Here is a 72,089-nt window from a genome sequence, read left to right as displayed (position 1 = left end):
AAAAAAAAAAAGGAAATGTGCATCATGTAGCAGGAAGATGTGACTCCCCTTGTTGAGACCTGCTGATAAATGTAACAGTGGAGCAGAGGAGAGACTGAGATAGTGATGTAACCGACTTGTGCTGTTGTATTTGATATGTTTTTTTTTTCTTCCTGAAAGCAAATAATTTTTAAAATATTTGTACGAAATAAATGTTCATTAAAAACCCACTATTTGTACTTTGCATATTTGTATTTGGGCGCACCCCTACTCCAGATAAACTTTTTAATATATTTTTGCACAAAATGACTGTGGACACACTGGATTTTGACCCCCATCACTTACATGGGAGCACATTTGAAGAGGATCTTTTAATAGCCAGTATGAACAGGAGGAATGATTACAATGAGGAAAACCTTTTTCACTGTTCATATGGACACATGACTGTTGTTTAAAGACAGACCTGAAAAATTGTGATTTGTGAATTTAAGTACCTTTGATTAATAAATGGTTTATAACACACTATAATGTACTTGTTAGCAAAAGTGTTTATTAATGTATTAGTCAACAGCTATAACTCCTCCCGTGTAGGCTGCTGCACAGACAGATCATGAATGACAATACAGTAAAACACTGTTGAAATAATATAAAATATATCTTTATAGGAAAAGTAATAACTGTTGACATATACTGTACGTTGATAAAAACTTAAAAATGTCCTTCTATCTGCTTATAATTACATTCTACTTTGTTATAAACCAAACTACTACAAATGCTAAATAGGTGGACTTTAAGTACAGTGTAACCGAAAACTGAAGCTGATTAAGCTTGAAAGGCAAAATGTGATCATCCCAATCTTCAAAATGCCACTTTTTAAAGCCAAAAAAGGTAATTACAGCTATTTAGCCCTCAAGAGTTTTCTGACCTTTTCTTAGTGCCCAACATAAACATGTATATACAAAGACATTATTCTGAGAAGTCTGTTTAGATGACTGCATGTGCTAGTGCTCCACTGGTGTGAGGAACTGAAGTTCTGTTCTCTTCTCTTCTCCATTACCAAAAGGTCTTTATCACAGCAAAGAGTGCTATGGACAGAAGCAGTTAAACAGATTAGTTAGAATAAACACACTGTTACTAATCTATCATGTTAGACATTGATTTGAGGGCTGTTGCATTCGAGGACAGCTGCAGGAGCCAGGGGATGAGGGACTCCTGTGATGCTGTGGCGTTTAGTCCCTCTGCTCCACATCACGAGCTGCACACAGTGAGTGTGGTGTAGATTCACGGCTGTCTAACCCAATCAAAGAAAGAGCCCCACAGGTCAGGGGAGGTGCTCCCAGGATTAGGTCTCATGTCTACATGCACCACAGCAATGTCACAGATTAAATTACCCTGTAATCACCAGTTGACCTACAAAATACACAGTTGTGATGAGTTGGGGAGCAGCCCGACCTAGACTCACAGTCAGAGCAAAATCCCTTCCTAAGTTAAGAAATATCAAGGGCAAACAGAGGAATGAATTTCATCAAGGTGATGAGAAGATTAGATGTTGCCTATTAGGCTATTATTAGACACACAGACAGACAGACAAAGTACAAAGAGAGAATAAAGGAGAAGAAAAAGAAAGAATGACACCATGAACATATATGTACAGCTTATTACTGATAAAACTAAAAAATCTTTTACTACTTTTAAATCCCACATCCTACCTCCACACACACAGCTGAATATGGGTGTGATGAATGCTGAAATTAGGCTGCCAGTTTAATGTTTGAGAGCTCCTGTAAGGATCAAACTTCTAATTTAGAGAGATTTTAATTTAGATGTTCATAATGATCAGAATTAATCTGAGCACTATCCCCACTCAATCCTCATATCTCTGGTGTCATAGCAGGGAGCCAATGCAATTACAGACAGAGCAGTCAGGCAGCACATTCAGCCTCTGTTCTATCTAAGCTCATCTTCCCTCTATTACAGTCTGATTCATAAGCAGCTACAGAGTTTAAAAAAAAGTCCCTATCTTTACAATACGAGTTTACAGTTTTTAGCAGAACCAAGTCAGAATAACCTGGAGGGATTTAATATATAATAAAAACCCATTAAATCCTAATCCAGGTGCACAATGTAAATCCACATCTTCATCTGCATTACACATCATCAACAACACAACAAAAAGATTTTTTGAAAAAGAAACATTCTAATTATGAGAGACTTTCACTTTAATAGTTAAGTTTGGAAGGATTCTCCTCTGAGGACATTACATTTACATTTTGTCATTTGAACAGTCAGACACTTTCAGCTAAAGCGATTTAGAAGTGAGGCAAGACGGACAGTGAATGAATCCCAAAGTAGGGACATAGTGCCACCTTGTGGTAAAATTTCAGTAGTGCATCTAAAGGAGTGCAAAGTATACCCCACTATAGTTAGGGACATACCACATGGACTCTTGACAAATAAAAGGAAAGACCTGAATGAATGGGTGTACTGAAGGCAGATGCTTCCATATAGGTCACAGGGCTTACTGGGCTTATAGGTCACAGGACATGAAGGGTCATTGAATGTTTCGATGAGTATAAAATGGTGTGAATCATATGCTATGACCTTCACACTCACCAGATCTCAACCCAACTAAACACCTGTGGGAGATCTTGGAGCAACGTGTCAGACCACAGCACCCTTTCACAAGAAACTCTCATCATAGAACCCCTCCTGACTGCTGAGCACCTGAGAAACTAAGCCACAAAACGTGTTATGTTACTATGACAACTAAACCATTAGCTGTCATTGGTTGAGGTGTTACTGCATACTTAACATTTTTAATATGGTGATTTTAATATTTTTCACTTTTTCTGTTTTAATATATTTAAACGCTAACATAAAATATAATTAATATAAACATAACTTTAATTTAATGTCGTGAAATTATATTAAAATTGCACAATAAATGTAGAATGACAAGAAATGTGGGAATATCTTTTGGAAAAATGCTGTTCATCCCTCCAGTAGAGTTCCACACACTTGGAGAATCAATGAAAAGTACACCTTACACTTAACTAACACGTTTTATTGGATTTGTCACCCATCTATATATATGACAATATATTGTAAAACATGCAGTATAGGACATATATGTAAGCAGTAGTTGCTTTTTAAATGAATTGTATATGGTGGTGGAAGAAATATTCAGATCCTTTACTTAAGAAAAATACTCCATTACAAGCAAAAATCCTGCTTAAATAAAAATATTGCAGTATTATTACATATGACATCATTAGATTATTAATACTGAAGCATCAGTGTTAGAGCAGCATGTTACTGTTGTAGCTGCTGGAGGTGGAGCTAGTTTACACTACTTTATATACAGTTAGCTAGTTTAGTCCAGTGGTTCCCAACCTAGGGGTCAGGCCCCTCCAAAGGGTCACCAGATAAATCTGAGGGGTTGTGAGATGATTAATGGGAGAGGAAAGACGAAAAAACAAAGTTCTGATACACAAATCTGTTCTCAGTTTTTGGACTTTTTCTCTAATCTTTGATTTTTGGTGAAATATTGGATCATTTGAACATTTATTGAAATGAAACCATGTGAGAAGTAACTAAAGCTATCAAATAAATGTAGTGGAGTAGAAAGTACAATATTTCCCGCTGAAATGTAGTGGAGTGGAAGTATAAAGTAGCATCAAATGGAAATACTCAAGTAAAATACAAGTGCTTCAAAATGTACTTAAGTACTTGAGTAATGTACTTAGTTACTTTCCATCACTGATTATATATCAGGATAAATCCCTTGAGATTATTATTGAGGATGTCATGTAATACTTTCACAAAACAAAAAACAACAACTATAAAAAGGTACAATAGATAACAACTACTACGTCCTGGCAATTTGTTTATTCTGAAAGCCTTGGGGCTAAAATATAAAGTTAGCCTCAGGGTGGCACTAGAGAAAAGGTCATGGGGTTATTAAAATCAAACATGCTTATTCCCCCAGTGACATGAATATGCTTCAGATTATAAGATACAGATGTGTTGATCTTGTGGACAGAACCAGGCAATTTAGCATTTCTATTAAGAAATGACTTGTGTCATTATTAATATAGTATCACTTTACTGACATTTATATGGTGTCGTTTGGGAACAAACTGCAGTTGATGTAAAATAACATTATTATGCATTTATTACAGTAAATGAACCTCCTCGAGCTCATGTATGAATTATAAAGAAATAATGCGCCATAAAACCACAACTTGTCATTTTTACATTTCTGCTTGTGAAGGGATTAAACAAACATGATACTGTACATTGTTGTGAAAATACACAGTTGATTCATTGTGAACCTACTCGTGCTTACAATAGTCATTACATAATAAAGGCTTCAAGGGCAAAATAAGTGTTAACAGCCATCAGTGATGCAGCCTATGACAGAATAGAAATTCATTTTTACTTTAATTTAATTTGATTTAATTTAAACACACAATATGTTATTTCAGCCGCTAGGGGTCTCTCAATCAAAACAATAACAAAATATGGAGCATGATGATAGTGTGAAGTAGTGTGGGATCATGGGAGTTGTTGTCTTCATTGTTAAAGAACCCAGCTTCTTTGGGTTAGGATTACTTCAGTATTCATCATTCAGGATGTTTTTACCAGGAGCCAAATTATCCACAAAGGTCTCCTCCTCTCCAAAACAAACAGACCTGGTGATTAAAACAGGTAAAAACAATGAATAAAGCAGTTTCACGTTAAAAATCAGTGTTTCTCTGACGCTTTTCAGTGGGCACAGGACTTCCAGGAGGGGCTACTAGCTGAGCTGCTGCTAACATTTGCCCAACTTGTTCCTCTGATAACTTAAGATCCAGATGTCTGATGACTAAAATCCTTTCTGGTTAAAAGATGCAGTCAAAAATGGCCAAGATTTTAAAAAATTACTATAAAAATGTTGCTTAAAACTGAATAAAAGTCAATTTATAACAGTTTCTGTTGAACAACCACAACCCCAATATATTATCTTGTATGCGTATACTTTTTGGTAGATGCCATTGTAGTGGACAAACACAACGCCGATGCATGCATCTTGTACATCTTGTGTGTGATGTCTTTGGTAGAAGGGTATAACACCACTGACAGGCAACCAAATGAAATGGAGCATTACCTTGATTAAAATTACAGATTTTTCTGGGTTTGAAAATTGTTGGAAACATTTGGGATAAGGACAAGTACACAAATCAACAAAATATATAACATAGGTCTAGTTGTTTTTAGACATTTTAATGCAGTATAGTTACATATTATAGCTTTAGTAAAGCAATTAAATGAAATAGAATAATTACATTACATTTTATTAAATGTAATTAAATTTAATTTGAATTACATTGCATTTAATTTAATTAAACTAAATATGTAAATAGCATTGCAGAATTAAACAAAAAAATAGAATGAATTAAATTAAATCAAACAGATTGGAATACATAAAATCAAATAACTATACAATTAAAGTAAATTAAATTAAATCAAATAAATTAAATTTCATAATTATATTATATATAAAAATATATATGTTAAAAAAATTATATTTGATTAAATTTAATTCAACTAAAGTAAATACAGTAAAATTAGATGAATTAAATTCAATTAAATAATTACACAAAAAATTCCAATAATATATACATACAAACTGGCACAGATTTTTTACACAAAAATGTTCAAGTAAACATGAAACTACTGACATGCATTGTCTTTCAATGGCATTTTATATTGTGTAATGGCAATAATTTGGTGTAATAATCAGAATATGGGCAGTATCAGTGGCAATAACTGTTGTATTATTATTAATTACAATAATTTGATCATATATTATATTTATTAATTTGTCCAAAGAAGCAGCTGCTCAAAACACTTGTCCCTGCCCTATCTATGTCCTTTTCTAACCCCTGCTAAAGATTTTCATACAGTTCCTTAGTGAACATGTTAGTGTTTATTTTATGATCAAATTAATGGCATGGGATGTTTTAATACCACATCACTGATATTTCACATTTTATCATTACAGTATGCAGTCCTCTCTCATAAACAACACATATATAGATAAATTTAAAGAGTCGCAGTATTTAAATATAGCACCCCCAGAAATATTCCACAGCAAGAAAACAAAATATTTTATGTTGTCACAAATGATGAGGAAACTGACCTGATGTAGCAGCAATAGTCTCCTTTCTTGTTTTTTTCTGTTCTGACAAATTGAAAGTGAGATTTTTGTTTACAATGGAGAAAAAAAAGATCCTTCCACACTCCCTCTGCAAACTGCCTGTGGACATGACAGGCCCTGGACCCATCACTGGCTTCAGCTCCATCTCTGTGGAATGATGCAAATGATGACAAATTCCTTCATCCCTCATCATGCGTGTGCAGCTAATCGGTGTAACACAGGGAGGGGCACATCTTGGCACTTGGCTGAGGGGCTGAACTGCCTGATTGAATCATTCAGCAGTGGCCTGTTATCAGACTGCTGTCAGGGCGCTCAGTACTCTCCTCTGGCCGGGGCCTTCATTCACTCACATGCAGAGGCAGCGCTCACCTCTCTGTCCGCAGTGTGTGTGATGATGGAAGCACATTATTCCCATTTGTCACAGGATGAGCTTGTCAATTCCATTCAGATTCTACACGTGTCAATGTCTGGCAAAGGACTGTGCATTTAATATTTCTGTGGCTAGTAGACAGTCTGATGGAAGATGTCACTTTTGTGTTTCTAACCCTAAAATATCACTTTAATGTACCCATGATATCTATACAGGGACTTAAAGAGTGTCTGTATTATCAAGTTTATATCTCATATGTAATCACAATCATATTCCATCAATGTCCTATGATGTTATTCTATTAACCCTGTAAGAACTTGGCATCTTATGTGTTGATCAGTATTAAAGAGTATCCTTGCAATGCTCATATAACACTATTATAGGTAGTAAAAAGCACAATCTGTGTTACAAATGTTATCCACATATTTAAAAAATTTTTGTGTCTTGCCCCTCTCTACTGATGGCAGGCTTTACACTCCACCTTCAAGTGTGGTCATTCAGAGCACTCATAAACATGTTTGTCTTCCGATGTGGTCAGATGTGGGAGCCTGAAGAAGCCACAATGTGGAACTTGTTCACTCATAGATGTGTAATCATGTACAACTACTAATAAATGAGGATGATCTGTGCGTGCTGTGATCTATTTGACTATTTTTCCACATTATTCCTGCTCCTGCTCTCCTCAACATTAAAGGACAGGTTCACATTTTTTCAAATTTGTCTTAAAACAACAGTCAGGTGTCCATATGAACAGTGAAAGAGGTTTTCAACGATGTAATCATTCCTCCTGTTCATACTGGCGATTGAAAGAACCCTTTCAAATGTGCTTTCAGCGTAAGTGATGGGGGCCAAAATCCAGTGTGTCCACCAGTGGTGGTAAGTAACTAAGTACATTACTCAAGTACTTAAGTACATTTTGAGGTACTTGTACTTTACTTGAGTATTTCCATTTGATGCTACTTTATACTTCCACTCCACTACATTTCAGAGGGAAATATTGTACTTTCTACTCCACTATATTTATTCAACAACTTTAGTTACTTTTCAGATGAAGATTTGACACAATGGATAATATAACAAGCTTTTAAAATACAACACATTGTTAAAGATGAAACCAGTGGTTTTCAACATTTTTGGCTTTTGACATCTTACAAAAAGCAGTGTGTAGTCAGGGTCACATTTCAGATGTCTGAGTTGTTAACAGCTCCACCAAATAGTGATTTTTCCCTCTAAACCTCTCACATGGTTTCATTTCAATAAATGTTCAAACGATCCAATATTTCACCAAAAATCAAAGATTAGAGAAAAAGACCAAAAACTGAAAACAGATTTGTGTATCACAGCTTTGTTTTTCCTTCTTTCCTGGTGACCCTTTGGAGGGACACGAGCCCTAGGTTGGGAACCACTGGATTAAACTAGCTAACTGTATATAAAGTAATTCAAACTAGCTCCACCTCCAGCAGCTAAAGGGATTTTCCCGGCTATAAATTTTTTGTTCTAAAAATGTTCTAAGATTGTTGAATGTAATGTTCTAATGTTTTCACTTGGAGGCTTTCTTTTGGTTACCAGAATGTTCTAGGATAATGTTCTCTAAAAACATCCTTAAAATGTTTATTGATAAGATTGTTAGAACATTATGCCCAAACGTTCCTTAAAATGTTTTCAGCAGGAAGTTTTTTTGGTTCTCAGAATGGTCTAGGATAACGTTATCTAAAAGCATTCTAAAAATGCTTACTGATAACATTGTTAGAACATTATGCCCAAATGTTCCTTGAAATATTTTCAGCAGGAAGTTTTCTTTTGGTTCCTGAAATGTTCTAGAATAATATTCTCTAAAAAACATCCTAAAAATGTTTGGTGACAACCTACTTAAAATGTTTAGTGATAACATTGTTAGAACATTATGCCCAAACTGTTATAATTACTCAATTTTGGACCCAAAATGCAGGATACAGACTCAGACAGAAGCAGTTTAGAAAAGGGTTCATTGCAAATAGTGTGGTTGAAATCACCAGAGTCCGGTATAAGAACGGGGCAGAGCGGGGCAGATGGAGCAGTTGGAGTGGAGCAGGTGAGGGGTTTGGTGTTGTAAAAACAGATTGGAGAATGGGGTTTCTTATCAGAGCTGGGCAGGTGATGAGTTTAAGAAGGTTGGAGAATGAGGTTTTCAGCAGAGCAGGGCAGGCGATGAGCTGAGGGTCCAAACCAGAGACAGGTGATGAAGATGAAGCGGTTTGTGGCTGGCAACTGAGGCAGCCGGCGTGTGAACCACATGGTAGACTGAAAGATCTGGCAGAGTCTTGATGGATGAGTTGGGGTTTTATGCAGCAGTGACTAGTTGAGTTGATTAGGTGATCAGCTGCAGGTGCACTGGTTGAAGAGTGGGAGAGGGAAACAAGGTTGCCACGCCCAGCATACACACACAAACACAGAGACAAACTGGGGACAAACCCACACACAAGGGAGGGAAAAAACAGAGAACATTGTTTCTCATTTCAAATAATGTTCCTATAAGGTTAAATGACATGATGATTTATCTGCTCTTCTGAGGATGTTTTGAGGATGTTGTTGAGGTAATATATTATAGAATGGTCTTTTATAAAAAATTCCCACAATGTTATGAGATAACAAAGGACGTACATTCTCACTACAACATTCAGAAAATGTTTTGAGAACGTTGTTCTAACAATGTTATGAATAAACATATTTAGGATGCTTTTAGAGAATGTTATCCTAGAGCATTCTGAGAACAAAAAAAAACCTCCCACTGAAACGTTTTATGGAATGTTAGGGCATAATGTTCTAACAATGTTATCAATAAACATTTTGAAGATGTTCTGAGAGAACATTATCTTGGAACATTCTGAGAACAAAAACAAAAACTTCCCGCTGAAAATGTTTTAAGGAATGCTTTAGATGCAGAATGCTTTTAGAGAACATTATCCTCAAACATTCATTCCCACTGAAAACATTTTAAGGCACGTTTAGGCTTAATGTTCTAACAGTGTTATCAATAAACATTTTGAGGATGTTTTTAGTGAAAATTATCTTAGAACATTCTGAAAACCAAAAAAAAACTTCAGTTGAAAATGTTTTAAAGAAGTTTGGGCATAATGTTCTAACAATATTGTTTATAAACATTTTTTGAATGCTTTTAGAGAACGTTATCCTTGAACATTCTGAAGACCAAAAAAAACCTTCCTGCTGAAGACGTTTTAAGGAACATTTGGGTATAATGTTCTAACGATGTTATCAATAAACATTTTAAGAAGGTTGTCACCAAACAGTTTGAGAATGCTTTTTGAAAATGTTGTCCTAGAACATTCTGAGAACCAAAAAACTTCCCACTGAAAATGTTTTAAGGAACATTTGGGCATTATGTTCTAACAATTTTATCAGTAAACACTTTTAGGATGTTTTTAGAGAACAATATCCTAGAACGTTCCGGGACCAAAGGAAAACTTCCCACTGAAAACAACATGGGCATTACATTACAAACATTACATGTAACATTCTCAAAACATTTTTAGATTAAAAATTTTTAGCTGGGAACCCAGTGGGTGAAGGTAATCAAACACACATCCAGCAAGTGAGGTGCTAGGCTGGGAGAAAGAAAGAAATTGAGAAACCATGAAAAAAAACTTCAGACTTTTATTGTGCAAACGATGTTTTGATCCTAAATGGGATCTTCATCAGGTCTCAAAGAGATTGTGCACAAAACCACCCCTATACAGTATATAAGACCAGGACCAACACCTTATCTGATGGACTGACGGACTGATGATGAGGACTTACATCTGATCTGATCAATGCAATCTTATGTGGGTTGTGCCCATGAAAAATATGCCAAATCTTCTCTGACAATGCCAAACAGCTTATTCTGACATTGACTCTTGTTAGGTGTTTGGTGGATTGGATGATTGAAGTTTGAAGAAACAAAACATGTTGGCAATTTAACAATTTATTCATTTAACAAACAGGAGCCTCAGTAGCATGTGGAAGAACCATACACAGCCACAACAGCCTGGCACCTCCTCCTCATGCTGGTCACCAGCCTGGTCACACACTGCTGTGGGATGGCATCCCATTCTTTCACCAGCATTTGTCGCAAATCAGCCAACATGGTTGTGTTGGTCACTCTCGCACGAACAGCACGCCCAAGCTGATCCCACAAGTGTTCAATGGGGTTGAGGTCAGGCCATTCCATCCTTTCCACTCCCAAATTCTGGAGGTAGTCTCTGATAAACCCTGCTCTTTGGGGGCAAGCGTTGTCATCTTGGAGGATAGAGTTCGGTCCCAGACTGTGAAGATATAGGATTGCCACTGGTTGCAGAACCTCATCTCGATATCTCTGCATTGAGATTGCCTCCAATGATGACAAGCTTCATTTTTCCAGTGAGAAAGATGCCGCCCCACACCATCACACTGCCTCCACCAAAGGATGTTACTCTATCGGTGCAGCAATCAGCATAGTGTTCTCCACATCTTTTCCCCACTTTGACCCTACGATCCAACTTCCGTAGGCAGAAACTGGACTCATCGCTGAACATAATGTTCCTCCACTTGTTCAAGTTCCAGTGCACGTGTTGCCGACACCAGCGCAAATGGGCCTGACGGTGAAGGGCAGGCATGGCAGACCTCCTGGCAGCCCTATGAGACTGGAGACTGGCTGCGTGCAGTCTGTTCCGGATTGTCTGGGCAGAGAGCTGTCGGCCATATTGTCCTGCAAACCTTGACTGCAAATCTGTAGAAAACAGCATACGGTACCTAAGTGCTGACAGGGTGAGGAAATGGTTTTCTTGGGGTGTCGTCTTCTTGGGATGCCCACTTTGCGGCCTGTCTCTGACATCCCCCGTTATATGAAACTTGGCCTTCACTTTGGAGATGGTATTAGGGCTCACTCCAAATAATGCCGCAACTTGGTTTTGCGGAACAACAGCTTGAAGTTGCCCTATCGCACAGGCCCTATCCAGATCAGTCAAACGTGGCATGCCAATTCTTGGAGCAGACACCTACTGACCACTGTAGCAGGACCCATGCTCAAAACCAGAAGCTCAAAACAAGAGTCAATAGCAACAACAAAATAAGCTGTTTGGCATTGGCAGAGAAGATTTGGCATGTTTTTCATGGGCGCAACCCACATACTCAGCTCTGCTGCTCATCCCACAAATGCATGTTCCTTACAAATGTGGCACCATTTAAAAGGGAAATAAACAGGCTTTCCAACGGTATAAGATTTATTGCCAAGAAGCATTGTTACAACAAAGAAATAACCTACCAAACACAAATGTCCTTACTTTTTGTGCTAAGTTTATCTAAGAATGTTTTATGATAACTTCTGTTCAATTCTCTTTGTTGTAAAGCACTCAAACCTCTTTTTTTTTTTTTTTTTAAAGTGCTCTATAAATAAATTTGATCTTGACCATGACCTTGTTAACATATTACATTACAGGAACATTTCATAAAAAATGTTCTGTCATCTCAGGTCTCAATAATATCCTCAAAACATTTTTAGAATGTTGCTTTGGGAATGTTCTTTCTTTGTTATCATGTAACATGTGTGAATGTTTTATAAAATAACATTCTATAATCTGTTATCTCAGCATCCCAAAACATCCTCATGATGTTGCAGATAAAACGTAATGTCTAACTTAACATTTAATTTATAAGAACATTTTATTTGAATTGATAAACATCTGTTTTTGAACATTAGGATAAAACGTTTTCTTTAAAACACTATTAGAACTTGTAGATAACATTAGCCAATGTTGTGGGAACGTTCCTTTCTAGCTGGGCTGGCACTAAAAATACTAATGTTGAAAGATATCTACTTCATATCCAGTATCACAGTTCTTTTCTAGTGCTATATGTTTTTGATGGTCAAAAAAAAAGAAAAATAAGAATGGTTACTTGTCTTTTTTAAGTTTATAATGTCCTTTTCTTTTCATGCATGAGTGATATATATATATATATATATATATATATATATATATATATATATATATATATATATACACACACACACACACATATATACATATATATATATACACACACACATATATATATATATATATACACACACACACACACACACACACACACACACACACACACACACACATACATACATATATATATATATATATACATATATGTATATATATATATGTACTGTATGAATACTCTAAGAATTAACATATGATGTAATACAGTATTACAATATTATAATATATTATAATATTGTAATACTGAAAATATAAATGAAGTTGATAATGTGACTTTGTCTTTGCATTTGAGTTCATCCATTTACATAAATGATATTCCTGTTCTCAGGGCTTAAATTGAGACAACACTGGGATGAACCTGTGTTGGGTTTCACACATTTGTCAAAGCAGGATTTATCACCAGAGGGCAGTAGCACGTCACTAAGTGCTGCCGGAACTAAATCCATCCACAATAAATCACACACAAAGATGTGTCATCATTCAGAGTGGTCGAGAAGAAAAGGAATAGTCTCATTACTTTACAGCCTCTTAATAAGTCATAATAGCAACATTTTGAGAATTTATTGCACTATTAAAGAGATTTCTGCCATTTCCAACACTAACTGTGACAATAAAAAGCTTCATCATTTAAATTTACTTCTGAGTGGACTTCTACTAGCAAGCAACAAAAAAAACTTCACTCCTCTCCCTGTGAGTTGGAGACTCTTCCTATGCCCAGATGCTGCCTCCATCCCATCAACTCGCTCTTGTCCTTCCAATTAATTCTTACCCACGACCAGTCTCATCTCCTCCGACATGGCAGGACAGGGCCGGCTGTGATGGATGTGACATTAACGGGAAATGAAGCCAGGGAGATGCAATGCCCCAGTCCAATAGTGGCATTTGTCACTGCCCTGGTCATGCAGATTGGGCTAGCCTTGCCCACTGACTAAGATTAATGATGACGGTGGCTCTGTCTTTGTCTCCCTGTGTGGCTTCCCTGAGTACAGCACAGTCTCCAAGCATGACCCATCTCATATTAACCCTGCAGATCACAGACACAACATACACCGTGACATGTAAATATTGGCTCCTATCACATTGCTTTCTTTCGTATTAATGGTGTGTAAGTGATGACAAGGAGAATGAATGAATTCATTGAGAATTTATAACTGAATAATATTCTAAGAATAAAAACACCTTAAAGGGGACCAAAAAACCTAAACAGTCCCCACACAAAGCTTTATTAAAAGTGTTTTATAAAGGAGGAGGTGGACTGGTGTACAGTACCGTATACTGGGAGGACCACATCCTGGTTTGTAATAAAGAAATGGAATAACCTTAAAGCACCATGCACCGCTGCACAGAAAATGGCTTTTCCCTGACAGATGAGGTAGCCAGGGCAGGCTCAGATGGATGGAGGATTCGGCCGGTTGTATAAGACTTCAGGGATGCAGCACATTCCCCTGGTCATCCATCATTCGCTGACACATCCACTTATATCCGCACCACACATACATACAGATGTAATCCTCTGTTTGATCAGCAATCTGCGATTCCTACACAACACACGTTCTGGCCGAATCTCTCTCTGTCTGTATTCTGTGTGTGCATGCATGTGTTATTTAAAAGAAATTAAAGCTAAGATAGAAGCTACAGCCCTGAATAATATTCAAATGACAATTGCGACTTTACACACAACATATCCAGTTTGAGGCATCCAAAATCTAAATGACTATGTAGGGCCACTAGGGGGCCCCTAAATGAGTAGAGTAAAAATGCAGCTCTTTTTCTCTTTTTTTGGCAGTATTTTTTATTAATTTATGTTGAGTACGTTTTTATATTTGCACTTTTCATAAAAAGAAATAACACTGAATGAAAATGTTCACCATGCAGGTTTATTGATTTTGTTGCTCTGATTGTAATTCTGAACAATTGTATATTGTGAATGGTTTAAAGTAGTATCAATATGATTACGTTAGTATGTATTTGAACACAGTATAGATAAGTCAAATCAAGTCCGTTTTTATTTATATAGCCCAATATCACAAATCACTAATCAGAGGCTTTACAATCTGTACCGCAATACAACATCCTCTATCCTTAGACCCCCAAATAGAAAAAGGAAAAACTCCTTAAAAAAACCTGCACACACACTATGGATCATTGTATTATGACCTATAAATACATAACTTTAGGTAATGCTTTACTTTCCCTTATGTCCTAATAATCTCCTAGTGTTCTGGAAAGAACTATGTCATTTGCTACTAACTATTGAGAAAATAGGAATTTCCCTGAAAGAAAAGGTCCTTTTAAACTCAAGTAAATATTAATTCACTATTGGGAAATTTATATTCAATATATACATTTCTCATTTTTGCATTTTCAGCTGACCTGCTGTGCTCTGGCAATTTATTGAAATAATTTACTTAGAATGTACCAACAGAGCACTCTATATTATACCGTATACACAGGTAGTCTTTTGTTCCTTGCAAATGCACCAAGTTTTTCTCTATGTCTCTAAGTCTCAATAAGTTATTAGGAAATTATGGAACATAAAATAAAGTGTCACCAACTTTTCATGATATCTCACAAGAGGTTATGGCACATTATATGATTACTAATTTGCAGAGTAATAATACAACTGGGCAACAAGAGTGTGGTTGCAGTTAGAGTTATAAAATAGTACACACAATGTCAAAGTACCTGCTGTCACAGATAATTGTTTATTTTTATGAAACAGAATGTCCGTATTTTGTATTATGTACTTTTAAAGGTTCAGCTCACCCAAAACCACAATATTTAACAAACAAGTCCTTCTAGCAGTATCTATAATTGTAAATAGTTTGGGATTTATTTGTCCTGGTTTTGAAATAATAATATAATATTTTTCCTGAATTATAAACCACAAAACACACAATTCTGGGACAATGTCTTGAGAAAACACTTTTTAGTTTGCTTGTTTTGTTGTGAATTTTTTTGTGAAATGGTGACCCAGTCCTTTCAGTTTTTTGCTCAAAGCTAGGGTTTTATTTATGTAATTTTTTTTTCTCCTTATTGTTTTTTTTTCTCACAAATGTGATGTGAGATGAGAGTGGAGCAGTCATTGCTCCTGCTGCATGGATGAAGAACTCATTATCATCCATGCATATTTGTAGATCTCTCATGCATGTGTCCAACACATCCCAGATGCTGTGGAGTCATCTGCCCTGCACGTCCCCCCAACTGTGAGGAGAACCAAGTCTCCACGCTGCTGTCTCACACACACACACACATACACACACACATACACACACACACACACACACACACACACACACACACACACACACACACACACACACACACACAAAGGAAAGCCCTTCTCTGGGAATTTTAAAGATATGGGGCTCGTTCTTGGGGGATTTATATGTAACTCTTACCTTTGTCTTTTCTAAACAACAAACTGTCCTTTAAAAATAAGCTGGAGCCAACTGCTTTCATGCTGACACTCCATTGCTCTGGATCTGTGGAGCAGCACATCTCCCCCCCCATCCAACCTACTCTTGGCCCTTACCCAGGGCTGAACAACCTCTGGAAGGTGTGCCTGGTGGGGGGCCTTGCTTTGTATTCTTGACCCCTTTGTGGTAGGTGGATTGATATCTTGCTCCCAACCAACATTCCCAATGCGGTTGATTTGGCATCACCATGTGTACTGCAGGGTCCATAGGAAGAGGGAGGATGACACTGTCTCCAGCGGGGTTTGGGAGAAGGTAAACAGTGACGCCTGCCAAGAGGGCCCAGGGGAATGGGCCTAATGTGGCTGGGGTGGTGGAGCAGTGAGCTCCCCCTCCATCCCTTGGGGATATGAATGTTGATTAAACATGTGCTCAGCCTTGGATATTGAGTAATTGGACGTGGAGCAAATGTCAAGTGTTTGTTAATTTCAGCGTTATGTGGGGGTTTATAGTCTGTGATCAGTGGAGGGAGCCGGGCTGAGGGCTGATGAGGCGTGACCGGGAAGCTGAGGTTCGAGGGGGCTGACGAACACACCCTCACTTTTAAAAGGCAAACTTCTGTGTCCTTGGTTGTTAAAATGCAATAATAGTGTAACACACTATGAATAAGAAGTACTTGCTGTGTCTGTCACATCTCCATGCCCCAGTATCACAGTTTAGGTGTCTATGTGCTAAAGGAGGAGTCTGACTTTTTTGGCGCTGATGGGAAATAGTCAGATGAGAAGATCAATATTAGCTTCACATCTTTGGATCCATGGATGTATTGAACAGTGTATGAGGTACATAGTGGCCCATCCATTCCAGTGAATGCTGAACCCTTCTATCACAAGCCACTTGGCTGTAAATTGGCTGTAATGTAAATCTTTATGTTTTAACACACCAACTTATTCATTAGGGCACATAGCAGTGCAAAGGCTCCATTGTATTTGAAGGAATTCTTCTTCTCTGTTATTCTCCTAAAAGAATTGTATTTTTGAGGAGCTAAATGTGCTCAAAAATTTACAAACTTTGCACATGCATCAGAAGTGGTGAAAAATCTTATATTTTATGGGTCTTGGGCATGGGTGTGGCAAAATGGCTCAAGGGCACCCCCTAGAACATTTCAAAGTCAAAGCCCCCACTTTTAAATCTGACATAGATGAACAAAATTTGGTAGACAGATGTATCATATCTAGATGCACAAAAGATCCTTTTGGAGCCATACCCTCAGTCCAACAGGAAGTCGGCCATTTTGAATTTACTTTGCAATTTTTGCCATTTGCAGGTGTTGAATTTCAACAAACTCCTCCTAGAGAATTAACCCGAGCAACTTCAAATTTGGTCAGTGTCATCTTAAGACCTTTGCAATGAAAAATGGAAGTTGTTGTAACTTGAATGTACATTGTCCAATCTGCCCCAAATTAATGATACTTGACAAGGGTCCCGGCCTGACCACATGTATATGTCAATATTGAGTCATAGAGATAGCGCCACCTACTGGCAACAGGAAGTTAAAGGTGCTGTGCTTTTATAAGCTCTGCCTAGCAGGTTGAACATATCCACATCAAGTTTGGTCAGAAAAGCCTTAAGGTCTTGAAAATGTGATATTGTGAAGCTTGTGAGTTTTCATTGAACACTGACATTTTGCCATGAAAAAACTAACTGTTGTATCTTCACTCCACATCGTCATATCTTTCCAAAATTTCACATTTTGAGTCCTGGTTTGAAGACATGTACAGGCCAATACCGAATCATAGTCATAGCACCACCTAATGGCAACAGAAAGTTATAGGCCCCATTCTTTTATTAACACCTCCTGGCACCATAACCAGATCCACCTTGAATTTGGTCAGCTAAGTTGTAAGACCTTGATGATGTTAAATAGTGAAGCTTTTGAGTTTTCATCAAAGTTTTCATTCGCCATGAAACAGAAAGCTGTTTTTGAGGGGCTATAGGGATGCTTGAAAACTCACGAAGCCTGGAGCACACATCAGAAGTGTTGAAACTTGATATCTTATATGGGTCTTGGGCTTGAGTGTGGCAAAATGGCTCGAGGTAGCCCCCTAGAAAATTTCAAAGTCTAAGCCCCAATGTTCAAATTTGAAGTAGATGAACGAAATTTGGTAGGCACATGTTTCATATCCAGATGCACAAAAAAGGCGTTGTATTTTAACTCCTATTAACCCAACCATCTTCAAATTTGGTCAGTGTCATCTAAAGACCTTTGCAATGAAAAGTAATCAAAATATTGAGTTTTCTTTTTTTTGTGTGCTCAGTATTTTTAAATTTACAACAATAACAACATGATACAATACTGAATACTGACTCAAAATCTTGAGTTTTTCATTGAACGCTGTTGCCGTGGCGACACGGCGAACTTCAATGTTTTGCCATGAAACATGAAGGTGTTGTAACTTGAACATACATCATCCAACCTGCACCAAATTTCTCATGCTTGATAACAGTCCTGGCCTGAACACGTCTACATGTCAAAATTGAGTCATAGTCATAGCGTCACTGATTGACAACAGAAAGTCAGCCTTGTATGACAAACGTCATCCCATTTACATGTAATTTACATGGTGTGGTCTACACATGATATACAGCAACGTGTTGTATAATTAGTGGGTGTTCTCTAACGCCACATAGTGGACACAGGAAGTTATTTTTGTCTCCTTGTGTGATAAGACAACATGTGATAAGAGTACAACCCTGAACACATCTACAAACCTGCAATAAAACCCTTCGACTACGGTGTAACCCGTCAGGCACAAAGGTGTGAGGGCCCAATCGTTACTGCTTACAGCCTTAATTTACACTTGAAATTTGTTAAAAGTGTGTTTACTTGCTGCATTTTCTTGCCATATCACGAAAATTTGATTCTTCCATGGTATTGGCAGTGAGTACCAAAGGTGTCTGTTTTTGAAAAAGAAACTATATATTAGTGAGCCATTTTTTAAGATTTGTGTCTTTGGGGCTGAGAGCCATGGACAGGGTAGAGAAGTCATAAAGATTTGAAAGACAGACCAACACATTGTTGGTTTTGGGTTTTTTATGATAGATTTATTGACAATAATAAAAAAATGAATAAATAGAATAAGGCCATCTTGCACAATAACACACAAAAGAAGCTATACTTCATACTTTCAAGTCCTCCAAAGTAAAAAACAAAGTATATCATCTGACGCATCCTTTAAAAATGACCCATATTACCTCTTTCTGATCTTGTACCCCTAATGGCAGGATGATTATCAGTAGTTTGTCATAGCCTTCCAAACATGTGATTAATGGTTTGGATTAGTAAAATAGCTACTTGTTAAGGGAAACATCATGGATTGGGTTACCAGTTTTGTTAAGGTTATAGAACCTTTGACATGATGGTTAACAGAATAACGTCATAAGAAACCAACTTTGACTGTTGTAAACAGGAAATGAGAAATGGTCTCCAGTGTCAAAGTTGCATGCTATGTTGACCCATCCATGCTGTAACAACATCACAATGCTGCTCCATTGGTCATTTGGTCCTGCCAAGTCTTATACTATGGATCTAATAGTTCACACTGTCATAATTAGAAGAGTAGTTTTCTAATGTTTGCAGTACTCAAGAAATTTTCTTTATAGTTTGACAGTGTTACAGGCCTGAGGACACATGACTTACAATTCTGATTGCGGTCACTTGGCCAAGATCACCAGATAGCAGAGTGTCAATTCAGGAGGTCAATCAGTGGAGGTCAACCACTTTGGTGGATTGCCAGTTGTTTACAGACATTCATGGTCTCCAGTCCTGATGACTTAATTGATTCCCTGACTTTTCATCTAGTGCTATCATCAGGTAAAAATTTCATTGTATCCCATTCTTTGGTTTATAACCAAATATCTGCAACACTAATGACCATCAACTTTGAGCTGTACTCAGTGTTTAGAGGGCATTCAGACCAGCATTAGCTCTGCGTGAAAAAAATGCAGTCATCTCATTCATCTGAATGGGGGCAGTGTGTTGACACAGTGGGGGTGCCACTGTAGAGAACTACAGCAAAACACTGCAGTGTTCGTCTGGCAAAAAAGTTGAACCAGGCTCAACTTTTGCCACAATGTGATGTCATCTGGCAAGGCACTGCATTGGCCAATCACATACATACAAGTGCACATCCCAGGTGGATTACTTTGTAATGTGAACGCCGTGTTTTACTATTTACCTTGTGAATGTTGCATCGAAATATAAAACAGTTGCCACCATGATAACTTTTTTTACACAGTTGTAAAATCCTGTCTGGGAGTTTCACATATCGCTGTGCAGTGTTTTGGCTTCTAATGAGTCTTTACATGCATTAATCTGTAGCTCCAATAAGATTTCCTGGATTGTATTTCATTGTCTCACTGAACCTTAAACAACATGTCCCCACCAGTATCACCCCTTGTCCCGTTTAAACGCAAGGTCACATTCAGACCAACTCTGGCAATGTGGCACTGCCATGCTGTGTTCTGTGGAGATGTGGGCATGTTACTACATGGCCCATTTGTGTGACGTACGTATCTGATTGTAGCACAAGTAGAAATACTAACCAGAAATTCCAACTTGCAGGCCAATACAAAGATTAACATCTTTGTACTCCCTCATGACAGGATTGTGCAGCTCTGGAAAGGTCATCATGGCGGCAATGAGTCTCTCTTCCATCTCCACAGTAAGCAAGGTTCTTCTTCCTGTGGGCGTCTTTGGTCTGATGTCATGCTGCGTTCTGGCAAAAGTTGAGCCTGGTTCAACTTTTTTGCTGGATGACCACTGTGTTTTCACTGAGCCATATGCAGTCCCCACCCCTGCAGTGTAAATGCACTGCTCCCATTCAAATGAATGAGAGGGTTGCCGGTTTTCATGCATTGCCAGATTTTGTCTGAACGCGGCCTCAGGGGTGATCAACAAATAAATAATGCTAATGCTAAACTAAGATGGTAACCATGGTAGTTATTATATCTGCTAAATGTCAGAATGTGCAGCCTCATCTGTAACTATGTTGTGAGGCATGTGTGCGTGTTTACAATTTAATGCAGTAGGAGTTACAGCAGTAGAGTAGCAGTGTACTAAGCATCAAGCGTTATATCCCTATATCATGTATGTAGCATGTAGCAAACATAGTAGGAGCATGCACTTCTGAGGACCCCCCACCCCCTCGAAAGCCCCTATGTAAAACCACTGAATGTTAGCCTCCCGAAGCATAGTATCCTGGTACTGTCTGTTCATATTTGGCAAAGCCATTAAATGTAAATAAGGCAGCTTTTTGCTTGTTGGTAGGCATTATCTCCCATTTTGATTAAATATTTCAGTAATGTTTCCATTAATTATGCTAAGCTACATGTCCAGGACCTATCACTGTACTTTGGATTGTACTTACCGTACATGTGCAGTTGTGAAATTGATATTGATCCACTCATTTAAATCTGGGTAAGCAATCATTTTTCTCATATGTCAAAGTGTTGCTTTAAGATCATGTAAATATTAAAGAAAAAAACATGTAACGACATTTTCTCTGCACATCATCTCTCATCTTTCTATCCAACAAACCTACAGGAATACACATACATTTTCAGCACAATATGGAATTAGGAGCCCTCCCTCTGGCAGTGTTAGCGCCTTGCTCTGCCTCCCGAGCTACACATGACAAGAAAAGAAAAGCTCTGCTCCTGTACTTCCACTTAAACAACTACACGCACCTCACGTTTCCATTGTCTGTATTGTCTCTGTGCTGTGTGCTCTAAATGTGAACCCTGGGCTTGCTTTATTTCTCCCAGTCAAATCTAATGAGCATCATCTCTGTCTAGGGATGCTGGCTGAGGCTCCCAACTCTCCTTTGTGTGGCTGGACAGGTGTCTAACTGAATGATGAATGACCCTGTTTCTCCCCACATAATTGGCTCCTCGCTGTTTGGCCTTAGACTGGCTACATGTCTGCTGGGCAGCCACCTCCATCTGTCAATCACCAACCTGCTGCTGCCTGGCTGGACCTCTGATAGCTATGCTAATGAAAAGTCCTCGTGCCCCATTGGCTAACCTGTGCTGGTCCAAGCTAATCCATTAAAGCTGTGACAGTAATAATCTCCCCCCAAACACAGGGTTCCCCGTGTGCTAAACGTTATTTGACCGTTCCTGTCACGTTGGCGCTGCCAGGCGCACCAGTGAGGTGATGGATGAGCCCGGTCCGGGCCTGCTCATTCATCACCTGCTGACTTGTGTTTGTGTGCTGTTTCAATAATTTAAAGGTTTCTGTGATTTTTGATTACTTTCAATTAAGATGTGTCCTCCCACTATCATAAAACTGTTCAAACTGTGATGTTTTTTTGGGTGAAAGCCATTTCTTTCTTCACTTAGATATTATTTTCATTGTGTGAATCTTGTCTTTGATTGGAGTAGATGTTTATGTGATGAAATATCAATGGCTGGGATCAAATATTCTGACAAGCAATAATGCAAAGGGGACTGGCGGATGTGTTTATTTTTATGTAATTGCGCTGGCTCACTGTGATAGATGTAATCAGCATCAAACGGCCTCACCTGACAAGACCAAATATACAGCCTGTGCACTCTGGAGCACACCCATTAACTCCACTGGTTTATTTTGTTTTCTCTTTCAGCAGCTGTGGAGGGGCGGCCATGCTGTTCCCTTCATAATTTCAAAGACAGTCCTCCCACCTGTGAGAGAATTTTTTTTTGCTTATTTGAGTTTAAAACCATGTAAACACCACAGGGACTTTGGTCTTCTTGTAGCGTAATACTTTTACTTTGAATATGACAGAATTTGTGTATCTTTTGACTGCCATTTAATAAGCACTAGATTCCTATGCTTTAGCTAGATAAAGCAACTCTCAGATTATTTCTCCAAGGCCAATACTAGCTTCTCTAATTCAATGCAAAGCAAGGTCTTATTAGTCTTATTAATTATTATTTAAAAGAATAATGCTGATGATATTCTATAGTGTTCTTATTGTCAACAAATCACATGAAAAGACCAAAACCAACTCTCAGTACTTCCCTCCTTCCATACCTTGTCTGTGGCTCCAAAAAAAATATGGAGTCACCATGGTGTCACCCATTGGATTGTGTACTGCTGTTTTGAAGCCTCAAATTTAACAATTTGACTGTTGCCATTTTAGATTTGACCATCACCATCTTTGATCTTTGGAGCCAGAATTGACCATATTTGGACAAGAGGGTGGAGCTGACCATGGTGCTAGCTGCTAGCTTGGTTAGCATGCATTTACAGTCCATGGTTAACTGTGATAATGCTAATACAAATTTTTGCTAGTGAAAAACAGGCTTAAAACCATTAAAACTAAATGGACTTACCAGAAAAACTGAACAGCTGACTTCTTCGAGGGTCTTTTAGTATGACCAAGTGCTGAACTTGACTTTTTTAGCCAACCAAAATGTTACTTTCATTAACTGAAAACACACTGTGAAATAGCAGCAGCTATGCCTATACTCTGTGAATCTGGGGTTACGCCATGGTTATGTTACGTAATCAGTGTTGTTGCTGTGGTAGCGACTTGTCAATCACAAGGTAGCCAAGCCCTAAAGCACGCACTGCTTTAACATCTATTTTACTTTAAATGGGACCATAATTTACAAAATGAACATCAGGATGTATTGAAGGGGACTTGAAACTAGCGATTGAGGAAAGTGTTTACTGAGGTAATAAATCAAGTGAGATGTAGGGTAATTTTCTCATAAACTTCTATACAATCTGACTTCTTTTTACAACCAGTGGAGTTGCCCCCTGCTGGCCGTTAAGAAGAATGTAGGTTTAAGGCAGTTCCACATTGGTTTCACTTTTCATACCCAGAGCTACCCTCTTGGTTCCTACTGAAGATGTAAATCTTTAAAAACAAATGTATAGTTTCAGTTTGAACCTGAACAGGTCAAACTGAATGTAAGTGCACCTGCAATGTCTCTAATGATCCCTCATTGAAGGAAAACTGTACACACACAACTACAATAGGTTAAAGTTGAAGCAGGGAGTGGGTCTGGAAACTGTGATGGATGATACAGTAGACAGTTCAGGTAATCATTTTACCGTTCCCCTTCAATTTGTCTTCCTGCTTCTTTCTAGTGATGACTGTGTTTCCAGATCTCAGCCATGTACTTGGTTAGTTCAGTGTTGTTATTACTGATAGTATTCCAGTTATATTCAATAACAATTATCCTTTGATGATACACATAAGATTGTCTTGAGAAAGTAAGTCACAGATGCTTTCCTCTGATGGTTTCTGCTTTTCAGTGTAAAGCTGATTGCTCTTAGTTTCATCCAAAAGTAACTAACTGTTTCACTCTATCCATCATTGAATCTATGTAAATAATTGATCTATATTTTGTTTGTTTACCAGGTAATATTATCTTAAAAAAAGATACTAGAATTCAACATAAAAAGCAGATAAGTCAACAAATGACAGTGAGCTTTTCAGTTAAGAGGCAAACATATATACATGTTATATAAGTTGGGTTATTGCAACCAATATACACCGCCACCAAAAGAAATGCAGTGTCTTTTTTTGTTTGTCTTTTTGGGTATGGTTTGGTTAAGAATTGTTTCTATTCAATTTTTTCAATGTTTTAGGGTTTTTATGTTTCCGTAATTTATGGCTTTTTATGACTGTTGTATGTATGACTGTCATCATCCAGTTAACTCAGATTCTGTTGAGCATGCAAGTCAGAAATGGATCCACTGAGAATTCAAATGCAAATGTAGCAAAAAAAAAAAGAAAAAGGCATAAATGGTTTGGCGCTCACAATACAGCTCCAGGGTAAAAGACAATTAATCAATATGTTCAAATCTTAAAAGATCAATCACAAATATGTTTAATCAGGCTGAGTTAAAGACAGAATGTGCTTTTTGAACAGATTCCTGTTTTGTTATTGGGAAGTGATACAACAAAAGAGGATTTGCTGTGGAACCAAATTTTTTTCCCAATTTATTACTTCAACGCTGACTCCAATAGTTGAAGCCTGCGCAGCTCTGAGGAGAACTGGCTATTTCTACACATCAAAACACACAGCATAAGCACCACTTGCTGCTGCAGAACCATCTAAAATCTAATCTAATAAGAGGTGAGGATTTGGTAACACTTCACTTCAAATGCCATCATGCTGACTTGATGCTCATGTTGTCAGCACTGCCTGTACAAGCGACAGGGTGGTGAGCACTACTGTAATCTGAGGCTGCAGAGAAATGGCTGTAAGTTTATAAACACAGCCTGACTCAGAGTCGTGTCCCCTGCTTCAACCCTTGCACCTTCCCCTTATGAGAGGCCCTGCACATGTTAACTCTGTCTGCCCCGACCATCCGTCAGACCAGACCAACACTCTGCTGTCGGAATGGACCAGATGAGCTCAGCCAGGTCGCTCACACTGCTCTCCCTCACAGGCATTTGACCTGAGGGGAGGATCATGCCGAAGGGGTCCGAGCTGGGGTCAGGTGTCTATGTGATGTATTTATAAGAGGAGTAGGTCTTTGCTGATTCTGTTTGTGTGACACATGGTGTTCAATGAACACAACTCAATGTGAACAGCAAGCTAACAATTCAACATATAGTACAGTAATATTTATAATAATAAATGACTAATAAATGAATATTTACATTATGGACCTATAAAATAAAGAACAGAATCAAATTTTATTGTTGTTGATATACCATTATTTGTGTGGTAATGCACCGCAGACTTTTCAGATTCAACCGCATTTGCATTACCATTAGTGGCAGCTGACAAAAAACTAAGTACATATGATTTTCAATAAATGTAATGAAACATGGAAGAACTTTAAAGTTGAGATAATTCAGATCTAAAATTCCAAACAGGTGTTACTCCATCCACGGTTTTTAGCTGTAAAATGCATAGGTTAAACTGTTTCAGAGTGCAGCAATGAGTAAACTGTGAGCAAAGTGTACCATATCAGGAAGCTGTGCTGTAACTGAAAGGTCACAAGGTTGATGTCCACAACATGTATTAGCTGTTGTTCAGAGCAAAAGCCCAGTGTTAAAATAACACAGGGGGCTGTGTTGATGGGGGCATGCTGTGCAGTGAGACATGACATATGATCCAAGAAGTCAGTTTGAGTGACAAATTCATGAGTTAGAAAGCTTAGCAACACAAAAACACTCTACCTTTGTTCATAATACTCAGATTCTACTATTCTTGAAAGTTACCATAGTGGCATTTATTGTATCTTTCCTTACAACAATGAAAGACATAGAAATACAGTGTTCATGTTCATTGGCCACAGCAGCATCTTGCCAGTTGCTACTCTGCTTTAAAAGTTGAGCATGGTTGAACTGGATGACTCTGCGTTATTTTGCCGGAGCCCTCTGCATGGCACCCCTGCTGTGTTGCCAGACTGGCCTCATTCAAATGAATGAGAGGGCTAAGTTTTTCACATAGAACTACTGCCAGTGTTAATATAGCCTCAAAGGACAGGTTCGCAATTTTTCAAGTGTGTCTTAAAACAACAGTCAGGTGTCCATATGAACACTGAAAGAAGTTTCCTTTGCTGTAATCATTCCTCCTGTTCATACTGGGTATTAAAATATCTCCTTCAAATGTGCTTTCAATGTAAGTGATGGAGGCCAAAATCCACAGTGTGTCCACACAGTCATTTTGTCCAAAAATACATTTAAAAGTTGATGTGAAGCTTATATGAGGCTTCAGCAGTCTGAGTTAGTCATATCAAGTGGATATCTGACACATTTACAGTCTTTTTAGCATCAAATTCCCTCTTTGTGTTTCCTCAGACAGTGTTTCCCTGTTGAGCTGTGGTGGGACTTTGGCAGTAAAAAGACTGTAACGTTGAAATATATCTATTTGATTTGAGTCACTGAAGCTTCATATTAGCTTCAGATAAACTTTTAAATACATTTTTGCACAGAAGGAGGACTGTGCAAAAACCTGGATGGTATGATGATCATGTGATCAGATCCTGAGAGGAATTCAAATGGGTTTCAACACTTGTAAAAGCCCCTGAACTGTAAGAAAAACCTCCACCTTGACCCCCTTGAAATATCCATTTGTCTTTTCATCATGGAGCCGGCGACACTGTGCCTAAACAAGCCTCACATTTCAGTCCCTCAGTCTGCATTTGATTGGCCTGACAGCCTGACTGTTTGTGACAGATCCAGCCAAACACAGCGGCCTGCTAATCAAACTCGTATGTGCACTCTGAGAGTTTGGCTTCAACTCTGACCTTTAATTTTTCATTAATTTATGCTGACATACAATATCTCATTTGTCAGCACTTAGTCAAGGCACAGCATTCCACATGTGGGAGTAATTAAGTAACATGTTAGATGCTAATTTCAAACCAAATTCAGCCTACAGTATGTAAAGTATATTCTCCAAAATTAACCTCAGTCACTGAATGCAAATGTTTTGCATTTATTTTTGCAAATGAAATTTGAATACAGTTTCATTTAAAGGTGCTATACCCAAACTGGTAGCAGTTTTTTCTGATAAGACGCCCTTTAACAAGTCTTTATAAATGGTAACTTAAGGGTTTAATGATGCTTAATAAATCATTTACAAATGCTTTATGGAACAATTATAAGCCATTTTACAAATCAACTTTTGGATTGGCGGGTTACCTTCATAAAATGTGACTTATTAGAAGCACCTTTCAGACATGCACCTTTTTATGTAAATGTGATGGCAATTTAACATGGTGGTCGCATGTCTGAATGATTACCCAAATCACTTTTATGTTAAAGTCACTATTGGAATCTGATGAGGTTGCATCTGTAACATTTCTGTAACACTTCGATATAGCACAAGTCTGAGCTAATGCTATCAGATTAATCTAAAGACAACAGCAGCACAAGGTTACAAATAGTGCAACATGAAATGCTCATCTCGTTTAACTGATTAGGATTACCGTAATAAATTACCATAAAAAACCACAAAACACTGTGAATGCACCAGGCTTAAGGATCCCCTCCAGACAGGTTTCAAAAGATACTCTTTTTTCTATGTTCTTAAAATGACATCTCCTTTTTCTCCCTTATTGAAAAATCCAGAATTTATGAATATGTAAACATAAATATAAATAAATATTAGGTAAAAATAAAAGTTTAACTGCTAGACACAAGATGTCTTCTATTTCACTGAATTTTTCCCTCAAGTGTCCACTTCATGTCATTTAATAAGGTACATACTGGACCATGATTGACTGCTCTCCTGTTAGTCTATCAGCAGGTCTCAACAAGGGGAGTCACATCCACCTGCTGCATGACGCACATTTCCTTTTTTGGACATCACTCCTGGAGTTGGGGGTGTTCTCCAGAGATAAAGCTGAGCTACTGAGACACTCAGAGTGCTCCCGAGAGGCTCTCCATAACCTGTTGTTCCCCTTTTCCTTTCCACAAAGTTAAGTTGTAAAAAATAGGGAGTAAATGAAAAATGCAAAGCAATAATTACCTTTGAAGTTCCTCCCTACATGTTACACAGTATGCTGTCTCTGTGTTATGGGTGTATAAATATGTAGAGGTCTGTCTGCAGTGAGGTGATGAGTAAAGTTTTAGCTCAGTAATCAATGCAGTCATCTATGATCTGGGAGACTCCAGTTCGAGACCTGGTGTAAGGACCTCCTTCATAAGGTAATTTATTCATAAACACTTTTTTTAACACTTTAATTTTCTTTAAATTAAAAGCGTAATTAAAGCAACAACAGGATCTTTAAGCCTCTTTCCACTTTCATTCAAATACAAATATAAATACAAATACAAATAATTTTGCTGTCTCAACAAATATAGATACAAATACAAATACTAGGCTCCCTGCACTTCCCTAGTAGGTAAAGACCTTAAATGTGCCTCCTCTGTGGACCAGGTGACAAATATCACCCAAGCATTCTGGCTCTTTCAGTATTGAGCTTGTCACATCTGAATAAAACCATAAAAAAACATCTACATAATCAACACCTACTGTATGTCTTAATGACAAAAAAAGCAATTTCTGTAACAGATAGGTGAAGCCAGCAATGTTATAGATTCCATGACTGAAAAGGGCTGGAAAAAGAGAAGAGAGATAATTGATACATTCTTTCCCCTTCATTTTCTCTAGAGTATGTGCTTTGTAATTCCCAAATTAGGAATTCTGTCATTGGAGATTTATAACATTTGTTCATAAGAGGTCTAACAGGGAGCTCAACCTTTGGGGTCTGACTGACCTGTACTGTACATTTCTTTGTCTCTGACTTTTAACAAAACAAACTTATATTTGATCATCTATGGCCCCTTTACCACATAAAACATGGAATATGTTCTAATTTAGTGTAATAACAATGCTTTATGGTTATTTCTGCATTTTGTTACTTTTATCAAACATGCAAGCTCAGCTTGTGGCAAATTAAAGTTGTATATTTTTCAAAGCAGCTCAAATGTACAGTATATGCATGCCATGAGTTTATCACACATAGCCTTCTGTGTGATTATCTGGGGATAAGCCTCCCAACAGATAATAAAGCCTATAATGTCACTGTATAAACAAACTTTAATGGTAATGGATCACAGACCAATGAAATGGCACTATTGTCAAATTCTTCAAAAATATAATCTGCTAAGTTTTGAAAAATGTATAAGGTTCTTATTCATAAAAACAATATTTAAGTACATAAATAGCCTCACCCCAGATACAACCAACAAATGATCAAAAAATATAACAGCGAAGGAGTCATGGTAACTAGAGTTCCAAGGAGAACAATTTGGTCAGTCATCCTTTTCAGTAAAGGGCCCCAAATTATGGAACACCTACTGTATATTTTACTGTATACACACTTACACTCATGCATACACACACAATATCACACCTATATGTTAAAGTATACACAGAGGTGTATATACACATGGGTTAAGAAGAATAAATTAGTGACTTGCTGCTATCTCTTCTTCCTTCCGTTTATTTAGATGACTTTTGCCTTGATTTGCCATTACTCTTTACATGTTTGTTGTGGCTATGTCTGTAAATGTGCTGCTGCTGCCGTTGCCAGCCTACTTGAAAAAGGAGATACTCAATCTCAATGGAACTAACCTGGATCAATAAAAGTCAAATAAAGAAAGAATAAAAGCCTCTGAATGGAAATTAATGGACCTCTTTGGCTTGTGTGTAGACTGTCCCAGTAAACAATACAACTAGTGGTGAATTTCTCTACATGAGGAAGAGGAGGGTTGGGTTGGTGGGTGGGGGCAGCAGGGTTGGGGGTTGCAGAGATGTGCTAACTATAGTGTGAGAGGCTGTCACGCAGGCTGGACAACAGTGGCAACAGAAATGTCAGGTGAAAAACCTGGGACGACATGTGTCACTTTGATTCTGAAGCAGAGGTCGGTGCTGTAAGTTCAGTGTCCAGCATGCCTGTCCGAATCCTCCTCTGTCTCCCCTTAATCTGAAGGAAAACACTTATATCCAGTGCCAGATGGACAGAGCTGCAGGGGGAGAAGGGCCTGGCTGACAGAAAATACTGATATCATTTGTAAAACTAAGAGAATGGGACACTGAGAGCCTGGGTTAGGCAAGAATTTCTTCCATTGAGAGGACTCTGCTGTTAGATAATGCTTGATTGCCAATCACTGTCTGATGAGTTGTCAATTATAATGATTTTACTATTTACTATGTGTGCATGAATGGTTTCAATATAGGTCTGTGAAATCTGCCCATGATGAGATGGGATTTGTGAAAAGTTTTTGTTTTCTTCTCATGGTTGTGCAAAAAGAAATCTCATGTCAGAAACTGAAAGGATTCTCTCTTTGTAGAGCATAAGCATGCTCAGTAATCTTCATGGTAATCTAAGCATTAGGTTTTTCAGTTATAAGTGGAAAAGTTGGCCCAATGGTGAAGCTAAAAAACATCAAGCGTCAACAAAAACATTTTGATTCTTTCTCAGGGGATCATTATATATACCAAATTTCACTGAAGTTTGCTTATTTGTTTTCAAGATACATTGAAGTGGCATTAATTGATTTTGGGCCTCTTGGGGGCAGCCAAACAAGCTGGAAACATATCATCTGCCATTATCATTGTAAAAAGCTGTCTATTTACACATCCAGCAGTAACAGAGCAATATTAGCATTCATATGGAGTCTGAGTCCACCTGATGAATGCAAGTCCAATATCCACTCTCCTTTTAGCCTGACATTCTTTTGTTGACTTGCTGTTTCCCAGGTCAAAAGCTAAAACCAACTACATTATCCTTAGCAGAGAGCTGAAAGTAAAAGTAAAAATCTCCATAGAGCTGATGGGGACTGCAGACGCAGTAATAATTCTGTGTGGGTTCATCACTGCCAGTGACATTACAAATAGTTTTTGAGCCATTGTTAATATGAAAATATTGGTGCAACTTTAAATAGATCAAAAATATTGGTGAGGGAAAATGTACTTTACAGTTGTGCTAGATGAAAGTGCTGTATATCCACACTATGATTCAGAGCAATGTGGTCACAGTGTTACTGGAGGTGTTTGACAGACTGATCAGTCCTATCCTAAAGGTCGAATTATGGTTGATCAGAACTGGTTCTTACGATGTGTTGTCCGACTACGTCAGAAGTGTTTACAGTTGTTCTGTATGGCCACATTAGGAGGTGGAGTGAGAAGCTGGCCATCAACTGGGGAAACGAACATTGTTTAAATACAGGTATAATGGCGCATAGTAGAGAGAGAAGTTCAAACCCTGGCTCCTTTCTCACCTGTGCACAACTGGCCAATCAGTACATAAAGTGGGTGTGAATGTTGGCTCAGGGTCAGAAAGTTACAGAAATGGTGCTGCACAGCCTCCCCCAATCCACCGTCAGAAGGACAGGGGGTTTCCGAGGCTATTCGACCATCCAAAAGGCACATCTGAAGGAGTATACTGACCCCTTAATGTCCTGCATCTAGGAGGACAATAAACAGCTTTCACCAATCATTTCATGGTAATACAAAGCTGCAGATACCACTGATGAAAACTTACCTGACATACACAAACACACAATTACAGAAAATTACTTTTTTCACTAGCCTGCTGAAGTTTTAGTACTATACTAGCCTAATATGTCAGTTCAATGCATCCTAAATAGGATCTTGTAGGGCTGTAAAACTCATGTCTGGTAAACCAATCCTCTCTCTACACAGCCTAAACAGACTTTTTTTTTTCTTCTTCACTGAACCTGACCAGAGCCTAAGAAGAAGAAACAAGCTGAAAGAGGTCTGTGCCCCACTATGGTCAATAGATTGACTGTTTTAGTCAATGTGTGAAGTGTTACTGTAATGATTGTCTAAAGGAGCTATCCTGCAAGCAAATGATTCTCACCAATGAGCTGTCAGGGTAAAAAGATAGGCATCCAGCATGCACAGAGAGGTTTCACAGCAGTCTGGTCCCAGCTGGGTCTGCAAGGTTAGATTGGAGCCTGAGATGTCCTGTAGTTGATGAAAATGGTGTATATGTACTGTATGTAGAATTGCTCCCTGTAAGACAAAGCCCAGGTTTCAGCCTGATCAGAACACTTTGTTAGCAATGTTTTTTTTTTCTTTTTTTGACTTTCCTGACAAGATGACACATGTCCATAAATTGTCATCCATTCCCTAATCTTTGTGGATGTGTGCTGTGAAGTTGCACATTTTACCTTTTAATGTTCATCGTTTGTGATGTGAAAACGTAAGAGAAATAAAAATCTTGCATCCTGGTATTACTTCAGTTATAAAATGTGAAAGCACCGCAGAGCATCTCTCCTACCGGCTGCTGACAGCGCTGTCAGTGGGAGAGTCAATCACACTGAATATGCTGCCCATTGTTGGCGGACATTGTAGCCACCTAGTGGTGGTTTTGTGTATTGCTATCTGGGTTTAAGTTTAGTCCTTTGAGCTTGCCGTAGTTTTTTTAGTTTGTTCAGCGCTTGCTAGACAGTAGAGGAGAGAGCATGCTGACCACATACTGGTTTTTCTAGTTGCATGGAATTTATGCAGACATTATTTTGTTGTTAGCAGTTTGCATTTATGTATTTATGTATTTCTGTTGCCTCATGCTGTGATTATATTTTAACAATGTGATTGTAACATCCTCATTTACTGTATTTTCAGTTTTACAGTCAATAAACAGCCTCACCTTTACATCAGCTTTGCGCGTTCACTGGGAAGACTGTTCGCTCTCTGCCAAACTAGCCAGTCAGTTACACCTAGGGAGGGCAGAATACTAGATGATAGAGAGGAGATGGTAAAGATGCTGCTATGCGTGTGTTTAAACAGGAGTTTAGCTGACTTCACTGCATTTAGCACCGCAGCTGAGAGCGTTAGAGCTCGGAGCAGGAAACAGAGTCACTTCACGTCACGCTGCTGTCCTCCGCTTCCATCATGTTGTGCTGACTCATTTTGAAAGAGCAACGACCAATGGGGAAACTCCAACACTTGGCTGGTCAACCAATGGTGTAACCTCATCAGTCAGTGAGTCAGTTGTCAGTCAGTCAATGACAACCGTGGTTGCAGGGCTGGTCCATGGCCAGTCCTGCCAAAAATATGGATAATGGGTGCCTACAACACCCATACTACCATACTATTTAGTATGCCAGAAAAAGATTTATGTCCCAATACATAGTATGTCAAATGCATACTGCATTTGACATACTATGACATGTGACGTGCAATATTTTATCAATTCCAATTCCAATTTATTCATTTCCTGAACCTTAATCACGTGCTAAAAGCTGCCTAAACAGATATATGAAGACATTATCATTTGTTGCCATCAACAGATGAGTATAGCAAGTATAGAAGAACTGATGTACCAAACATCCCCATCAGCCTCCCTAGCGGCCTCTGTGCCAGCCTCTTGGCCACAATGTCAACTCTGACCTTTGACATCCTGCATGTATTGCTCCGAATAAAACTGCTGCAGAGGCCTCTTTCTACACCTGATTTTCCTTATTCCAAATTTAAACAGTGAGCATGTTCAGCCACAATCCATCCTGGGAGTAAACATCTATCCATGTCGATGAAGGCTCAAAGAGTGGACCGAGTGATTCAGAAGGAGAGGATATACATATGTCAAATTGTGTTTGACAGAGCTGACCCAGAGGTTTGGTCACGCCATGTCTCCAGACATTACCCCCATTCCTTCTACCTGCCACCAAATGCATGGTGAAGTGATCAGGGGGCACATGTAACTTGACACTTTCCAGTTGAGCATTTCCTGCCATTAGTGTAGAAGGATATTAATGGGTTGAACTGAGGAAATTTAAATGTCTGCTCATATCAGAAGGAATGTATTCATGTTGACTGGAAAACACTGAAAGAGAAAGTGTGTCATGAAATGGCAACGAAAGATATTTTCATTAATTTAGGGTTATAACTCCAGAGGCCATGATGAAGAACAAAGGAAGCAAGAAAGAAAAGCAGAAAAAAGAAAGTCAGAAAGAAAGAAAGAATCCTGTCCCAGAAGACAAGAGGTGGGGTGGTGTTGGTGCACACACAGCATGTATTAGGTAATGGGTGCAGTGATGTCAGCAGTAAATACTGTATCTGGGACAGTGGCTGTGGCTTGTTGACAGGATGAAGACATGATTGAGAAGATGAGTGTTCTGGGAAGGACTGAGCCACCAGCTTCACCAACTCTCTGCTCCCTCTCTCCTCCACTGAGGACACCTACCCTACATGCATCCATGTCTCACTACAAGCACTAAACCCTGCAGAGGTCTTGAAGCCTTTGTCAGGGCTATGTTTCTTGGCCCTTTAATTTTCAGATTTCTCAGGTTGTGTTAGTGATTGTAAAGAACTTGAATTCTGCCCCATATAGGCGAATTACAAATTCAGTGCTGCATACCCAAAGGATAAGTCTGATGATACTCTTTATGTTTTTCTTTTTGTCAGCAAATGCCCTGAAAAAACCGAAACCAACAATGAATGTATCATATTAACAAGTATTGTGTGTGCATCAAAGCCTGATATATCTTATTCCTTTGTGCCGTAGAACTCCATTGTTGTCCAAAAACTATTAAACACTGAGATCTGAGTAGGATCAAAACATTGTCCTGATTAAATTTTGTGGCTTAAAGTAGGTGTGCAGACATTACTTTTTTCATTGATGCTGCTTTCTGATAGCCTTGCACGTATGTGATATGTGTATAATTACTCTCCATTAACTCAAAAACTATAAAAACACTGTTTGCACTGGGTGACATGTTCTTCATTAGGGGCAGTGGAGGCCTTAAGGTTAGAGAAGCGAGCTTGAGACAAGAGGGTTTCCGGTTCAATCCTCTGGACCGGCAGAATATAAGTGAAAATGAAGAAGCAGCACTTGCCCCAACGTCATTACCACCACTGAGGTGCCTTAACCCCAACTACTCCAGTGGGGCTGCTCAGTGACCAGCAGATCAGACTGTGGTTGTACTGGGCAGTTTCCAGGTATGAATGTATAACTGTGTGAATGTGATCAGGTTGTGCCTGAAAAAGAGAGCATTGCTCTCAGAGAAACTCCCCTGAATAAATAAAGGTTAAAAAAAATACCATGAACACACACACACTGTAATTTATCTTGACTCAATCCCACACACACCTTCTTGCTGCCAGAAATACTCACTAGAGCACCAAATGTAGATGAATCCACCGCTGAAAATAGTCCCCAATAAATGCACTACTTCCTCTTGTTTGAGTAATGTTTCTTGAAAACTACAGCAACCAGCTGTTGTTCCTGGCACTCAACAGTGAGACTATAGTGACCTTATCAAACACTGTAATATTCTCATAATATTGCTATAATATTATCTTATAGATTTTGAATGTGTGGCATGTAATTGTGAAATGAATGCATTTTGGGTTTGTTTAAATCAGTGGTATTACTGAAGTAATCCTATAATATTACATATGAAGCTAATGAAACTACATATGGTGGTTCTTTTTTACGGTATCCCATAATATTACCATAGACTCGGAGTATATGGAGCTCGATAGGGAGACTATAATGGCCAACCGCATATTGTTCTTTTATTTGATCTTATACTATTTATTATTATGATTTCACATGCAATCACAGATACTATTATATATAAAAAATATGAGGACTCGGTATATATATATATATATATATATATATATATATATGTATATATATACACATACATACATACACACACACACACACACACACACACACACACACATATATATATATGTGTGTGTGTGTGTGTGTGTGACTCTCTTTTAATTTTATTTGTTTACTTTTTATTTCCTGCGGTCAGCTACTTTGAACTGTTTAACATTCCTGTATCATATTAATACTGCTATATGATATTCCTGCTATAGCCTACCATTATTTAAATACACTCTTCAACAGCCAGGCTGCTGTTAGGGCCAGTTTGGATATTGTACAGAGAAAAGCAGAGTTTGTGCATCATGTGATGCAGCTTTCTGCGGGAGCTCTGACCCATATTTCATACGGATCCGCGTTTGTTTCCGGCAGCCTTCAAAACGCATTTATCTTCAGCACAGTCGGCAGAACTGAACGAATTAGGCCTGTTAGAGCGCGCTCATACTGTACGCGCTTAAAGAGAAGATGCCAAAAAAAAACAAAAAAAAAACAAACACTCCACTCTTTATATGTCTTTTCACTGCTTTCCTCCCGTAAGCTACTATATATTCTATAGTTTACCTACAATATAAATATTATATTCAAAAGAAATTTTCGATATAATGGATAGAGTTACGACAAGCTGAAAACATGATTCAAGAGGAAAGTGCAGACTACTGCCGTTTTTACAATCTAATTATGAAGTGGAATGTGTTTTGAAACAGAGCAGAAAACAGAAAGCAGTGTGCAGTATGGTGAAATCCAGTGCAACACGCCTGTAATAGCTTTTTATTTTAGCTGAGACTGCTAGAGTTGGTTCATACAGTATATGTGGTGTTGTATTGGAGTGCGTTGGATTTTATTTTTCGTATTTTAGCCTTAGGGAAATAATGGCCGCATGGAGACAATTATTGTTTGGTTTTTTTTTATCATTATTTATCATAACATTTTACTATCTAAAGAGCCAAGGTGTAATAGATTTGAAACATGCAGACACGACAGAGAGGCCCGCAGCTCAGACTCATCTGGCCATTAACACGCTCGTTCTGACCTTATAGCGATGAGGCTGTTTAAAGCAGTAATTAATTGTTTTTTTTTTTTTTTAGAAGTGACAGTTAAAAAGGTGAATATGGCTGAAATAAATGGAGAGAGGCTGTTTTATTTGAGGACAGCGTGACAGCACCTGCCGGCAAAAAAACATCTTTATCAGACAAATTGTCATCCCTTCAGTTCCAGCAAAATATCTCATGACGAATGAAATAATAATAATAATAATAATAATAATAATAATAATAATAATAATAATAAACCAATGGCATAATAATTTATTTCGATTGTTGCCGACTAAAATGGGTATTTATCAATAATCATGAGGGCACAAGCCTTCTGCAGCTCTCCAACAGTCTCTCTGGCTGATGCTTTGCTTTCCTCGTCAATACAAACCGCAGAGGATAGTTAGAGGCTGACAGTGATAAATGAGCCCCTCTGTGCTCCAGCCATCTTATTTATTTATTTATTTATTTATTTGTATTTTTCTTCCCGTAATGCAGGAGCAGACGAGGAGCGCTGGAACATGTTGGAAACAGAAAGTGAAAATTAAAAAAAAAAAAAAATCATCAGCATTTCATTGAAAACGAAGGAATTTATTCCGTTTTATAGGAAACAATGTAACTCAACCACTATTTTCCACCCCCCCCCCCCCCCCCCCCCCCCATTTCTCTACATATTTCTCTTTCACTGTCACTCTCACACTCACACACGCACATCATGCAAACCACTCAGCAGTACAGCCGACACAAATACAAACATTTAGTGAAAGCTGCCTGCCGCTGCAGCCTCCGAGTTCACTCTGGATTTTCTTGAATTTGGGAGCCGGACCATCCATCATCCCTGTCACCATCAATCCAATAACGCAAGACAACTGCAATCCCGTCTCATATTGAACCAAAGCTGGCTACGTGACCTGCTCCAACAACTAATGTTGTTGCTTAAACCATTTTCTCCAACGCCTACACATGATGACCTGTCTCCATTTTAAAAACACGAGCCAGCGGCAGGAAACATCAAGGCCTCCCGATCTCCTTCACATGAAACACTCTGCTGCATCCTTGTGTGTTTTTTTTTTTCCTCAATTAAGTCTTTATTTTCGTTTTAGTGCAGACTTCTTCTCTGTGTTTTGGTGCTATAAAACTATTTAAAACATTGTCAAAAATGGAACTCAATCTGCCATGATCAAGTCTTTTCAGTTCCACACAGAGTAAAACAGAAGAAAGAAATGCAATGCACGGAAAATAGAAACGAGCATCCAAAGATTTTTTTTTTTTTTTTCTTAAAAAAAAATCTTGGTTTTTACTTGGGATTCTTTTAAAACATGTCAGTGGTAAAAGCTCACTCTAACTTCTAGTGATCACAAGCGCAAACATGGACAGAAACAGCCAAATAAAGAGCACAAATCTATACAGCACAACAATTAAAACTCTCACTGAGTCCTCATATTTTTTTAAAAAGATATTCCACAGTGTTTTTGTTTTGTACAATAAAGCGTGTGTGTGTGTGTGTGTGTGTGTGTGTGTGTGTGTGTGTGTGTGTGTTTCTTTGTACATTTTTTTTTCCGAGAGGGGATGGAGATATTTCGGATTTTGGGGGGTAAAGCTTTATTTAAAAAAAAAAAAAAAAAAAGAGAGAGAGAGAGAGAAGAAAGTTGTCATCCCCGTGGTCCGCCGTTGTAGAAAAATAAATAAATAATTTAAAATGAAGTGGAGGAGATGTGTCAGACCGCTTCTCTCCTTTATGAAGTCCTTGGTCTTTCTATTTTCCCGTGCAGCCTCCTCAGCTCACACCCAGTCAGTCTCTCTCTGTTCAGTTTCACAGCTCAGTTTAAAGTCAAAGTACTTGGGCGGCCTCCGGTGCAGAGGGTTAGGCGTTTCCATGGTGATGCTCTACACGCGCTCATCGTGCAGGCTCGGGGGCCGATGTGAGGTGGAAGTGGTCAGGTGGGTGTACGGTCAGGTGGGTGTGACGGCGGCTGCAGCGGCAGCTCCAGTACTGAGCTCCACAGCCAGATGAAGAAGATCCCTGAGCCAACCATGGAGGCCTGGAGACAGACAGAGGACGGAGGGTTAGGACAGACACGTCCAGGGGCCCCTAGCAGAGCTTATCTGGCTCCCACACACGCCAAAATTACAACACTGAATTTTGTTGAGTGGACCTTTAGTTCAATACAAATACAAAATTCAGTAACTCTGTATCTCCAAAATGTCAACTTTCATGAGCTAAGACAAACAACCATGTTAGATGTGACAATTCATATTCCAGACATTTTGACATTTTTTAAAAATGGTTTATTTAGCTAAAGAAGTAGCAGTTTAAGAGGGTATCCTGGTGGCCGAGGAGGTAAGACGCCCACCATGAACAGCAAAGTCCCGGGTTCCTGTTGTCGCAAGTCATTCCCTGTGTCTCTCTCTCCCTCTCTCTCTCTCTCTCTCTCTGTCTCTCTCCCTCCCTCTCCCCTCGTCTCATCTCTCTACTGCCGTCCGAAGGCATCAAATATCCTTACCATACACTGAACATAGCCTACACACATTGGAAATTTTGTCAATCCATAGATTTATCTGAAAATTTCAAAATCACCAAGTTTGGAGATAGGTGGTTTTCTTTGGACAGTAATAAGAGGCAAATCAAATAAAAACGATTTAAATCGTCCATCCAGCCTTATTGTAAGTTTTTGGGACAAATTTAAATACATCCAAATTAAACAGTTGATGTACAATGTTTATCATCTACACTCAAATCAGAGTTGTTTTTTTTTTTGAGTGATGTCATGAAAAATCGAATCTGTCACCACAAGGGACTTAATTGAGCCTGTATCTTTGCTTAGATAAGCAAGATGTAACACATAAAACAAGGCCATATTTTTGTATAATATTCTTAATTTCAGTAATGTGACACTGAAGGATGACAGTAAAGAATGATGACTTTACTTTCAATTTTGACTATAAGTGGAAGGAACCACCGTACACGGTCATGTCATATTTAAGAAGACGATTCCATCAAGAGATCAAGTATGAAGCTGAAACTTTTTTCAAAAATATGAAGTATATAAACTGGATGCATAACTTAAGTTTTTCCTCTTGACTAATGAGGGTAAAGCCTAACTGTTTTACTTATTTATTGTTTAATTTAATTATTTGCTGTTGGGTGAGTGATGTGGGAAAATCTTTGTTCCACGTCTCCTTCTTTGCTGATGAATTTAACTCACTGATTGAAAATATTTACCCCTTTAGTTTGATAGAAAAATATAACTTAAGGTCTACTTACTTGCTTTTTCTGGAGCTTTTAACTGAATGTGGGATACATAAGTTACGTCTGTCAAACTGTTTCCAAGCTAAAGAATGAGCTTTGATGCTCATTTTGACTTTAAGCTTTGAATTACAATCTCAAAATATTTGTTTCCCTCTATGATTATTTTTTTTTAGAACAAAATTATTAATGAAAGTCTTTTTCCTCTCCATTGTATTTCATTTCCTTCCACATATTCTCTAACAAACATGTAAACCTCACATGTGCAGTATATAATAAAGCATATGGTGGAGCCAGCTGTATTGTGCAGCAGAGAGGAACATAAAATAGTGCAGATTCAGTCATGTATTCCATAATGGCTAAATGTTATGGGTCAGGCTTTATCGTGCATGGAAAACCCTCATATTACTCCAAACACTGCTCTCTTCCTTCCTGCAGTCCTAGGGAAATTTACTGCCGCAGTCAGCATACGCTCTCGCCACAGATCAAATTAGGGGAGGCAAAAACACCCAGCTCTATTGAGCTATTACTGTAACTAGTCAATGATCATTCAATGAGAAATAATTAGATTAAACACTCTCCAAAAATATGTAGCTGGCATTTATTCAGGTTGAGAGCCTGATGTCTCTATGTAGATCTAGACTTATGTTTTTTATTTATTTTTTTTTTAGATGAAGCGTCACTATCTGGTTTTTGAACTTCATTAACAAAGCTGGGAGAATTATCAGACAAGGAAGAGGGGGCTGTGTTGGCGAAAATTGGCCGTGGTGAAAAAAAAATGAAGCAAATGCAGCTCCTATTTACATATAAAGAGCTCTATTAATCAAGGTAAGTGTCATTACAGCGTGGCTCATTGAGCAGTGGAGAGTGGGTGTTAAATAAAATTCTCTGTGCTCGGGTGCCTCCGGCAGGCGATATGTCTTGATTTGAGAACTGTCAGCAGTGGTGGGGAGCTGATAGAGGCTGCAGGAGGGGGGAGTTTTTACCCCGATTCTTAATCAGATTGCAGGGTGAGGAGAGATGGAGGAAAAGAAAAATGGAGGAAGAGGGAGATAGAGTGATGGAGGGGGAATAGAGGAAGTAGTGTGCCGATAGAGTGATAGAGCGGAGTGTGTTTACGGCACGCTGAATTTATTTAAGCGAGCTACAGACAGATTTTAACTCACGCAGAGAGATTTTTTTGTTTGTCTATTTATTATTTTACTTCAAATAAAGTCCAAGCAGCACACAGCTGACTATAAAATTATTTTATGCTTCCAGGTAACATAATCTTAACTTTATTCCAAATGACTAAAAAACATCAAATGTATGTGTCCTCTGCCTGAACATCATTCATAGCATCATAGTGGTGCTTTTGCATATCTTATTTCAGATAGAGTCTCATCTATGAAGGTTACAGTTTATTACCAACAGTGTCTTATTTTTACAATTATTATTATTTTCCAAATGACTTAGAGTCAGGCACATCTGGCTGTAGATGTTTTGACTGAGTCATATTGCTTCTGTTTGATCCCTGATGTTGATGACTTGCAACCAATACCGATTAATATTTTTAATTTTTTATGATTCTGTCATTTATTCTTTATTTTCATTGTAAATTGTTATATGTTTTTTTATGACTGCAACCCTGTTATTTGTGCTGCTGCCTGTCTTAGCGAGGACGTTCTTGTAAAAGAGATTTCTAATGTCAATATAGACCCTTCCTGGTTAAATAAAGGTTAAATAATAAATGAATAAATAAATACATGAATAATGTTGTCCCATTGTTTCTATCAGTTATAACACTGTATCAATGCCATAGCAAGAAAATCTACTGAGGTAATTAGTCCAAGTTCCCATAATGCAGCCCCTCCCCCCACTGAAAATTCAACCAAACACCAAAAAGTCCAAAAGGTTGCTAAAACTTCCCAATTCCCAGAAAAAAGTGACTCCTCAGCGGTAAATACTGTCCTGCATCATACTCATATGATCATATTGGTACAACAAAGTGTGATAGGTGAAGAAACACAAACAGTCACACAGATTGTACGCTAACCAACAGTTTATCCAGATGATCTAAACCACTTCATTTGGGGGTCAAACTGACAGTGAGGGAACCTGAAATGTCTATAAATGTCGATTTTAATGCTGAATAGCAGTGCACTCACAAGCTATGTTGTCTTGACAGTGCTAACACTGATATTGTGAAGAGGTATATGGGTCTTGCATTAATATAACTATGAAAATCAATTTGAAGTTTTCCAGTGGAGATTAGATTGGTAAGGAAGGGAATGGGTGGAATAGTGAGATGAGTGAAAGCAGTGGAGTGCAAATGAGTGGGGGGAAAGGTGGAGTTTGTTCCAAATGAAGAGAGACAAAGACTGCAGTACAACCACTACTACTTACTTCACCCTGTTGTTCAGGCTCGCCTCAGTGGAGTGGATTTACATGTAGTGCCACTGCCCATCCATACCCATATTCATACCCATGCCACCCATCGGCCCTGGAACAATGAGTAAGACCACTGTTAAATCCTACAACATGACAGACACTCCATAGTTTCACAGAGATCATTGATGCACAAAGGAACACAAAGAATAAAAGTGTCCTATCATATGTTGTATCAAGTGTCGTATCAAATACTAGCAATACAAAGTGATTTTCATTTAGTTATTGAGGTATCTTGTGAACATTTCTTGTATGTAAGAAAATATTTAACATCTAACTCATTATTTAAAGTGACAGTTTCATCTCTTAGTGTCCACTACAGAAAGAGTTCCAGGATATGTGTGTATAGCCTTGCTTAGCACAAAGTAGGGAGGAAACTGCGAGCCTAACTCCATCACAAGTGGCAAAATACAAATGATCTGATTCAGAATCAGACTCCTCTCATCTGAGTCACCAAGAGAATTTCAGAAATGTCAGACTGTTCCTTCAATTGATGCTGTGTGGTCAGAGAGTGGCCACAAAATTCAAAAAGTTCACGTTGATTTAACAGATGTCTTTTTAATACATTTTTAATACACAACACACACAACACAGCTGCTTTGGCAGCAGAAATAATCTCACTGGTTAAGTTCAAACTTCATTCTGGAGGTATGGAGGAGGTATCGGGGGTGGAGAAGCCCCATGCCTGTGATGGAGCTGGTTATTGCTTATGTGCAATTGTGCAGTTAAAATTGATTAAATTGCCCTGTATGGAACATTATCGGTTGTCACTCTGTGTGAACACTATTAACCCTCCTGATCTTCTCTACCCAGAGGAGGTTGTTATTCCACTTTTCTTAAAGACAATTGGCCCAAAACACATCAATCAGAGCATAAGTTGTTGGCTTTAAAAGAAGAATCTGTTGATAGGAACTCAGCTGACCACAATCAGAAAGGCTTGTTTAATGTAGATGTAGAGAGATTGCTCACCTCCAGGTCGGAGACCCATGTGCTGCTGCCCATCAAGGACAAAGCCTCCCATTGGCTGGCCATCTGGACTGTAAGCTGTACCCTGACTCACTGAGAGAGGAGAGGAGAAACCAGACTGTCAGATTGACCCACGCAGAGCACATCTATCACTCTGCTTCAGACTGAAACACTGATTTCACAATGAAAAGTCAGCTCAGTCTTAGGACTGGCTCCTCTGTTTTCACACTGCCCTTTAAGGGAAAATTCACTGTTGTGAATATGATGATTTCTCAAAACTAGGTCACCTACATAGTAGAAATGTGAAATTATTTTTGAAATTGGTGCCCTATGATTAGAGAAAACTGAGAAAAAGGCAGAAGATTCCCCATATCGTTCTCAAGGGGGAATCCTACAACAACCAGAATGCATTCTGCATGGTCCGGTCCAATAAGACTGACTGACTCTACTGGCGTGTTAACAGCCAGCAGAGCAGGGCCTGAGCAGTGTTATATCTCTACTGAGGCTTATTTTCATTACAGAATGTTTTTCCTCATCAGTCTGAATATATTGTAACGGTGTACGAGGATCATAAAAGAAATAGCACGCTGGAGTCAGTTATGTCAATCATTGCAAACTTACCAAAAGCTGCACTTTTGCACACAAGCCAGAGCAGCTGATGGACAGTCAAAACACCTTCGAGTCTGATGTCTCTATTTGAGCTTGTTTTGGGATGTTGGGTTGGGTGAACAGGTGAAAAACTGCAACTAAAAACCATTTCTTTTACCGATTTATGACGACGAGGAGCTGGACCCCGGATTATACTGATTAATAAAAGTTATTAACACAGTCACTGTTCACTGTTCTGTAATCAGAGTTAAAGTCTGATATAATATATATAATATATATAGTTTTCTGTTCTGTCTCCATTCTCTTTGACAATTGTCACCGGTCGATGCTGCAAAGCTACCCCAGCTGCAGCGCCTGTCTTTCGACTGTCACTGTAACATCCCTCTGGTGGTTGCTTCCTCCTCCACACTGTTGTGTCTGATTCCACAGCGCAATATTCAGCCTTGTATCATGAAACTAGTTTTCTTCCAAATATGCTGATATTTTAAAATATTGGGAGAGTATGTGGGAAATGTATTTTGTAGTCTAAGGCAGATCTCCAAAGTCTGCCGGATGACACGTTTTGTATCAACCAGCGTACTTTGGCCAGTAAATTGTAATGATACAATGCTGGTTGAAAATCAGCAAAGTTTCCCTTTAACCTGTCCCCTCCACCTGTTCTATTGCATGGAATTTAGTATTTATTACACTGAACACTGAATGAACTGCAGCTTTACCTGCTCTGTTGGACTGGTCGATCATAGGCTGGACTATTCTCCTCCTCGCATTGATAAACCTGGAAAACAGAACAATATAATGAGATTTTACAATTTGATTGGAGATAAAACATTTAAGAAAAAACAAATTCTTACAAGCTTACAGATGTAAGTCAAATTGAGCATGCAGGTTCATACTTGACCATCATCTGTAAAAAAAATCTAAACTCAAGGTTGACATAATTGCTTTGGACTGTATCTCACAGTCTTCTTTAACTACATTTTATCATGTGACCTTAGTATCACAGATATCACAATACTTATCACAGAGATTTTAACATCTTTAATCTATGATCTGTCAGTATGTCAACAATCAACAAGATCACTATTAGTCAAAGTAGAAATTCTCCTTTATTCTGAAATTCCTGAGAAGAATCGCCTTCCAACCTTCTGTTAAAGAAAATACATTTAGATGCTTTAGATTAGGAAATATTTGTCTTACATTTTAAGAGGTCTTTTTAAAATGTGTGTCCTTGCTCTGCCCTGTACTGTCCTGTCTTTGACTAGTCTACTTGTAATTATTAAAAAACATTCATCCCCTAAAACATTTAAAAAATATTTAATGAATTCATTTCCAAAAATTGTCAATTTCATCTGGCAGCTTTTGAAGAACTGGAGCCCCACTGTATGTCTTCAGGGTTTTGACTAATAATCTAGTTTATTCCTGTTGACATAATCTGGGGTATTTGGAGAAAGTCACATAGCTTAAAAAATCTATTGATTTAGGATTAGCCCTGTAGCCTCAGGCTGTAATAAGGCTAACTGCTTTGCCAATGTTTTGCCATTGATACATACACCAAACAGACAGTACAGTGAGTTTGCAAGCTTTGATATCTGTATCGGATAGAGCCTTGACTAAAGCCCATGGTCGTCTTTACTTGTGGATTAGAGGTGGGCAGCTGTGTAATTAGGTCTGTTGGAGACCTGATACACTTAAAAGCAGACTCTTTGGTGGATTTTAGAGAGGGATTAGAGCGGCAAAGCAATGTCATCTCAATTAATCCAAACCTGAACCCTTTGCAAGCTGCCAGTAAAATGACATGCAGAACTGTATCATCTGAAACTAAATCCAGAATGTGTGATTGTTTGATTGGACCTATCTCCAGTTAAGCTGTCTACAAAGGCAGCTCTGCCTGAACACACTTTAATCCATCATGTCATACATGTAAAATGAGGCTGTGAGGAAGAGGTGGGATATGATTCATGTTTTACAGTCTTACGGTGTCACCATAGTACATGTTTTAGGCATGCCATTCAAAAAAAATATTAATCCAACAGTCACTTACAAGGTTTCAACCACATATCACTGTCTTCCTCAGTTATGATACATATACAGTATGCAGTATAAGCACTGGAAAAAGCTAGTATGTGGACCTTAAGTTAAGATTTGACAAAGAAATGACAAACTGTTGGCATGTTAGTGGCAAGACAATAACATATATGAAAAAGACAAACAACATTTATGCACTTTGAAATGTTTTCAACTTTCAACAAGGAATTTTTTAATTTACTGAAATCTCATGCCTATTAATAATTAAGCAAAATGGCTATGTTACTAGAATTGTCTTACTCCTGGTTCCCATGAGGGTTCCCATCATACTCTGGGTGATATGTTTCAACGGAGACAGTCATTTAGATGTGGCCTTCACTTGAGCCTTGTTTGTTTTTTTTGTTTTTTTTACCTAATATTCTTTACATAATGTCAAATCTGTACCATGAAAGCTCATGTTGCATTGGCTAATATCAGGTCCTATATCCACTGTAACCATGGATGTACAGTACAGGAAAAAATCACTGAATTACTGCCGATACTGAAGAAAAAAGACTCTTGTAGACAAACTAACATCCTGAGATGAAGAAAGAATGTGTACTTATATTCAAAGTCACAGTACAAAACACATATCACAAAAACAAAGACACAGATTGTGTGTGTGTGTGTGTGTGTGTGTGTGTGTGTGTGTGTGTGTGTGTGTGTGCATGCCTGAGTGGATGTGATATCAGTCAGATGTTATGCGACACCGCAGATGATGCACAGAGTTGGTTTTAGAGTGACTTACCAGTTGTTCACTTGGAGGATGGTGAGGCCCGTGTCTTGTGCTAGCTGCTTTTTCTGTTCCTCTGATGGGTACGGGTGCTGTGAGTGACAAAAAGATTTTAAAAATATAAAATGAAATGAAATGAAATAAATGTCAAGTCTTCAGCCAAAAACAGCTTGCATTCATTTTGGGACCTCCATGTCTACAGCTGATCTGCCCTTAAGTGCAGGCTCTTGTACTTCAAGGAAAAACTCACAAAGTGTAATCATATTCGTGCCAGTCTCTGCCATGTACAGTAATTCCTGGAAGTGACTGCACTCTGAAAAATTTGAGGCTGACCACGCTTTGGCCCCCTGAACACTTCAGGCTAAAAGCGCGTGGCATTGTGTGACAGTATTTGACATTATTTGACATTGCTTGACAAATGATCGGGTGGGATATAAAGAAGCACAATAGAGGCTTTTGTTTGAGGCCCCGGTAAGGCCAGGCCCCCAACCCCTCCCCACCTCACTCCATCCCCCTGTTCTCCGGACCCAGTCCCTCTGCTGGCTCTGTGTGTGTGTGTATGACAGAGGGAGGAGGGCGGCAGATGGTAGACAGAGGTGACCCGTGTACTGGGAGCAGGGTCGCGGGCCAGTCGCCATTCTGCGGCTGTCAGGCAAGCAGCCGCCTCCTGTGGTCATCAGTGAAGGATGAGCTTCCAAACACTTCATTTTTAAATTCCCTTTCAGGCTAAGTACACAGACACACACACACACACACACACACACACACATATATTGTCACACTTGTATATGGAGACAAACAAAAGCATACAAAAAGCATGAATACACAGCGCAAATGTAAGCACACACACTGTACCATAAAGCAGGAAATAGTGCATTTGTTGGGGACTATTTTCAGTGGCACATGTTGGATTCTTGTTGGGTCTTTTAATGGGATTTGTTGACAATAAGAAAAAAAAACATTACAAACAGACGTATCCTTTAAGGAAAAACACACAGTATCTCTGCCATTATGTTCATTTTTGCAGACCTTAATCTTTGCATTTTTTCTTGTGAAATACCTCTTCAAAACTCTAACATTATTAAATTAACCAATCTGTGAAGGGGAAATCCCTCTTTGTTTGCACTGGTCACCACTCATACACATACATGCAACCTATTGCAAGGGGTCACATGTCGACATAGCTTCACCTTCACTACAAACTCATATGCCACAAAGGTTGGAGACCACTGCTGTGCAGTACCAACACTCATACATGCACATACACACATATACATGATGTGCACCAGAGGGAGTCGTATTTTGATTCAGTAATTGATTACTCAAACAAAACCATTTATTGACCCCTGTTTTATTGAATACAATTTTGAATCCCTGAATGCAAAGATCAATAATTTATAAAAAAAAATAAAACTGCACCAAATAAAATCCATTCAACTCTTGACTTTACATCATCAGTCTATACTTATGAAGTTGCATTTTTTTTCACATTTTCCTATAGTTTTTGTCATGTCCTGCTCCACTTCCTAGGTCATGTTTTCATGTTTTCTTATTTCATGCATTTCCTGTTTTATTTTGTAATCACTAATTCTCCCTCTTGTTTTAGTTTCACTTCCTGCCCTTTTGCACCTGTATCTCATTGTCTCCCCTCTCCTAGTGTATTTATCTGTGTCTTTCCTTTCCCTTGTGCCGGTTCGTCTTCCCTCCCTGTGACAAGAGTTCCAGCCTTTCCAAGTGTACGTTTGCTGAGTGTATTACTTTAGCCTAGTTTTTGACCTTGCCTCAGCCTACTCCTTTGTCTGCTTGTGTTTGACTGCCTTCTCATGTATTGACCCTTTTGCCCAAGTAAAGAGACTTTTAATTTTGAAAACTGTTTTTGTGTCTGAGTCGCACATTTGAGTCCTTGCCTTGTGGTACTTAGTTCTTGTCAGTTTCTCACTAACCTCTTTGAACCTTTGCTCCATCTTCACTCCACATTCACAGGCTTATGGCATATTTACAACAGGTATTATCTAGGCATGCTATATATAGGGATTTTTGTGTGTGTGTGTTTACATATACACTAGGATACTCAGAAATGCCATCGGTTGGTGTGAGTGGCACTACATACAGGACAGTTTATTTGAATTTTTTAAAAAAGTTGTTTGGGTTTACGGCCACAGGTTTTCAATGAACATCAAGTATATTTATATGAATGAATAGAGGGGACTGTCAGTGTTCCAGGCTCTGAGTTTTGGCACTGCAGTACCCACTTTGCTTTGGTTGATGTAAACAGGAAGTTTAATGTTGCTATGGAGTCGAGGAGTTAGCTATCTCAGCCCAGTTTTGTCTCAATTAGATTCAAAGGGTGTAATAATTTCTAAACAGATTTATTGACATTCATCTGAAGTGGACCAGAGAAATTGCTATGAAAAAGCACGTTGTGTTGATTCCAGCAGTATGTGTATGACATGTGTGTAAAGATTTGACTGAATTATGATCCTGAGGAAAAGGGGTGAGACTTTGATGTATAATGTGTTAACTGGTTGCTATGGGTAAACCTGCTGTAGGGTCAAAACATTGGACCAGAAAATCAGAATGATTTGTTCTTCTAATTAGACGATGGAATATTCAGTGGAATTTTTAACATAATTAATGTGCCTCATGAGTGTCACTCAGAATATGAACAGATAATTAAATTCTTTGTCTCAACTGAAAAAATGATAAAGCCTCAGTTGTACATGTGTGACACGACACTTGTGACCTACAGTGGATTCCAGGTTTTGCTCCCAAAACTCAAACTTTGGCATCAGTCTTTGAATGTGGATTAATGCAAGGTTGCATGGAAACCACCAGTTACGGCCACACTAATGGGACGATAATGAATAATATAATGAATCGAAACTTTTCACAGCTGCTTTCTCTATAGCTTCCTCACAAGGGGATCTTTTAAGGTTCTTCAGAATGGACGACAAAAGCAGGAGGCTACGACTAACGGTGGAGAGAATCCCCCCCAATGGTCTTCCAACCGCGGGCCTCACACCGCAACGTCTGACAAAACATAATCCCGCTCCTTTCACACCCTCAACGACTGATGAATGCTTGATCGCTTGGGTGTTGCAATAGGCCTTTCAGAGGCCAAAGTCCCCTTGCACACTTTTCATAGGCACATCCTGCCATGGCAAACACTTGTGCTTAACAAATTAGGCCTGAAAGGGGATGAGGAACAGAGAGGGGATAATTCAATTATCCTCCTTTTTTATCTAGAAAATCTAAAGGTGGGCTTTGGAAAGGAAGGGATTACTCTGAGTACAGGACCTGTGTGGGCCTTTTACAAACTAAACAACTAAGGGGTTATAACACATCTAAAAGTGGGAGAGGTAGAAAAATTGAGGAGGCAGCAGTGGTGGTATCTTTTGGACCTTGGATAAAAGGTAAAGCTCTCCTCATGGGGACTTGCTCACCCCCTCTTACAGAGCTCCAAAACAGTGCTGCTGCTTCTGAACAGGAGGCTTCTGATGTTGATTTCTGTACAAACCCTGGACTGGTGTTTCAAAAGGGACATTTAGACTTGAGTTTGTCTTTGCTCCATTCTTTTACAATTGAACAAAGATGAACTTAGTTTCAAGATGCCTTTGGGAAACCCAGCCTGGGCTCATTCCTGGGCGAAGAGGCATCATTTCAAACAAGTGTTGCCTGATGGAGGGGCTGGGGTTGGACAACATTCATTTCTAGCATTATGTGAAATCAGAAAAAAAAAGTATTGTGTTTGGAAGCTATAAAAAGCCACAGCCTGATGTTGCTGTACAGAAAGCAGTGAAGGTAAACTTAACAGGACTCGGGGTAGATTCTTTTACCGTAAGGTGCTGGAAGAGCCACGCTCTCATTATATTTGTGGCTACTTTGGGGAAGATGCCTCGTTTCTTCTGCCTCTTCTTGTCCTGGTCATCCTCATCTCCGGTGCCTGGTGATGCCAGGCTGTTGTCGAGGCCGTCTCCTGTGATCAGAGACAAGAGGAGTCACATTACGAGAAAGCTTTAATTTGGCCCCGTCGCCTTCATCCTCCTCTGCAAAAAACCAAGCCATGAAAGGGCGTACAGAGGGAGATTGTGTTCCTATGTGGCACGGCAGCACAAGATTCTTCCTCTCACCTCTGCTTGACTCCCTGGCCACTGGATAATGAAGAAGAGTTTGTAGTGTGGGAGCTCAATAAAACCAAGAGCTATTAATACAATCTGAGCTATGCGTTTGACATGAGGTAATGACTGCAGGAGCTGTGCGCCTGACATGAAATAATGAACGCTCAAACTACAGTCGGGCTCGGTGCTATGTGCTCTTATTTATATGTGACCTCTGTCTGAAATAAGACTAATGATTTCCTTATAAGAAAAAGGAAGAAAAACAATAACAAAAACACAAATCTAGTCTGTGAATGAAGTATGAACCCAATAACATCAAACCTTGTTCTGTCTGAAGTTGGACATGAGGCGTTCATTTGGGTACTGAGGCAGAATGAGGGGGGTGTGGGTGGGTGGGTCGGCAGGGGGTGAAGCCATCACCCTTGCGTTCCCATGTGTTTAGTGGCCGACACCCCCCCCCCCCCCCCACCCCCACCCCACACACACACCCTCCCCCCTTACCCCCACCATCACAGAGAACGTCTGTGTCGGATTGTCTGCAGCACAGCGTCATGCTGGGCTCTGGATCCTGCCATTAGCAGCATCCCTGTTTGATTTCAGCTGGAAACTGGCGTGGATCGAGGCAGGAGGCTTCCTTTAAGCTGAGATTTCCGCCCCTGCTAGCTAACTCACTCCATCTCGCAGCACAAGGGGTACTCTGCTCCCTCTCCCTCTCTGCCATTAATTGTGCATCAGCCGAGATGATTTACTTTTAACAGTGGTGGTTATTTTTCTTGCCCTCGGGGCAGAGAAGCCTTGAAAGCCTGCCTGGAGGGCATGTGAATAATGCATCTGAGAGACTCCTCCCCCGAGGCGGGACAGGAACCCTACTTTTCTTAAGATTTGCCCTAGCATGTCTTTTTGTTTTTAGAGATGCATCAATCAAATGCGCCTATATGCACCATATTCATGCATAAATATTTCAGCTAATGAATATTGACATTAAAAAGGATGTGTTCTAGGGTCAGGGGCTCGGGGGGTTGTGGGAGTTTTGACGGATGGTGTCCAGCTCTGAGTCATGGACAAGGTACAGGGTTCACACTGCCTCTGTCCTCTACTCTTTACTTTGTTTTGTCCTCTACCTTTCATACAGCCTCTGCCAGTTAAGTTATTTCATGGGCAAAGGTTCCCTGAGGGGACAGGAGGAGGAATTTTTCTCTTTCGAGTTTGTGAAACTTAATTTTTTAACTGGCTGGGTCAATTAACCCCTTAATGTGAAGTTTCTCCCTTTAAGTTGCAAGAATGTAAAAGTCATCTTATCCCTCACTGTTTTACAATATTATATACATTATATTCTGTGTCATCTCACTTCAGCTCTTCATTGAAGCTATGTTTCCACTGAGTGAAATATTCAAACCCAAGGCAACATGTTTTTATGGCTGCACCATTCCATGAAATGGAAATATTCTGGATGTGCATCATTTTATAAACATTTCCCTAAAATTCAGCCTGACCTATTTGGCATATTTGGAAGCTTGGACATCAAATTTTAATAATTATATTGGTTTCAATGTTGTTTATACAGGGATAATTAACCAGCACAGAGTTTCATCAGCTGTTTTATTTAGGAACCTTAAAATAAGAAGAGCCGGTGGCCCAACTTTCGAGGACTGCCATCTTCAAATACTGAACATTGAATAGCCATGACTACAACATGCTAGATTTCATGCAATGATTTAACCTGGTTCCAGTCCTTAGAATTACTGCCTGTATCTCTAAATATGTCTACTGTTGCACTAATCGACCAATCAAATCCTTTAAAGTGGGATTATGTCATCTGTCTACATAGCTAACAAGCAAAAGTTTCATCCATGAGAAATAGTGACAGCAAAATGGATATAAAAATGGTGACAGGCATGATAACTTATAGAGATAGAAACTATATCAAGAGATAGAAACCTCCCATCAATTGCTACTCATGAGTGAAGGCAAAACAAAACAAAACAAAATAACCCATCACCAACCCTCAACAGGAAATTAGCAACATGAACACAATATCAAGCTGAATGAATGAAGTGAAATGAGTCTGATTAACAGGCTATAGTATTCTCTAAAAAGGGAAAGTCCATCCAACATAATTACATAAATAAAATAGTGGCCTCAATAACAGACAGTGGGCTAATATATTATTATAAATATTTGAGTGGTACTGTACTATTTTTTTTTTTAACAAAAAACTTTATACAAAGTGAAAGAAAGAAAGAAAGAAAGAAAGAAAGAGAAAGAAAGAAAAGAAAGAAGACTCACTCGGCCTAATTATATCTAAGGAAGGCACACTGTTCTCCCCTCCACAACCACCCCGCTCACCCTCAACACCCCACCCTGGTCCACCTCCTCTCCTCTCCTCAACCCTCTTTCTTCTGCTCCAGAGCGGGGAAAGCCGCAGGGCAGATCCTCTGCTACACTAATCGCTTCTGACTGTTCCCCAGCAACTCAGCCAATCTAACCAGTGTGTGACGGTGCAGTCTCAAAGTCGTACATCCATGCAAGTCTACCATGCCAGCCCCCCCCCCCCCCCCCCCCCCCCCCCCCCTCACCCTGCCCCCTCTTTTCTCTCTTCTCGCCCCCTCCCTGCCCCACCTTCCCTGTCACTGTCTGCACGCGTGACACCAGAGGGGGGTAGGGGGGTGGAGGGGAGGGGGTAGATGGAAGGGTGGGCATTACCGCAGGGATGGCTGGAGTATTGCCCTGGGGCTAAGAAGAAAAACACACACACAAAATACAGCACCCTAAGATATAAGATATGTCTTCCTTGCCTTTCTACCGCCTTCTACCTCTGCTGCTCTTACACATCTGACTCTGCTCAGCCTGTGTTGTTATATATTTATACCTCTTTATACTATTTAGGTCATTCCAACTCAGCTGTTATAGCTTGTTTTCTTGTTCATTTTTATTATTTTGCAAACATTTAGAAGCACTGTGCACACCGCAGGAATCATCTTACTTTGCAACATTTGTCAAAGTTTGTTGATGACTGGGTTCAGACAGTGTTTTTGTTGGGCATTATTGTTGTATTCTTTTCTGTTACTTTCTGTGGTTATTTATTTATTACTTGCAAAAACATTACTTTTGGGTTTTTTAATGCAGACACTGCAAATGATCTATTACTGTGTCTATCTATGCGGGTGTATTTGTGTGTGCATGTGTATATTAACCTGAAGATATTAGGAGGATTTGGTGGGGTAAATCGTATGGTTTTAGAGATAGGGATAAGTCTGTTGAGTGGGATAGAATAAGAGAAATTAATTTTCTATTTACAGTACAATGCATGCAGTTTGTCAACATGCATTTGTGATTTGTATGCACGTGAAATTTTTTGCATCTACCTGAATATATTCATGCAAAAATTTAAAAAAATCTCAGCAAGTAGTAGTTGTATATCATTGACTCCTAAAAAGCTCTTATTTTCTTGTGAAATGTGAAAACACCTTGCAGTGCAGGGAGATCATTTAAGGTGTGTCCAATGCAAAACAGAAACAGTTTCAAGAATTATCGAGTCAATTATCATTTGTGAATGATCCACCACATTTGGTCTTGTCTCAAGAGACTGACTACAATAAATTGATTTGTATTGGAAAATGGTTCACATGATCTTATTTCACTGGTAGACATTTTTCATTTGTTTTAAGATGTTTTAAGATTAGCAGATTACTCACTGCAAAATCACCCTACCAGTGCAAGGTTTTCGTCATGCGATTGCTTATTTTAGTGTAAAATAACAAATGGCTCACACTGTCTCCTTGACAATATCATGTCAGATATTCCTGACATTTCATGTTTCTTTTTTAAATGTAGTTTTATTTTCTCTGTCTGTACAGAGCTCTCTCTGTAGCTCAGAGACTGTTATGCTGGGCACAGCAGTCGGTGGATGACGTGTCCATAAGACAAAGTGTGGAGCGGCTAGCAGAACTGATTGCCACACCCCCAGCAGCATCAGTGATGCAAAGCCAACGCGGCCTGTCTAATGAGCTCAGCGGGACCCTGATCCATCATCGGTGACACCTCGCGGCTCCTCCCCTTATTAGACATGATACACAGCTCTAAATGGAGCAGTCTGGAAGCTTTCCAAGACCCAGGGAATCCTCAGTGTTAGGAGGTGAACATAATGATTAGAAGCTGTTGATGGGGAGATGCAACTGTTTAAAGCCAGGCAATTTTGCATGCTTGAAGCTCCAGTGGCAGTGAGTTAATGCTTGAAAAACTCTTACTGCGCTACAGAAATCCATTGATAAGTTGCACTACACGGTCTCTGGTATGAAGAAGACAATGCTTTCTCTGGATGGAGGGCCAGTTTGCATTTCACTATTAGGTCATCCATCACATTGTGGGTGATGCATGACTCTAAGTGTGAGCAAGCAGCACGGTAACTAAAGAATATAAATATCGGTAAATAAAATCTCAGCTCTCATTGAGAGAGGATGTGACTATTTTCTGTGATGTAGCCCCAATTTGTGTACTGTTTATTATAAATTATGTATTTTTAGGTCATACATCTTTTTTGCCTCTGCTCTAAAGGATCAGTTCACACAAATTATAATGAAAAAACATATGGTAACACTGCATTCATAAGCAGTATACAGACATTTAATAACTGGTTTATAACATACTACCACGTCTGGGTTAATACTCTTTTCTGATTGGCCAGCAGGTGTTCATTAAAACGTGTATTGCACACGTAGTTCTACTCACGTTTAATCACTGTTCTAAATTCATCTGCCACCCAACCTGTGACCATTGCAACATTAAAGAGTACAGCTGTCAAAGCTTACTCATTATGAAGTTTTGAAGAATGGGACGCAGCAGAGGAAAAAGAGATGGAGAAGAAAAGAAGGAAACCAAGTGAAAAACGGCAGGAGGAACCTGAAGAGCCTAAAATGCTAGAGGAAGAGAAGGATGAGATTAATACAAAAAACAGAGACTTTATCAAAAACAAAAGAACACTGATTTGGAGACATACTCTGCAGTTATGCTTAATGACACCTCATGTGAATTTTCATGCCTCGGTTCAGGCTGGCAGCAAGTACAGTGTGGCAAGTTGTCATGACAACAGTAAGCTCTTGCTTCATAACTTTTCGATTTCGAGTGTAAAACTTTCATCAAAAATTTGCGAATGCTTTTATTTTATATTGTTGTCAAATGACCATGGTATAAGCAGGAAAATCACTTTGTAGGGGTGCATTAAATGATTTATCCCTTACATAATGTAGTTGTAAGCTTATATAAGGACATCTTTATGTGTTTTTTAATTCATAGTATTTGTCAATAATTATTTTGTGTTATTACGACTGTGTTTTGCCATTTTGTCAGTCATTATCTGTTTATAAGAGCTGAGTTATAGTTGTTGACATATGCATTAATAAAGACTTACATCTGCTTATAACTACATCATAATGTGTTACAAATGACTGATTAGATGTTTACAGTGTATGCTTCTTATAAATGCTAAATAGTGGGACTTAAAGTGTTACCAAACATATTTTCAATATCGGAACACCATCTTCTCTGAGTGTGCACTGTCTGCAAACATTGAGTTAACTATAGTGTCTATATTTTGAAATGTAGACTAAACATACAACAGCAACATGGTGTGGAATTGATTCTTTTACCATGGTGTAGCCAGCATACATCTTGATGTTTGACATACTTTCCAAATTATTACCCATTGAGAAGCAGATAAAGCAATGTCAATACTGTGCTCCCTGGACAAAAGAATACTGTTGTGTGTGATCACCAGCTGATTACAACTATTTGTTACACAAACCAGGAGCCAATCAGTAACAAGGAACTACAGAAAACTGACAAATGGACCATGATGTTTCACATTTTGAGAGGAAAATGCCGGGTCAGCATGCCTGCTGCGATTACGTAATTGACATGATGAAAAGACCGGTGCAAGAAATATGAGTACTTCTTTAGTTGCAAGTACAGTACTTCCAAGGAAAATAGTTTACAGTGAGGTTAAACGTCATTTTTCAATGCTATGAGCACCAAACATAAATTCAATTCACTTTTAGAGTACTGGGGTGGAGGCAGAAATCTCAGCAACAGATAACTAAAAAATGATCTCCATGGATAGATACAACTAAAGTGACTGAAGTAAATGTAAATATTTTCTTTAAATTTGCCTGAACTGACCCTTTAGAAATAAAATCTGTCCAATTATTGGTGTGTATAATATAAAATTTGGATATTCCTTTTCATATAAAAAATATACAAATTTGTTGTGAGAGCAGGCACAATGATGTGTTCTTTCCTCTCCGTCTACATCCACCATTATCTCTCTTTGCCCTCCCCCATCCACCCTCACTGTCTTTTTTCCTCTCGTTGTAAAACATTTCTGAGATGCACAGCATGACAGATGCAACAGGGACATTAGCCTGCAGTGTCAGTGAAGCTGTGATGTCATTGGCATGTCAGCACCTCCACCTCGCTGCATTCCTTCCTCCTGACTCCAGGCTCTGGATGTGACAAAAAGATGCAACACATCCTGTTCCTCACATTCCATTTCTCAACACGAGTGCGCAGGATCTTTTCGAGTCACTCCCACTGCCTTTTGTTTTATTTCGGTCTTTGTGATGGACATTTCAAGCCTCCCCCATGTCCTCCCCCAGACCCCTTCCAAACATTCCTGGGATAGCTCAGCCCCTTTAGCTGTGGTCAACAGCAGTCACCCTAGGGGTTGAGGTATCAAAGAGAGACCTCTCTGCATATCACACAGCTTACAAGGCAACAAGCAAAGCCTGGGAGCTTACAGAGAAGCAGGCAGCCATGAGACAAACCGCCAGCCACACAATGGATGGGATCATCTACCTGTGGTTAGCCAGGGCTGGAAGCCACATCGCCACCACTTAAGTGTTCCCAAATGACAGTGGATTTTAAAAGGTTTCATCGGACCATGCAGGCATGACTAATGACATCTCTCTACAGTGAGGATGCTTGCCTTTTGTGGGACTGACAGTAAATTTCAAACTCTGATAATCATTCTGATATCACAGGAATATTCCAGAACCTCATGGTTCTCTTTGTCATTTGTTATTTAAAAAAACCTTAGTTTGATTTAGGAACTCAAATGACAATCTCCATAGACTAACCTGGAGGTTACTCCCAGAAGATTTCAAATGGAATTCTTCCATTGGGTTTGGGATACATTCCTATAAATAAATGAATATAATAAATATATGAGATTTGTAGCAAGCAAAGGCTTAAGATATAGACTCATTTTGTTCAACAAGGTAAATCTTTGTAACTGTGGCCATCATTTCTATCAGTTATAATGTACTGTGAACATGGCAATATCAAGTGTGATGGGTCAAGAAACACAAACAGTCAGACAATTAGACAGGTTGTAAATAAACCAACCAACTATTTGGCTTCTGCAGTTACTTTAATTTTTTTTTTTTTTTGGGGGGGTGTCCCAAAATGTGTACTGATCTGGGTCTGGTTTGAGACACAATATCTGGTCTTCAGCATGAAAGTTGGATGTGCTACACACCCATACTTTAATTTCTACTTTAAGACACACTACTTCATGCACTGTCTCTGAACTTTGTACTGGATGATGTGCTGCAGTTTCTTCCAATATGTAATTCCTGGAGAAAAAGTCATCACTGACTTGTTGCATGAGATGGAAAACATTTACCTTTTCAATATTCAACCTAAACTACAATCTTTCCCTAAGTTCAAGTGTTGAAGTTGCCTAAACTTCACAGCATGTGAGACACGGGTGATCAACCCTGGTCTTCAATGTCAAAGTCCAGAGCTTTGTAGGCCCAACCATCCATGCCGACCACTTTCCTATGACTGTGCAGCATACAAACATCATCAGCATTTCCTGTATTGGAAAAAAATGTTGCCAGAGAGACATAATCCAGGTAGCAGTTGTTTTGTCCTAGATGTTTTTTTCTAAGGAAATTAGCAGAATACAGACAGAGGAACTAAATCTCCCAACATTTGGTTCCTGCTAGATTTTCTTCTCAGTTTGAAACTGACCATATAAAATGTCAACAATGAAGAGGGAGGAAATTTGGAGATAGTCTGTAACCATTAATGCAGACCAGTTAGATATGAACATAATCTGCTGGATATTGTCTTTTTGCTCAAATCAGTGTACCTCATGAAAAATGTAACAGCCCTTTTCAAGTTCTGCACTCATTATAGATGTGATGATAGCTGTTATTATGCAGGCCATCTACCTGCTCCAAATGAGATTAGCATGAAACGCCTCTAACTGTTCTTCCTATCCTTTCAGGTTGTGTGTTTGACTCTACCCCGGCATAAGAATAGGCTAGAAACAAGGCAGAAAGAGCCAGGGAGAAGCAGCAGGTAGCATGCAGCCAATCCTGCTGCAGCAACCACAGCTCTGATCATTCTGGCCTCTTCTTTTCCTTTGTTCCTCATACATAAAGTGCTCTGTCCTTACATCCCCACGGGGGGTTTTCTGCACCCCCATCCTCTATGCATTCTCTGCCAGGTCAAAAGGCCATGGACCTTGGGTTTTCCCCCACTGTTTTTTAAAAAAAGCCTAAAGGAAAGAAGCTATTCACACCATGGCCTTTCTCAGCTCACCTCAACAAACAACTTATAGATACTCAATGGCTAAATTATGAGTTACCATAACATACATGTCACACTCTCAAGTTGCTGCAGGTAGCTAAGATAATTTTCAAAAGCACTGGGTGTAAAATCAAAGGAAGAGTCTTGATCTGTTACTGATTGTCTCTTAATCCTCTGAGTTTCTCTTGTCTTGCAAAGCATCCTCCTATTGTTCTCATCAATGCTCCGCTCATTGATGCCTGATGGGCAGAGGGTGGAAAGTTGCTTTAAAGTCCATTCTATTTTTACTGTGGCCAAATGGGAGAAAAACAAAAACAAGCCATAAAACCCTTATAGCCTTCAATTAGCACATCAGAAATCACATAAAGTGCAGGAACACCAGGGCGACAGAAGAAGGGCCATGACGGCATCAGAGAGAAACAGAGTAGAGCAGAGTAAACTCACAAGATCTCTTCATCACTGCTAACTGAGCTGTAATTGAGATCCCACACTGTCTGTAAAAGTGAGGGCTATTCATTCATTTGGAGCCAAAAATAGATGGAAAAATCAACATTATTTGCTCTATAGGTGTTTTACTTTATAATGCGTTAATTTAAATGAATTTGTGTTTTTCTTATTGTCAACAAATACCATAAAAAGCCAAATCTAATAATGCATTAGGTCGTCTCTCCTTCAAGCCCATAAACATGCATAACTCTAAGCTCCCTCAGTGCGCCCCTCTTTGACCAGACACCAAAAACATTTTCTCTAAAAATGTGTTAATTTCTAGATTTTTCATATTTTATATTCTTTATCTATTCATTTATTTTATTAGCTTTAAAAGTAGTCAAATTTAAAGATAATGAATCTATAAAAAAGGAATGACCAAGTTCAATACGCACCGTGTGTAATTTTTTTAGAATTTAGAACACTCCCTGGTTGCTAAAACTCCCAGAAAAAAACAGATGTCACTGCCTCAATGGTAACTTTAGCCTTGTTCTCAGTTACTTTCTGACTTCTTTGCTCTACCTGTGGCACTCAGCTCCAAGCCCATTGGTTCATACTGAAGACATACATCTCAAAAAATGGATAACAAATATATAGCTTTTCATTTTTTTAAAGGCTTAAATATTTCTGACCACTGTCACTTTTAGCAAATGTTATTCAAACAGGAAGACATTTGTTTTCAGTGGCTCAGTGGATAGACACGCAGTGTGAGGGGTACATACCTGCAAAAGCAGTCCTCACTAAACTTAGATTATATGTTTTTAATCACTGCAATTAAGATAAAGTGATCAGATGAACCGAGTGCATGAACTTTCAAGAAATAATCCCCCTGAGTCACCGGGCAGAAGCTCCCATGCCTCAGAGAGAGGTCACAGGAAAGTCACAGCTTTGATATGGAGGATGCCTGCGGGCTCTCTTACCGAGTTCACTGGTGTTGTCTCCACTCTGGGAGACGTGTCCCCCACTGGACGGTCCCGGGGTGCCCACAGAAGGCGTGGAGTGGGCGTCATCCAAGTCTCTCCAGGACGCTGGGTTCTGAGAGGTCAGGGAGAGGTCCACACACCAGGGGACAGGAGATAAGGAAACAGAGAAGAAGAGAGGAGAAGGGAAAAAATAGCTTAGGAAGGTCCAGTAGGTCCTGTATGAGGTCCATTATGCAATTTCCCAAAGACACAAAGACAGCTGCGGAGTGTGATTAGCATAGCAAGGCAGTAAACAAGTTGTCAAAAATGTGACAAAAGATCAACATTACCATTCTGTCCGAGGAGGATTTGAAAATGTGTTGTGGAGAGAATAAGAGTAAGAGTTTAGAAGACAGTTTGGTAACCCTGCAGCATGTGGACCCTCTGGTGTCCTGGCTCTTTCTGTGACCAGTGTCAGGAGAAACCCTGTATTTATGGGCCTGCTGGTCAGGCCACTCAGACAGCCATAAGCCCAAGCCAAACAGCAGATCTCCCTCTTCAGCCTCTCTGCGTCAGCTGTTTGCCGGATGGTGATCAGATGAAGAGCTCGGCAGATGACAACAAGAAGCACGGGGACAATGGCGCAGTGTGAATGAGGCCTCTCACCGACGGCCCCTCTTTTCTTATCCAGCCACACAATAATTACAACTCCTCAGTACACACAGCTACTCAAAGAGGAGCCATGTGTTTCCACGTTTATCAAGCTAATGAAGGTCTTATTTCCTAACACCCCATATGTTAAAACCCAATTAAAAGGAGCAGAGGGCACTGTACAGGCAGGATGTCATGTGTATTTGATTCATACACACATGAAGAGAACTCAACCAAACATTCACGTTTACCTTATACAGTAGTTCTTTTCCTCATACTGTCACCCAAATGATTAAATTCCTACACCTAATGACCTGTGGCACCAAACACAAGGTAAAGACAGCTACCAAAATGTAAACAAGCTTTATGTTTCTCTCCATTATGGCAAACATTGTGAATGAAGGGATGTTTGCTCAGCACAGTCAGGTCAAACTGGGCATTATTACACCATTATTAACCTGTCAATTTCCTACGGACACATGACTCACCACAAGATTTTGAATTAGTGAACATACATAGGGACCAAATGTTTCTGTTATCGGGAAAGACACATACCAGGCTAGTGTGAATACTCTGGAAATATATTTACATCTACTGCATTTAAACAGGAGATGTGATCCAGAGAGACGAGTGCAATCTCAGGGCTGCTCCAGGGACTATGCAAAACATACTGTATATTTTACATATGCATATTTTAATATACTTAATAGCATAACAATTGCTGGACAAAATACTGTTGAATTATTAAAAATCCTGGCAAAAAAGAAATAAAAATACAGTACAGTAGGTGTGTGATGACACTCACAGTTGTGTACTGTTGTTAGCAATAATGCTGTGGTTGTTTTGTTACAGTTTTGATGGTTTTTGTTGGCTTTTGTTTGGCGTGTAAATCACAATGGATGGATGTAACATTTGAGAGATGCTCTCCAACTAAAAAAGATAAAGATGAAATGTTCCCGTTCAGGGGTTTTAGTGTGGACATAGATCTTTAGAAAACGTTTTCACATTTAGACGGTTTAGTGTGGTGATGAATGGCAGTGGACAGTGTTGCCTGATTCTGATATTGAGAGTGTGACTTTAATGAAGCAGTGTGCATGAAACCTCCCTCACTCTGTGTTATGGAGGTACAAGTGAAAAATGACACTAGTGTGGGCTGTAATAAAAATATTTCATCTCACACGATGCTGCTTTAGATGCTTTTTTGTTATTTGCATCACCGGAATCATCAAAATGACATTTACCAACAAGTAATTTAGTCTTTGACTTAATTGTAGAAAGTATTCTAAAATAATTCAAAATATTCAAAAATTATAAATGAGTATTGAATCAGTGCAGTTTTTTCTTGATCTAGTGCAGAACTGAATGTCACTCTCGGAGAAAACCTCATTTTAGGACTCAATAGACTAAATATTCAAATTGTGATTTTTGTGTGGGGAACAAAAGATCAGCAGCTTCAGTCCAAACTATCAGCCTGCAAAGTCTCGGTGGAGGCCCAGTGGCGAACACACAGCAGCGTCCGACAGATGAAACACACAAACATACCAGTACACATGCAGACATGCTTTTAGCCCTGGTGAATGATAAACAGATCATGGTACACTCAGTGGTTAACATTCATGTTTGTTACACAGCTGTGCATGTCTTTGTACCCAGAGGAGAGCAGCACATCCATTATGCAGCAGCCGTTAGGAGGAAGGCATTACAGCAGGAGAGTGTCCTGTCACATCAACTGGTGGCCTCACACACACACAAACACACACACACTCACACACGCAAACTGTCTTTTGTTGCGTGATGCAGAGAGAAGCATATTTACAATTGTGCTCTCAAGAACAAAGAGAAGGTACGTTCATGAGATACGTGCTGGGATTTTGCACTGAAGCTGCAGTTAATATTTTGTGCTAATATTGAAATTTGACAATTTTCCTGCCTTTGCAAAACAGCACTGAAAGACAGTTTGAGTCAAGGTTTATCCCTGATGTCAAGCTGAACAAATATAAGTATATATGTCATTAAATGTACAATCTAACACCGCTGCTGCTACATGTAACTTTTCACATCTGAATTTGCTTCTTTGTAAATGAGCACAGGTGCCAAAACTAGGAAGAGGCGTGTGTAAAGCACACAGCAGGGGGTGGCACTGACAAAGACCCCCCTCCACTCCAGCTATAATAATCCTATTGGCTGAGAAACACCAGGCTGAGTGGAGTGAAGCTCAACAGTAAACACAACACTAGCAGCTCAGCTGCACTTTATGCCATGGAGGAGGATCATCATCATCATCATCATCACCTCTGTCTACTTTCCTGTTCAACTCAATACAGATCATTATAAACACATATTTCAGTCGTTCTTCTTAAAATTCTCAACTGTTCATATTCTTAACAAAGCAGTTTCTCTTTCACCCTCCTGTTGTCCTCCCGGGTCAGTTTTGACCCGGGAGGACAACAGGAGGGTGAAGTCTTACTGAAATCTTTCTCTGAGACTCTGCATAGTGCCCCCAGCAGCCATCACACAGCAAACAACAGCAGTCCTCAGCATCATCAGCGCTGCCAAAACAACTTTTCATCATGTTTCATGAGATTTCTGAGATTTTTAAATCAGTGAAAAGGCCTTATTTTAAAAAGGCTAAATGTATTCAACTGTAATATCCTGACAGATTCACAAATACAAAGTCAGTGCAGAAAATATTTTGAGTCACACTTTGAACATGTTAGTAAAGTGTGAGAAATTCCACCATCTTTTTCCTTCTCAGATTGAATTGTTTTTAGAGGAAAAACTCTCCAGAATTTTGTTTTTAAAAAAATTCAAAGATTAGAGAGTCAGAAAAACAGAATATTGTTTTGTGTTTTTCCTTCTCCCCGAACCCAGACTGGTCAGCAGCATAGCCACTTGTGTGGACAAAGAAGAGCTGCATGTCAGCCTTTTTATAACGGGAATAATAAGAGTTAATCTTAAGAGAGACATCTGGTGATCAAAGAAAATTGTTATTTCTTATATTGCAGCCACCGCTGTCGTTGCAAGGTTCGTGAGAAGAGAAGCTCTCTGTTTCTACTCACATGATCTGCGAGGTTGGTGGAGGATCCTGACAGGTCGTCGAAGTCCGACTTGCAGACGTCTCGCTCCTCTATGACCAGGTCGATGGGCATTTTCCCTTTCAGGCAGCTGATGTACCGGTGGCAGAAGTTATCACAGAGCTCATGAACCTACAAAAAAATCCTGTTTTTAATTTCGATTTTTCGAGTTTTATTTAAAAAAAAATGAATTATTCTGGCATTAAAGGGGGCAAAAAGGAATCAGCCATCAGTGACGGAACATAATCTTTACCTTTTCTAATTCCAGCAGATGGAATCGTAAGACTTGAATCGCTTGAATCATCTAAAAAACAAATATATATTAAATCACTACAACAATACAGAATAAATGAACAGGATGTAGACGCCCACGGCACAACAATAATGAGCTGTGTGTTTTTTTCTAATTACCAACATAAAACAAATATATATACTTTTCCTTCGTTACAAAAATGAATGTGTCCTGAAGGTGTGATGTTGCTGCAGGCAGTCTATGACGTCCCGCTGCACACAGAGAGCAACACTCCCCCACAGAGAACAGCAGACAAACACAACAAAATGCTCACCAAGTTATCCAGCTCCGGGTTAGAAGAAAATAAAGGTTTCTCTGCGCGGATCTGAAGTGAGAAGAAAAATGAAAAGCGGCAGTTGGTTTCATGGCGCGTTGTTTCAAAAATGATATTGCTTTTCGACTCCAATAAGGAGAGTTGATCGTCATACTTTACACCTCATTATAATCATTATAATATAATAATAATTAGTCAACTGTAGATTTTATTTTTTATTATATTTTAGCTGTATATAATCTGCCTCCTACCTGTTTTGCAAAAACTGCTATGTCTTCATTGAAGGAGTCGGAGGAGCAGACGTCTCCTCCCGCCACTCCGGGCTCTCTGGGCGTGCAGGTCGCCAGCTCGCACTTCTCGAACACCAGAGCCAGCAGAGGGAATAACGGGTGGCTGCAACACAGGCGATGACAGGCCCATTTTTATTCTCCAGCCATTCTTAGGGCCTGTACATGAACTATTGCTTATATCAATGCAGCGGCAGATAATATTTAACATGAGGCCAATGTTAATGTCGCTTTGTAAGCTGCTACACATATTTATTTATTCCTCCTTAATGCAAGTGAACTAATGTGCCGCTGGAGAGAGATTATTTCATCTGTTTCCAAAGCAAAACAACCTGTTCAGAGATTTGAATCATTTCTTGATGGCAGTGAGGGGAAAAGTCTTGTTTCTATTAACAAAAAATCTGATAAAAGTTGAACTGCTTTGGAATTTACTAGAATTATTCCCACTCATTAGCGGGTTATATTATTAATTCTAAAATGAAAAAAAAAAAAAAAAAATCATTCCAAATTTATATTCCATGTCAATCTGACTTTCTACTTAACAGCTGAAATCAAAGCTGTTGGTGCTTAATAAATGACAATAAGAAGATATTTAATGTATTTATAATTGTTTATATTACCTCATAACTTTAAAAATGTAACATTATTATTATTACTATTCCACACCCATAAATCTGGTCCTTGTCTCTCTTCAGTGCGTCGTTGACCGCGCTGCCCATGCTGCTGGGCATGATGTTGTGCGGCGCATGGGCTCCATAGTGCTGCGTTGGATGCGGGGGCGGCCCGTGGTTCAGGTGGTGGACTTGGGGCAGAGGCCGGGGGGCGTGCGGGTCTCCGTACATGGAGGTGGGGACTCCGACTCCGTCCATTGCGCCTCCATAATGAGCCAGCTCGTCGTACTGGGGTGAAAGTTGAAGATGACATTAAAGAGTTGAGCATATTACATGAGGCACAGAAGAAGAAAATTAATTATTTTTAATCAGAAAGAATTAATCAGAGGAAAACATCAGTTAATATTGGCTTAGATGCTAGAGTAAGGGTATACATAGGCCTTAGACGCGGTGTGCGAATTAAATCTCGCGAACAGACTTTGGAGTTGATATATTATTTTAGTTTACAATCAGTTGCTAAATTAGTTTATTTTTTGCTAAGTTCACATCCTGTTTTTCATGCATGTGTAATTGAATTACTTAAATCTTGTTTAAGGATGTAAAATGCTCAGTGGTGAAAATGGATAACCATGAGCAAATCATTTAAATAATAAAAAATCAAAAATAATATGTCAAATCAGACGTACCCTTTGCGCCATCTCCGTGCGCAATTTCCAAAAAAGGCGTAAGGAGATGTTTGGTGTTGCAGAGCGGTGTAGATGATGACTTTAAAATCCAGGAGGGAATTATAATCCTGTCCTGTTTTTTTGGCAGTGAGCAAGATAGTAACGGGTGAAAGCAATGCAAAGTGATCAAAAACAAGAAGGAAACATCATCTGTCCTCACGTTACCGAGTGTGCCAAAAAAGCGCACTGGCAACTCCTGTGTTTCTTCAACGAGGGGATTAGTGATAATCTGATCGGACCTGTGTGTTTGATGTTAGTTCCGAGCATCAGTTGCCACTTTCACAGGAATGCGCTGACGGTCCGCGGCTCAGTCCTCGTGTCCATGTGTCTGCGCGCCTACACGCTCACTGTCCGCAGGTTGGCTGTGGAGCCGCTTTTAGGACCGCTCTGTGATCTGCGGGACACGCTGATGACGGAACGTGGAGGAGCAGGGTGGGTGCAACAACCAGCCCCACTTTACTGTCAAGATACTGTGAGTGGAGACGACGTTTCCCGGTTATTACTTTCAAAATAAAACCCGTACGACCAGGAAGCAATGAAAACTTTATTGATCTGACAGGGAGTGTAAGTCCGTCACCGTATCAGATGGATGTGCCAAATATAGAATATAAAATGGAAATTATATAAGAAAGAATAATTGTGCAAAATAGGAAATGGGACAAAAACATGAGACAATGAAAATGTCGCAATTAGCAGGTTATCTCAGGGCACAATTAACCTGGGTAAATACCTTCATGTTTTAACAGTGTATTTTGTGCAAATAGAAGAACTAATACAAGTAAATATATTAACCTTTCAAACCTTTTCTATGTCTTTAGTGTGCATTTCCCTCTGAAATAGAGACTCTTATCATACTCAGTATACTCATGCATTTACTGAGCATGAAACTTTATCTTCTGTCTGAAATTGTTTACTGTCTGAAATGTTATGTTGTTTATGTATGATGTCTGTTTATGTTGATCTTGCTGACAAAAAATGACGTATATAAAAACTTGAATTTGGACAAGCGGTCAACTGAGAACAAAGAACTTTACCTGAAATTTGCTTGTTTTGAGGCCTTTAGTCATTTCAAAACCAACCTCAGTGTGACATGTGTGTAGCCTATGAATGGAAAATAAAATAAATAAAAAGAGCTTTGGTCATTTGAACAAGACTTTTGTCAATGGATGTCATGTTGGACATCATGCTCATAGACCAAAAAACGACTCATTTGCGCGTGCACACACACGCACACACACACACACACACACACACACACACACACACACACACACACACACACATACACACACGCACACGCACACAAAATGCAAAAAAACATGCATTGAAAAGAAATCACTCATGCTTTATATTACTGCTGTCAATGTCCCAAAGCATATTTAGATTTTTCATTGGGTTTTTATCTCCTAAGCATCAGTTTGCATTTATTAATCACCATCACAGTTATTTTGGTTGTGAATAATTCAGTGTGAACAGTTCTGATAAGTTCACACTCACAGTTGAATTAATGTGATGCATTGACTAAGTGAATTAAGTTGAATTAAGGAACTGAAACCACTAGCTGGCTGGAAGGAAAACCACATCCAGAAGTCTAAAACACTGGTATGTTTTGAGAAATGATGATTTTTTTAAAGCCACAACAGGTGAACCAAGTTAACATATTTTAATGAGGAGTTATTTTAATGAAATCATTATTGAACAATTAAAAGAGTGAAAACGTACACAAAGAATATTTCATTGCAGGTGGTTACAGATGGTCTTTACCTTATCAGAAACCTCACACTGTCACAACTATCACACCGTGTTCATACATTTCATTCCATAGACCTGAGCAGGCCTGAAGCTCCTGCTGTAAAAAGAACAAAATGTTGATGCGTTTATTTTGACAAACAAAACTTCCCTCTTCCGGTCTTAGTGTGTTTCATTTGTGTGCAGCTTGACGCTACTCCAGCCTGCATGGTTCCACCATGTGAATAGGTGGACCGGAGACTGTGACGCGCCACCGGCTGTTAGCCTGGTTCGTATTGGAGGAAGCGGTTGGTGACGCAGATGGACTGTCAGAATCTCAGAATGAATCCATAAACAGGCCTTTACTACTACTTCCATTACCACTATCACTACTTCTGCTACCTTTATTGTTCATTTAATGTTCTACTTTCTTTGCTGCTCCACAGGAGGTTAGAGGTCAAAGGTCATGCTCTGGAGCTGGTGGGGTCAGTGTCCTGCTCAGCACCATTTCAGCAGGTGACTAGCCCAACTGTTCCTGAAGAGCAATTTCATTTTCGACCAGAAATTTTGATGCTACCTTGTAAAGCTACCTGCAAATGTCCCTTGAATGTCCAGGAGATCCCCTGTTTACTGGGATTAGTGTTTCTGTTCTTTTCTTTTCTTTCACAAAATTCGAAGGAATTTGAATCTCCAGATTTAGTTTGATATATCTCAGTGGAAACCTTGTGTGGCAGGTTTCAAATTCACACTGCTTTATAATTCTGAATTCTTTATTATAGTTATAAAATCATTAGGCTTGAATGTTCTTGCTCACATATTGTCTATTTAGGGATAAGAAATTCAAGATCTTTTATTCCCTTCTGTTTCTATGTTGATCAGAATGAGAGTCACATTTAAATGATTGTTTTTATTTTCTTACAATGCCAAGCTTTTAAAAATTCTTGCTTTTTCTGCACATGGCAACTATGATATGAGAAAGGTTAGGGAAAGATCGTTCCACACAGTTAATATAGAGACAAATGTTAATTGCAGTGACAGGAGGTGGTAAGCTTCACTCTCTTTCATGAAAGCCAGACAGGTTACATACTCATCAACCACCCTACCCTACATATGGCACACACTGCTTCCTGCATCATCACAGAATGCTGGCATTGGACATAAATCCTGAGGTGGATTGAGCCTAAATCTAAACAATTTTAAAGCGTAAGATCATAAAGATTCACTTTTCAACAGGGAGAAATGATTTTGTCACACTGATAAAGGCATCAGATCAGAAAATGTTTATATGTGTCATTCTAAAGGGCACAAATGATGTATTTTGTCATTTAATTTTGAAGCCTTGTTAACATACACTGTCCAACTGCCAGAAACACTCACTAGAGCCCCAATCTGTGTTAATCCGCAACTGAAAATAGTCTCCTCAAAAATGCAGAATTTCCTTTGGTTTGAGTAATGTTTGTTAAAAACTACAATAACCAGCTGTTTTAAGAAATTTCTGAGCCTTTTATATATTTACATTTTCAGCAGGAACCAAAGACTTTGGGCTGTGAAGAGAAGTCAGAAAATATTGAGAGACAGATTAAAACATAGTTGGTTTTGGTCTTGTCATGAAATTTGTTGACAAAAAATAGAATAACACCAGACTCATGACAACAATGTGCGGTAAAGTGATAAAAAGCCAGAATTACAAGAATATATTGACATTAAAAGAATATTACATGAAAATCATTGATTATTATTGCATAGTGACTGGTATTTCAAAATGTATGTTGCCAAGTTATATTCAAAATTTTGGAAGTTTTTACATCCAAATTACTTAAAAGGAAAATACAAATATGTAATAAAATGACATTTAAGTAGATTTTGTATTTTCTCTTCAGTCTTGTTGCGGCATCCTATGTCTCCATCAGCTGGCTTTGTTTCTTTCTAACTCACACTGTTGAAGCATTTGCTTAAAAAGTCAAATATTTCCAGCACGTTATTTTTTTGATCAGAAAAAACTTACACACTTTCCTTTGATATGCCCCATGTGTAAATTATTAAAGGCATATATTTGAATTATAAATACACTAACTATAAGGAAACAGGCAAAACATGCACCATGCCCGGGGCTACATCTCTCCTCATCGCATATTATTTCCATGTAGTCTCTCTCCGTTTCCTTCTCTCCCTGCTTTCTCCTCCTTTATGTTTACCCCCCCCCCCCTCTACACACCCCCTCCCACCACCCTGGCCAGCCAATGTGATCTGAATGGAGGCTGATTCAGGGTGTCAGGCCCTGTCTTAAATGTAATAAATTACCATCTAGCCGGGGAACGATGCATCCCTCCCGACGCATCACCAGAGAAGGGGCCTGTGCACCACCATCCTTGACCTCCTCTTCTACCCCCCACCCCACACACAAACGCACACACACATGCATGCACACACACACACACACACACACACACACACACACACATACTCCTTGCCCTCCAATTCCCCATCTACACCCCTTCCCCTCCATCGTCAGCCAGCCCTGATCTGGCTGGCTCTGTCACCCGTCATCCTGTGCCCCAGTGAGAATCATTAGCATTGTCAGAACTGGCTGAGAAAGGAGGCCAGCAGAGACCTGGGTGGAGGTGGGGCATTTGGGTTGTGTGTGTGTGTGTATGTGAGAGAAAGAGTGTGTGGTAGCATGCAAGTATGCATAGATGTGTATTTGCATGCAGGTGCTACTCTAGGTTTTATACGCATGAATGTTTGTTTTCTTGCATGGGTGTATTTGCGTCAGTGAGGATAGGTGTGTGTGTGTGCGTGTTTGACATGGTGCAATAGCAGCGAGCTGGTGATGTATGCAGGTAGAGGTGGGCTTGGTGAGGGCAGCTAATCAATGATAAACAGTATGCATGTGGCAGGTTTTGGTGTTCATCTGAGTGGAGCTGCTGTATGAGCTGAGCTGTGTTGATAAAATGTGCAGAAATGGTAGACGGGTAAAATCTCCAAACCACTTGTACAGCTATTAGTGAAGGTTTGGGTTAAGGTTAGACTGATCAGTATCACTGCTGACAAATCCAGCTGGTTCTGGTCTTTTAAAAGATAATTCTGGGGTTACATCTTGGGTCTTATTTTTGTAGTTTTTGTAATTTCTATCAGTTATGATAAAATTGTACTCACCAAAGTAATTACTGAGATCTGGAAAGTA

The 72,089-nt window shown here is 39.1% G+C and overlaps 1 protein-coding gene across 1 annotated transcript; it reads right to left on the bottom strand.

The window, feature by feature from the left end:
• Positions 1-37,820: 37,820 nt before the first annotated feature.
• On the bottom strand, positions 37,821-67,649 carry meis2b (Meis homeobox 2b). The gene is made up of 13 exons (XM_042390663.1): positions 67,139-67,649; positions 66,508-66,740; positions 65,806-65,947; positions 65,555-65,605; positions 65,242-65,292; positions 64,974-65,120; positions 61,282-61,396; positions 51,002-51,141; positions 47,181-47,257; positions 45,085-45,143; positions 43,763-43,852; positions 42,752-42,848; positions 37,821-39,161 (listed from the first exon to the last, which is right to left on the bottom strand). Exons 1-12 carry the CDS (start codon positions 67,148-67,150, stop codon positions 42,790-42,792), a joined length of 1,176 nt encoding a protein of 391 aa, XP_042246597.1. The 5' UTR covers positions 67,151-67,649; the 3' UTR covers positions 37,821-39,161; positions 42,752-42,789.
• Positions 67,650-72,089: the final 4,440 nt, after the last annotated feature.

This window comes from Thunnus maccoyii, chromosome 17 (assembly GCF_910596095.1).
Source record: "Thunnus maccoyii chromosome 17, fThuMac1.1, whole genome shotgun sequence".
Lineage (NCBI taxonomy): Eukaryota > Metazoa > Chordata > Actinopteri > Scombriformes > Scombridae > Thunnus > Thunnus maccoyii.
The sequence above is the reverse complement of the archived record's forward strand: the minus strand, read 5'-3'. Positions and strand labels throughout refer to the sequence as shown.

What these genes read in the sequence shown, in the direction of transcription:
- meis2b (XM_042390663.1), bottom strand. An exon ending in ACCCGGAGCTGGATAACTTG is followed by an intron (nt 65,293 to 65,554) that starts GTGAGCATTTTG and finishes TTTGTTTTTTAG; the next exon opens with ATGATTCAAGCGATTCAAGT. An exon ending in ATCCTCCAAGTGAACAACTG is followed by an intron (nt 45,144 to 47,180) that starts GTAAGTCACTCT and finishes TCTGTTTTCCAG; the next exon opens with GTTTATCAATGCGAGGAGGA.